General features: G+C 48.0%; 1 protein-coding gene across 2 annotated transcripts; it reads right to left on the bottom strand.

Annotated features, from left to right (window-relative positions):
* Positions 1-14,380: 14,380 nt before the first annotated feature.
* TSKU (tsukushi, small leucine rich proteoglycan) lies at positions 14,381-29,118 on the bottom strand. 2 transcript variants are annotated; one of them, XM_066368806.1, is made up of 2 exons: positions 28,981-29,118; positions 14,381-16,907 (listed from the first exon to the last, which is right to left on the bottom strand). In XM_066368806.1, exon 2 carries the CDS (start codon positions 16,897-16,899, stop codon positions 15,826-15,828), a length of 1,074 nt encoding a protein of 357 aa, XP_066224903.1. In that variant the 5' UTR covers positions 16,900-16,907; positions 28,981-29,118; the 3' UTR covers positions 14,381-15,825. The 2 variants fall into 2 exon arrangements, with proteins under 2 accessions (XP_066224903.1, XP_066224912.1); XM_066368815.1 differs by lacking the exon at positions 28,981-29,118 and adding an exon at positions 28,136-28,915.
* Between the last annotated feature and the right edge of the window lie 42,320 nt (positions 29,119-71,438).

The raw sequence follows: 71,438 nt of genomic DNA, 5'->3' as shown, positions 1-71,438 counted from the left end.
GTGGAGAAGCAAATGGGCGTTTCTCCTATGTGCCCTGGCCGGGAATCAAACCTGGGTCCCCCGCACGATGCTTTACCGCTGAGCCAAACGGCCAGGGCCACTAAGCCTTTTCTTATCTCTGATCTTACTGGGTCTTCACAGTAACCCTAACGTGGTTTAGGGTAAGGACCTGCACCCTAGTAGGCAAGTGAGGAAGCTGAGATCCTAAGGGGAGAAATGACTTGCTCAAGGTCACCTCAGAACCTCTTGTGGAGACCAGGAACTGTTCCCTTCCTTGCTCACATTCTTTCCTAAGCTCTTCCCACCTGACCCATTTCCCTCAGGAGCAGAGCTGGGATTTCTGGTTGAAACTGAGAGAGGTTGGAGAAGTAGTTCTAGACAGCAAAATATGTGGGTGGAGTGCAGGCAGACTCTTCTATGTGTGTGCGGTGTGGGGGGGCACAGGGTGATTATGGAACCCAGAGGACCCCAGAGCAGGTCTGACACTGAGATCTCTCTATATCTCCTTTCTACTGCCTACTCCTGAAAGGGGACCCCAGGTGGTCCCCCCAGCGTGCACGTGGCTCTAGCCATACCAGCAAAGGCAACAGAGTGCTGTACGATGTCACTCAGTAATCATCTATTGAAATTAGCTATGTCATTCAATTTCTCTGGGTTTTAGCATCTGGAACTAGAAAATTAGAAACTTGGAGTTCTATCCCTGGGAATGAGGGACAGGGACAGGGACAGGATTGTTGTCTTCCAAATTCTACAGATCTATTGAAGTATATCTTCTTCAGTGAAATATCTGTTCATATTTTTTTTTTTTGGCCCATTTTCTACTTGCTGTGTTTTTTCTTTTTATTTTGAGATTTGAGTGTTCTTTATATATTCTAGATTTTGTCAGTTTTATATACTGTTATCACTGCTCTAGATTCCTGTAACCACCACCACAAAAAAATACATAATGATTCCATTACCACAAGGTTCCCTCCTGCTATCCTTTTATAACCACACCCATTCTCCTCCCCTACCCCTAACCCATGGCAACCACTAATCTGTTCTCCATCTCTATAATTTTATTTCAAGAATATTTATAAATAGAACCCAGCCTGCGGTTGCACAGTGGATAAAGCCTGGACCTGGAATGCTGAGGTTGCCGGTTCAAAATCCTAGGCTCGCCTGGTCAAGGCACATATGGGAGTTGATGCTTCCCGCTCCTCCCCCCTTCCTTTCTCTCTCTCTCAAATCAATAAATAAAATCTTAAAAAAAAAAAAAAGCCTGACCAGGCGGTGGCACAGTAGATAGAGCATTGGAGTGGGATGCTGAGGACCCAGGTTTCAGACACCAAGGTCACCAGCTTGAGCACGGGCTCATCTGGTTTGAGCAAAAGCTCACCAGCTTGGACCCAAGGTCTCTGGCTCAAGCAAGGGGTTACTCGGTCTGCTGAAGGCCCATGGTCAAGGCACATATGAGAAAGCAATCAATGAACAATTAAGGTGTTGCAATGTGCAACGAAAAACTAATGATTGATGCTTCTCATCTCTCTGTTTCTGTCTGTCCCTGTCTATCCCTCACTCTGACTCTCTCTCTGTCTCTGTAAAAAAAAATTTTTTTTTTAAATCTTAAAAAAAGAATATTTATAAATAGAATAATATGGTATGTAGCCCTTTGGGGTTTCCCTTATAACTTAGCATAATTCCCTTGAAATCCATCCAAATTGTCGCACATATCAATAATTTGTTTCTTTTTATTGCTATGTAGTATTTCCTGGTATGAATATACCACAGTTTGTTTAACCATTCAACTGTTGAAGAATATTAAGGTTTTTCTCACTTTTTGACTATTACAAATTAATGTTATGAATATTTGTATACAGATTTTATGTGAACATAAGTTCTCATTTCTCTAGGATAAATGCTCAAGAGGGTAATTGCTGCGGCATGTGGTGCATGTATTGTTTAGTTTAAAACAAACTATCAAATCATTTTCTAGAGTAGCTGTTCCTTTTTGCATTCCCACCAGCAGTGCATGAGTGACTCAGTTTTCCATATAGAGTACTCAACAGTATTTGGTGTTGTCACTATTTTTTATTTTAGCCATTCTAAAAGTGTGTGGTGCTATCTCATTGTAGTTTTAATTTGCATTTTAACTCGAAAACACTGGTATGTAAAGACACATGCACCCCCATGTTTATCGCAGCATTATTCACAGTGGCCAAGACATGGAACAACCAAAGTGTCCCTCGATAGAGGATTGGATAAAGAAGATGTGGTACATATATACAATGGAATACTACTCAGCCATAAGAAAGTGACATAGTGACATTTATGACAACATGGAAGGACCTTGAGAACATTATACTCAGTGAAATAAGTAAATCAGAAAAAGCTAAGAACTATATGATTTCACACATAGGTGGGACATAAAACTGAGACTCATGGACATAGATAAAAGTGAAGTGATTACCAGGGTAGGGGGGAGATGTGGAAGAGGGGGTGGGGGAAGGGGTAAGAAGGACAAATATACAGTGACGGAAAATAATTTGACTTTGGGTGATGAGTATACAACATAACCAACAGTTCAAATGCTATAGAAATGTTCACCTGAAACCTATGTATTCTTATTGATCAATGTCATCCCATTAAATTTAATTTTCTAAATAAAATATTAAAAGAAAAGAAAAAATTTGCATTTTACTGATGGTCAATGGTGTTGAACATCTTTTCACGTACTTATTTGCCATCTGTATATCTTCTTCAGAAAAATGTCTGTTCATGGGTTTTTTTTTAAAGGGTTTTATTTATTCATTTTAGAGAGGGGAGAGAAAGAGAAGAGGGGGAGGAGCAGGAAGCATCAACTCCCATATGTGCCTTGACCAGGCAAGCCCAGGGTTTTGAACCAGCAACCTCAGTGTTCCATGTTGATGCTCTATCCACTGCGCCACCACAGGTCAGGCTGTTCATGGGTTTTTGTTGTCCATTTTCTATTTGGGGTGTTTATTTTTTTGTACTGTTAAGATTTGAGAGTTCTTTATATATTCTAGATACAAATCTTTTGTCAGGTATGTGGTTTTCAAATATTTTATTCTAGTCTGTAGCTTGTCTTTTCATCCTCTTTATGGAATCTTTCACAGAGCAAAACTTAAAATTCTGATGAGGGCTAGTTTATCAGCTTTTTCTTTTATGGATTGTGCTTTTGATATCAAGTCTAAAAATCTCTTTGCCTAGCCTTTCATCTTGAAAATTTTATCTTGTTTTTTTTTCCCCTGAAAGTTGTATAATTTTATATATTACATTTAAGCTTGTGGTTCATTTTGAGTTAATTATATATAGTATATAAAGTTCAAATTGAGGGTTGCTTTTTGTTTGTTTTTGCCTATGTGCTGATTAATTTTAATGGTTGGCCAACATTCTCTCCTTAGACATATCATCATTTACTTAACCACCCTATTGATGAATCTTTAGATTGTTTTCAATATTTTTGCTACTGAGTAATAAATGAACAATAAATATCATCATAGCTAAATTTTTTACTTCTCCATGCTTGTTTCCTAAGAAGTAGAATGACTGTGGCACCTTTTAGGGCATTGGGTACATATTGTCAAAGTGCTCTTCAGCAAAGCTTGTGTCAATGTTCTCTCTCTTAAGCTGGGCATAAAACAGAGTAGTTTCTTACCCCTTTCTCCAAGGAAGGACCACCTTCTAGAAACAAAACAAAAACAGTGCCAAAGGGATCTCCACAGGGTTTTAATTGCATTTCTTTGATTAATAAAGGCAACCTTAAGGGACAGCTGTGGGGATTCTGTGCTGCCATGTCCTTTCCTGCTTCTCTAGCTGTGCCTTCCCCTTACCCATTCTCACCAGGCCAGGGGACCAGGATCAGAGCTGACTCTTCTTTCTGTCACTGGATGTATGACCCTGGACAAACCATATACCTTCTCTCTAACTCTCAGTTTCCCCATAAAGAGAGCTAATAATACCATCTTAGCTCCTCACAAGATTTTTGTGTAGATCAAAACATCATGAATATGCAATTGCAATTGTTTTGAAATATCACATGCTGTTTAGATGCTAGATAGGCATTTTACTAATTGTATTGTTACTTTCAGTTTCTTTTCTTCCATATATTTATTTATTTATTTTTTTAGCAAGAGAGCAAGTGAGAGAGAGGAACAGTCAGATAGGAAAGGAGAGAGATGGGAAGCATCAACTCATAGTTGTGGCACCTTAGTTGTTCATTGATTACTTTCTCATATATGCCTTGACCAGGGGGGCAACAGCAGAACAAGTGACCCCTTGCTCAAGCCAGTGACCTTGGGCTCAAGCCAGCAACCATGGGGTCATGTCTGTGATCCTACACTCAAGCCGGTGACCCTGCGCTCAAGCTGGAAACCCTGTGCTCAAGCTGGTAAGCCCATACTCAAGCTGGTGACCTCGGAGTTTTGAACCTGGGTCCTCAGCATTCCAGGTCAATGCTCTATCCACTGTGCCACCACCTAGTCAGGCCCTTTTCTCCATAATTTCTGGCTACACCTTGCAATCGTGTAATTTGTTTCATCAGTGTCCTTGGCTAGTGGTCAGCAAAATAATGCCCTATTCCTCTCTTGGATCCAGATTAGACCTAATGGCATAGGGGACCTAGGGTTTAAATACTACCTGGTACCAGTACTGCTCAGTTAAAATTGGCATGGGGCCCTGTCCTGGGATATGTGTCCTGAACCTCCGCCTCGGGGAGTGAAAAAAGGTGCTTATCCTATCCACCTCCTGAGCCCCTCAGTGTGCCAGGCCATGTGACGGTGGCTCTGAGTGTGGTACAAACGTCCCTGCTGTCTGTTAAGGGAACTGAATCTCAGGGAGTAAATGCCTCATGTGTAGTGATGTAGCTAGAAAGTGCCTGGAGCAGTTGGAAACCAAGGTACCCCCAATTTTCCTTGCCACCCTCATTTGAGAGGCAAAATATTTTTCCTGTTGACCTACCTTCATGTCTGGGTATCCCCACACAACCAAATATTTTTAGTTAAATCCCTGAGGTCCCTGTTAAGAAGCCGCAGACTGGGGTGGGGACTACGCTGTGCTCTCTTCTGCCATGAGGAGTGACTCATGAGACATTCTCGGATCTACCTTGTACTGAGCAAGGCCCCATGAGGGGCAAGGAGGCCAGAAGGTCAGAGGACCCTGGTTCAAATCCAGGCCCACTTGTCAGGGTGACCTTGAGCAAGAAAGGGGAAGTGAAGACTTAGGCTCACAGGGCCTTTCTCTGGAGAGATTCCTAACTTAAAGTAACCTTGGCCAGACCAACAAAGCAGTGGTGACTGGAAGCTGCTCCCCACTGTCCCTGCTCAGAAGGCGGTGGATTGGGCTGGAGCCAAGATCAAAGCAATTGGACCACTGGCCTGTAGGGCATCAAGTCCCTTCCAAGGTCCCCAGCAAACCCCAGCCTTGGTTTCTGTGAGAGAAGAGCCAGGGAGGCTAACATTTAAAATTATTTGTTTCTGATTCTGTAAAATTAGCGTTCTACTTTCCATTCTCTGAACTTAGCAGTTTATTTATGGGCTCTGGAATCAGACAGACTTGCTTTTAATATCTGGACTCTCTCACTTCACCTGCTGCGAGACCTTAGGCAATCATTTAATGTCTCTGAACCTCACTTTTCTCATCTGTCAATCATCTTTTTGTATAGTGAGAATAAAATAAGTCAATATATAAGCATTGACTATTTGTTGAATTAAAAAACACTTGAATAAATGTTAGTTTTAAAATTCTGTAAACTACAAAGATTGAAGTTCTTTTATCAGAGGGGAAGATATGAAGGCAATAAAGTCCTTGGTTACTATCCAAAACCACTGTTCATGTAAAATTCTGCTTTTCTAAGTTTGCCCTCAGCTCTTAACTCGTGGGGACCCCTTCTCTGCCACCCCCAGCCCCTCCATAAGCCCAAGTTTGGGCTAGAGTGTCAACTCCAGGCATGGTGAGGGTGGGAGTATGGAGAAAAGGGGCAGATAGGCTGAAAAAGGAGAGTGCAACAGGCAGCGCCCTCTAGTGGGGACAGGTTGTGATGGGTCAGAGACCTGACCCCAAGCTCTGCCTGCAACTCAATTCTCCCAAGTTTTCTCAGTTTAGAACCCAAGTCCCAGCGCTGCCACAGCAGTACCTGTCACCTTGTGTTTCAATCTACAGGGAGAGGCTGGGCACGGGCTCTGTTCAGTCCACCTTCCGGGTGCCCTACGGCCAGGACTGCGGTGTCTTTCTGACAAACACAGGGCTTACACGTGTGGGCAGACCCTGAGCACTGAGGCCTGGGCTCAACTCCCAGGCTGCCCTAATCCTTTGAGTCACCTTCTCAGTATCCCGTTGTCTTTGTCCCAGAGTTTTATTATTCTTGTCATCTCCCTCACCCCCACGTCCTAGAGAATGGGCTCCTCACCAAATGATAGAGCTCCCTGCCAGGGCTAAGCAAACTCTCTGGGCAGGATTACCAGCCAAGTAATTATATTCGGTTTTTGTTTGTTTGTTTTTTAACCTGCATCACTCTGCAGAGGAATGGGGAGAGGAAGAGTTTGGAGCAGGGCTTCTGAATACAAGCCCCAGATTCTGCCACCTACTCTCAGGGCATCATGTTCTTCATCTGAGGAATGGGTTAGTGACAGCCCTGCCCAGCTTTCCTCCTGAGAGTTGTGAAGAGGAATGAGGTCTGAGTATAAAATGTAAGATCTCGGTGAACTTTAAAGTCTTGCCCATACCTGATTGTATGGTAGAATCACCTGGACTTGTTTGTTTTTAAAACCTGAAAACTACCACCACCACCATCTGTGGGCATGTGTGCATGCACACACAAGAAAATTAAAAACTTATGTATTGCTGAAGTAAAATTCTGGTACATTTGGGGGGAATAAAAGATTTCTGGGCCTTTCTAGTGCTTGGTGAAGGTCTGTGGCTTGTGCCACGCTGCCAGCAGCACAGAGCTGGCATTCTTTTGTCTTTTTCGCAGGGGGTGCACAGACTCCCAGACAGAGCCTCGCGAGCTAGGCTGACTCAGCTAACAGCTGGGCCAGCAGGCTTGGAGAGGTAAGACCGCCCCTCCACAGCCAGTGAGGCGGCTGTTGGGATGGGTGAGGCAGGGCACGGACTTAGTCACTGGGATGAAGTCAGAGCAGAGGTAGAGCCCTGCCAAAGACTGGGGGAGGAGGACGTGGAAGCTCCCAGGGGACTCCTGCCCCATCCCAGCTTCAGACCTGTCAGTGTACACACCTGTTGCCTGAGGGAGTGAGGAGGGACCTGGAAGGGAGGTTCCTGTAGCAGAGGAACTGGAAGTCTCAAGACCTGGTTTCTGTGCAGTCTTGGGAAAGTCACTTAAACCTCTTTGGGCCTCCATTTAACCATCATTGAAATGGGTGTCACAGACCCATTTACTCATTTATTGGTTGTGTATTGACAACCAAGTATGGGATATGCCAGGCACCAGTCTGAAAACTAGGGACCCTCTGGGGAGCAAGGTAGGCACATTTCCCCCCTCCAATGTAAAGTGGGAGCTGGAAAAATAAACAGAAAATAAATGTGATGAGTGTGACTGCGGAGGGAAGATGAGGGTACTGGGTGAGCACAGAGGAGAGTCTAACTTCGCCTGGGGTAGGATGGTCAGAGGTGGTCAGGGGAGCTTCCTAGAGGGGGTAGGAGGGATTGGTCGGAGTTAGTCAGGCCTGTGGGTGTGAGAACAGGAAGCACTCATAGCCCCCACTCTTACTCCTTCGAGGGCCACCTTCCTTTATTTAGAACATGCGAGCAAGGTAAGGTTCTATGTAGCCACTCCTAAGAGGTTTGCTAGGAATGGGAGACACACTCCCTCCCAACACCAGGCCTGGTCCCCACCCCCTCTCACGTGTCTGCACACGATGTTGGATTTTACTGGAGGGTGGAGCAAGTCAAGGGAATTACAGTATTTCTGACTGTGTGGGGAGAGTATTTTTAAAACTGGTGCTAAGTATGACCTTGTCCACAGTCTGCGGGCAGCATCCAAAAGCTATGGCTTTCCCAAGTTCTGCTGGGAGTGCCCCGGGTCCCAGACCAGCTTCCCTCTGCTCTCCTCTCCTATGAGCAGCTCTTACCAGTTGCCACCCAGTGAGCGGCCTCACCCCAGTCTCAGCGCCCTAATATCAGCCCCTGGGGCGGGAGGAAAGTCCCTGAAGGGAGGAGAAGGCACCTTAGCAGGGCAGTGGGTTTAGGTCTCTGTTCCTTCCGTTTCTACCGGGGCTGTAGGGAGAGACAGGGGCAAGTCCCAGAGTGAGAGGTGGGTCTGTCTGGGGACCTGCAAGTCATTTGTCTGGGTTGGAAAAGGGGTTGGGAGGACAGTAAGGCTGAGGGGAGACAGCCCAAGCCTTCCGGGCAACTGTGAGACAAAAATATAACAAGAGACAAACTCATGGGCAGGTAGCACCTCATAAAGTTTCAAACACTAAGTACATGTGTTTCCTTTCACCTGTGCCTCTCTGCCCCCTCCCTTCGGACTGGCCGTCTTCAAGGAGGCTCTGGCTGGCTGGCTTTGTCATTTGGCATCTTTTTTGAATTTTGAATTTTCAGCTGCTCACGTCCCAAGGTGAAGCTAGCAGTTCTCTCACCAGGGAAGCCAGAGTGGGGGGGAGCAGGGGCCACGGGGCTGGGAGGACACAGAGCTCGTGACTTGGTTGTTCTGGTTGTCTGTTTCCATGTAAGAAGCCACTCCAAAGCAGAAAGCTTAGCACAAGGATCATTTTATTTGCTCAAGATTCCACAATCAAGGCTGGGAACAGCTGGTTGGGTCTTTGCTGGTTTGGTTGTGGTCATCATGTATGTTAAGCTAGTGTAGTGGGTCGGCCCGGGGTCTGAGATCTGTTGGATGCCAGATGGTTGCACCTTTCTCTCTCCATCTAGCCTTAGGTGAGCAGGTCTCACCATCACTGGCCTCATCCCAGCCTCTCCACGTGGTCTCTCCAGACTCCCACATGGCAGCTCCCAAGACTGCAAAAGTGAAAGCTGCCAGGCCTTCATAAAACTTAGTCTGGAACTGGCTCAGAGCCACTTCTATTATGTTACATGATTAAAGCAAATCATAGCCCCAGCCCAGACTCAACAGGAAAGTTCTACACAAAATGGTAATACTAGGAGGTGTGGATCACTGAGAGACACCAATATAACAGGATATCACATTGGGTGGTAGAGAATGCAGGTTATGTAAGAGACCTTATCTTCTCTGTGGGTCTCACAGTCTGGCCCCTATCATTATAGTCTTAACAACTGTCCTATCAACATAGCACCTTAAGATCATTTTTAGGGTATATCATGTTTGAAAAAAGGGGTCAGGTACTCCTTGCTCCCCATTAGTGAATGAATGCCCTACTGCTGCACAGACATTTGTCTCCGTCCCTCAATCATATTCTTTTTTTAAAAAATTATTTATTTTTATTTTTTTACCGAGAGAGAGTCAGAGAAAGGGATAGACAGGGACAGACAGCCATGAATGGAGAGATGAGAAGCATCAATCATTAGTTTTTCATTGCACGTTGCAACACCTTAATTGTTCATTGATTGCTTTCTCATATGTGCCTTGACCGCCGGCCTTCAGCAGACCGAGTAACCCCTTGCTCAAGCCAGCGACCTTGGGCTCAAGCTGGTGAGCATTTGCTCAAACCAGATGAGCCCTCGCTCAAGCTGGCGACCTCGGGGTCTCAAACCTGGGTCTTCCGCATCCCAGTCTGACGTTCTATCCACTGCCACTGCCTGGTCAGGCCCAATCATATTCTTGATGTCCTGGGCCACTGCCTATCTAGCAAGAACATCAGACAACAATCATAGCTTAAGCCAAAGAGTAATGGTGGAATTTCAGACAGAGTACGGCTGTAAGGGAGAGTGAGACAAGTGAAAGGTTTTCCCAGCATCTCTATCCGTAGCAGGCTGGCCATTCCATTCTGACCCCCAGGCCTGCAGAAGATGATCAAGAGGATATTTCCTAAGCACAGTGTCCTTACAAGTGTTGGGTCAGAAGGAAGCTGTATTGGTGAGGTGGTTTGACCTACTGGTGCAGAAGGTAGAAACTCTTTTCAGACCGATTCCTAAGCATAACAACGTGCATGAAGTCACCTGCTGAGAGCTGATGGCCACTGAAGACATCTTGCCCGGGGATATTTTGAGCCACAGCCTGCTTATCAGTTTGACAAAAAAATTTTCCCCCCAAATAATTTTTCATATTATTAATTATGTGGCACGTATTATGTGTCAGGCACTGTTCTGTTTTAAGTACACTGACTTATTTATATTCCCCAAAGCAATTCTGTGAGGGAGCTACTATGTTCATTTTACAGACGTGGAAACTGAGTGGCTTACCCCAGGCCACCTAGCTGCAAACAGCAGAGTCTGGCTTTGACCCCAGGCAGCCTCCTTCTGCAGTCTGTGTCTTGACCACTGCTATATTACGTTAAGGAACCTATGTGTTGTGTCTCAACCTTATTGAGGAAGCTGGCTTTTTTTTTTCCAGCCTAAAGTATGGTTCTTTGTCAGTTCCTTGCCTGAGCAGAAGAGCTGATGCCATGAATCATCGCTCCACTTTGTTTTGCTGCTTCTAAGGATCATCTATTTAGATAATTGTTTCAGGATTGACACTTCTGTCTTCAAACCAGTTTCCTTTTCTCTGTTTTCTTGTACTGTGTATAATAATTACATATATGCTACATATACACATGTGTATATATCGAGAAACAGAAATGTATGTTAGTATTCCTAATTCAGAATATTTGACTAACAGGTATGTAAAAGATAATAACTAGCTTTTGGAATTAAACAGCAAATGCAGGAAGAATATCCCGCCTAACTCAAGAAACACAACAATCCCCATATATACAACTACTGGTACTTAAATAAATAAAAGAATAAACACAAGGCACAGAATTAACTGGGTGGTTATCTGCTGTTGCCATATGCTGAACTATAAACTGATATTAAGTATCGATGCACAAAGCAATTATAATTGCAATTAGCTACCTGTAAATGCTGGGCATTGGTATATATTGAGCAGTAGTGGACTTTGCCACCACTGAACATTTTCTCTTTGTGAATATCTGCCGTTGGTGAGAGCTGCCATTGATGAACATTAGGTATTGATAAACATTTGGTGTCAATGGACATCTGCTTCCTAGTAGACATTAGCAAACACGGAACATTAAGCATTGATGGGCAAAGTCCTATTAGCCTATGACGACTTCTGTCTTGGTGGACATTAGGTATGAGCACATGCCTGGCAGTCTTGTCCAGAGAAATATTCTGTGAGCGGCTTAGAGGCAGTTGGTGGGTGTTAGCATCTATATCTTCATCTGCCCTCTCTCTAAAGCCATCGGCAGTGGCATTTTGGGAAAATCAGAGAGTGATGTGGTTACAACCGTGGAGGAAAACTCCTGGGTTTGAAAGAGTCTAACCACCTCCCTGAACTACAGAGGGATTGGGTTACATACACACAGATCCACAAGCTCTCATCTGCTGTCCTGACCTACTTTGTCTAGGCATTGTCCCTTCCTTCTCTGTAAATGGTGTGACTTAAGCACACCAGGGCTGGCTTCGTGCACATTGAGACCTTAGAAGGGCCCTATACCTGATTTAATGCGCAGCTCTTGCATCTGGAAATTCTTAATAATTTCTGAACAAGGGGCCCCACACATTCATTTTATACTGAGTCCCACAAATTATGCAGCCAGTTCTGAAACAGAACCCTGGCCACCTGCTATGCAACCTTGAGTTGCTCCTCTTTGGGCCTCTCTTTCCCCATCTGTGAAATAGGGCCAGGAGAGGAAGAACTTTGACTCTGTTTTTGTTTTGTTTTTTTTATGCCTTAGGATCTAGAATCAATGACCTGATTAGAAATATTTAGAGCCACATAACTTCCCCAATTTGTTTTCAACAGAAAAATATGTGAAATCTCAGTGTTTTCTTATTTCTCAGATCATCTCTGTTCTCTCTGACATGAAGGCTCTGTACTGCTGGCCTGGCCACTGAGGTAGGACAGACAGGAATTAGGGACACACCATCTGACAGAGGAAGCCAGGCCCAGGCTAGTTTCCTCAGCTGTGCGTTAACAATAATCCTGATGGTAATTATTGTGAGGAGGAAATGACAGTGAGTACACAAAGTCTGAGAAACATGTACCCAGTAAATGGCAGCTGTATTAGTAATAAAATGCAAGGAGCTGTTTGTAACCCAGCCTGGGCCATGGTGGCAAATAGTGTCTCAGTTGTTTCGCCATCTCTAAAACTCAACTGACATGTGCACTGGAGGCCTATTTCATGGTAGGCACAAGGAGCAGAGATGCTGCTGTAATTCTAAATTTCAAACTTTTATGAAGTTGTCCAGTTCTGAGTCAATTATCAAAATATGACTCTAAGACTACATGGTTCTGTAATCTAATTCATGATTCTATGGTTGAATGAGAGAGTTCCAGAACAGGTATTTATAGAGTGTCTTTTTGTGCCAGGCACTGTGCTTGATTCTTTACTTCATTTATTCTTTTTTTTTTTTTTTTTAATTATTTTATTTATTTATTCATTTTAGAGGAGAGAGAGAGAGATTGAGAGAGAGAGAGGGAGAGAAGGGGGGAGGAGCAGGAAGCCTCAACTCCCATATGTGCCTTGACCAGGCAAGCCCAGGGTTCCGAACCGGCAACGTCAGCATTCCAGGTCAACGCTTTATCCACTGCATCACCACAAGTCAGGCTCATTTATTCTTTATACAATCCTGTGGAGGGAGACATTTTCATTCCCATTTTCCAGGCTCAGACACGTAAAATAACTTGGCTAGTCACTCAAATGGTTTGTGATGGACCCAGAATGTTAACCCTTTTCCATAATCTCCAAAACAGAATCTCTACAATTCTGTAATATTTTAATGACCTCATTCTTGGCCCCAGGATTCCAGGAGGGCAGAGTATCCAGGATGAAAGCAGTCTGGCTAGGGAAAGGTGAGGCCGGCTGCACAAACTGCGCAGGTCCGCTGTGGCCTTGCTCTGACCACCCCTTGGACCGGGCTTGTCTGGCCACGCACGACCACGAGGTGGCGCTGCGGGCTGGGAGCCTCAGGGATACCCCATTCGCTGCTGGGCTTCTGCTTTCCCTAAGATAGGGGAGAGGCCAGGACTGGGGGTGCGGGTTGATGTGCTCAACCGGAAGGAGGATTGTGCGCAGCGAGAAGGCATCTGCGCCCACCCTGCCACTACAGCTGTACCTCAGGGCAGAGGGGACCTGCCTCAGAGATCCCTTCTGCAGGAGTCTCAGCCTCCCCTTCCCTGCCTTCAGCACTGCTTTGTCCCTATCTTAACACCCTCTGTGGCATGTCTTTCCCTCAGGGCTCCTTCTTCAAGTGGGGTTTTGGGAGAACCCAGGCCCACTGGATGCAAGTCCCCAGGATCTCTCCCCCAGCCCTGCATTTGAAGTGTCTCTAATCTCAGGAAATGGAGAATAGATGGAGGACCAATCAGAGGACTAAGGGCTGGGGTCTCACTTCCTTCCATTTCTCAGTCCCTTCTCATATTGACCATGGTGCCGGCCTTGGGGTCCGGGGCTGTATGGGGTGGGAGGGGGAGATGAGGGAGGGCTGAGTGACAAGATGAGCAAGCCCCCACACACACCTGTGGCCTGAGTGTTCTGGGTTCTGTGCCATCGCTCACCTACGACCCCTCCCAAATGCCAGTTCCTTCTTTCCAGGCCCACTTGTTCTCAGCTGTGTGGATAAGCCTCCTCCAGGAAGCCTTCCTAATCCTACCACAGGGCTCTCACAGCTCCCTGTGCTGTTGAGTCAGGTGTCTTGCGTGTGTGTCCTTCCCCTTCCCACCTCAGGGAACATGAGTCCCCTTAGGGCAGAGACGGGTGGACTTGTGCTTGTTGGTGATGATGGGGATGGATATTCCCGTGGACCTTGGCCAGTGAGAGGGAAGAATTTGCTTACAGTAGAGCCACTTAGATGAGCGGGAAATGAGTTCCCTGTAACTGGGAGGGCACAGAGGACTTAGGCTATCACAGCAGCTAGGAAAGAAAAAAGTATTGTTAGCTCAGAGGAGGGAGATGGAGAGGGACCTCAGGGAAAGCTTCTGAAGGAGGCCAGACAGGAACTGGGTCTAGCAGGATGGGAAGGATAGGGATGAGCGCAGGGCAAGGCCCCAGAGTAACAGCCTGAGCAAAGGCAGAGACAGGCACGTTCATGGAATTGGGGCATCAGGGAGAGAGGGGAGGTAAGGAGGGTAGACGGGGTGTACGCTGCTGCTGTAAAAGGTGCAACCCACCCCTGAGTAAGCCCCCCTTATGTCACACACTTTCCTGGGAGGTTATTGGGCTTTTCAGGGAGAACACACTGCCCAGGGCATGTGAATGCAGACTCGCTGAGAGATGGAAAGGACTCTTTATAATGTTTATTAAACCAAGGACCAGGGAGGTGCTGGGTAGTGCGGTGGCGGACAGAGCTCTCGTTGTCCTGTGGGTGTCTCTGAGAGACCAGCCCCCTGACGCCCACATGGCCACTGACTGCTGGCTTCCACCCAAAACCTCCTCCCCCAACACATCCCCAGGACACACTATTACAAAAGTGAATAAATGCAACTTTTTTCTTTTACAAATGACACTTTACACCCCCTGCCAGCAGGGGTGGAGGAGGGGAGCTGGTTGAAAGTGACAGTCCATTAAAAAGGCAATAAATTGTATAAAATGAGCACTAAGGATAGAGCCCAGGGCTGGGGAGCTGAGATGCCACCCTGGTGGGGAACACAGAACGGGCGGGAACTGCCTGCCTCCTCTGCTGCACTCAGGAGGGTGAGACGGGCTGTGGGCTCTGGGCCAGTGGGGTTCAGTCTGGGAGGCCTCTCCTTGCTTGTGGCCAGTTGGGGCTCCAGTTCTGCGTCAGCATCTCGGGGGAGATCTAGAGGAAGTGCCTCAAGGATCAATGGGTACATTTCCAGTCTTGACGCCAGGGGACACTACCCGAGTGGGACACTTGCAGGGCTGGGACTGGCACGCCTGACGCTTCCAGCGGCTCTGCAAGGCGAAGCGCCTCAGCCTGTGCAACACAGCTGATCCGTGGGGCCAGAGCCCCGCCTGACACCCTGGCCTCTCTTCCTCTGGATGACAAGAAAAGGGCGCAAAGGAAAGGATGTGGGTCTGGCAGCAAAGGGGAGCCCAGTAAGGGGAGAGGGAAGGCATGATTTAGAGAAAACAGCAAAGTGCAAAGGGGCCTGGCTAGGAGGCAGGACGCTGGGTCCAGTCGTGCCTCTGCCGCTGTAGTACCTCAGATGAGCAAGTTTCCTTCTTTAGGCCTCAGTTCTCCCATCTATCACATGAGGAGGTGGGCTTGATTTTTGCCCCGGTCCTTTCTATAACTAAAGTTCTACCCAGGGTTCTAGGGGAAGAGAACAAGATAGAGTAGGCCTCATGTGCCCAGAGCAAAAGAAACCCATGCCCCTGAGTGACTGGACCATGGGTCCAAGGGGGCACTCAGCCGTTGACCTGACCTTTGACCTTCCGCCTGTCAGTCAGGTTGGCCCAGGCCTGAGGAAAGGCACTTTGGGATCAAGTGGAGAAGGACAGCAGGGGACTGCCGTCTGGTTTGGCATCAAAGACCTTCTGCTTACTGTTTGGGGAGCAGTAGAGACAAAGGGGCAAGACTTGGCTCCTGGGTATTGGCCCCAAGTCCAAAGCCTCTTCCCAGGTCCACAGATGTCTTTCAATGACGCTACCATATAGGCCTGCGGAGTCCTCACTGGCAATGGCACATTAAAATATAAATTACCCAGGACCTGAGTCAGCCCAGGACAGCAGTCTGTTAGGTGGCCCCAGGCCACACCATTTGTCACAAGGTGTCAGGGCCCCTGGAAGCTGGTTCCCCAGTGTCTATGCAGTGCAGGGCCACCTTGGGGCTGGCGCCCGGCTGCCGGGGGTAGGCCCCCTCCCGTACCAGGCGCCGGCACTGCCTTCCCTGGCCCACACTGATGCTCTGCAGTGCAGGGAGGTGCAGGAGCAGCATCTCAGGCACGGGCACCAGGCCTGTGCCCGACAGGTCCAGCTCCTGCAGGGAGCCTAGGCCTGAGAACACCTCAGCTCCTGCCCACTTGAGCTTGGGGTTACCCGACAGGTCCAAGACCTGCAAGCCACGCAGCTCACGGAAACCATAGGGTGCCAGCTGGGGGAGACCCTGAAGGCTGCCCAGCGACAGGTGTGTCAGGCCAGCCAGTCCTGTGAAGGCACCTGGGACGATGGCAGTCAGCGGGTTCCCATCCAGGCTCAGGTAGCGCAGGGGCAAGTCCCGGAGGTTGGGCACAGTGCGGATCCGGTTCCAGCCCAGGTTCAAGCTCTGAATGGTAGGCCTGGCCGGGCTGGCCCCGGCGGGGTGGGGCACGAGGCGGTGGATGAGGTTGTGGGAGAGGTCCACGTGCAGCGCCCTGCCCTGGGTGTGGGTGGTGAAGGCGGACACTGGCACCTCACGGAGCCGGTTGTGGCTGAGGTTCACGTCACTCAGGGGTGAGCTGGTGAAGATGTCCGCAGGCAGCGCTGCCAGGCCGTTGTGGCTGAGGTCGAGCGACTCCAGGTAGCGAAGGCGGGAGAAGGCAGTGGGCGAGATGCTGGTGAGCAGGTTGTGACTGAGATCCAGGCCGGCCAGCGTGGTGTAGCCTGGCCCTGCCAACACTGACTCGTTCACTGTCTCCAGCCGGTTGGAGGACAGGTCCAAGTGAGCTGTGTCCAGAGGGATGGGCACGGGCACGATGTGGGGGCCCAGGCTGCTGCAATCCACTCGTGTCAGGCTGAAGCTGTCAAAGAGGCCGAATGTTTCCACCTCACACTGGCATCCGGGGAAGCATGGCCGGGTTGTCCGGACTTGGCTCACGGCCAGCAACAGCAACAGGGGCAGCAGCGGAGACCACGGCATGGTGGGGGCTAGAAAGAGAGCCATAGGTGAGGGTTGACAGCAGGCACCCCATACCAGATGGTTCTAACCACAACACATAAGTAAGACACCTGCCGATGTGTCTAGGCACAGCTGAAAGTCGCCACCAGCACCCTGTCCTCTCAGGATGCTTTTCTTTGAATATGCCTCCTCATATAATTCCTTGTCCCTGTTCCTCTTAGGCCTCAGTCTCCCCATCTGTATGGTATGGTGGGTTAGGCCAGATTGGTGAATTTTAAATTGAACTTAAATAAGATTAGCAGATGAGAGTGGACCTGTTCTGGCTGAAGTGAGGGTGGGGCCTGGCGCCCTCCCCGCTTGCTCGCCACCTCTGCCGCAGGGTGGTAAGGAACCCAGCGGGAAACCCCCTGGACTGGATGGGTCTTTGGCTGGCCTTTAGAGCTCTGATGATCTTGGGTCCATGTGCTGGTCTTGATCCAGGCCCTATCAGAGAGGGGCTTACAGCTTAGGGGTCAGGGTCAGGGTGCTCCATTCACCTGTGCTGACCACATGCCACGCACTGAGTGTTGCACTAGCTGCCCTGCCACAGGGACTCGCTTGACCCTCACGACCACAAAAATTGTAAGGTAGCAATTTCTGTTGCCATTTCACGAAAAGGGAATTGAGATTTAGAGAGGTTCAGAAAGTCACACAGGGCCACAGGTAACTGGGAGGGGAACTAGATGGAGCACAGGGGAACATGAGTCACTGTGACAGTTCGGCAGTGGCTGAGCCATACCTGAGATCCCCAGGCCAGCCTCCCAGGTGGAGGCCTCGCCCTACAAGGACTAGCCCTACCTCACCTCTTCTGTGGGTGACAATGGACGAGTCCACAGTTCCTAAGCCCCCTCACCTTGCCTGTCCGCCAGAGGCAAGATCCTTCAGCCCAACTGCCTAGACCTCCAGATGGGCTCTGGGGAGACCTGTCCCAAGCCCCTTCCCCCAGGCCCTGTCCCCGCCCCCAGCTGATACAACTATTATCCCCCTTTGGCTTTCCTTTAACCTAGGCATCTGGGCTGGTTCTCTCCTACTATTCAAATTAAAAAGTGAAAGCTCAGAAAGAAAAGCTTACTCCAAACTCATAAAAAGCAGAACAGGATTAGAACCCAGGCCTGTTCAATTCCAATGCCCCTACTTTCATTTGCTGCCTCTGGCAGGGCTGGCAGGGAACCTGGTGGAGAGACAAGGTCCAAGAGAGGCTTTTTGGAGACACATGCTACGACACAAGCCATGCCCCCTCCCCTGGCCTCAGTTTCCATCCCTGCCGCCAATATCAGGCACTACAAACAAGTACACTGACTGTTCCATTCAAACCTCACACCTCTTCCGGCAGGCCCAAAGCCTGTGTGCACCCCCACTGTAGCTCAATGGTGGTGCTCCGTGGTGCTCATGGGAGGATGAGGCAAACAGCTGAACATGAAAGCATCTAACTGGACAGTCTGTGGTTATGCCCTCCCACCACACACAGCCACTCAGCCTCGGAGACGGAAGGCACCAAGCCTCACTCCAGCAGGTCTCTTCATCTTGGGTAACCCTGCTTTGTGCCCCTCTACCCACAGCTCTCTGAAAGGGAGGGATGGACCAGGGACCTGCCCACCTTCTAGACAGGTGGGTGGGGAGGGAGCTATATAGTATTACCAGCCCTCCATGAAACTTTAAAAGGGGCAGCTATTTGATCTACATTCTGGATCTGCGTGGGGGCAGGAAGAAGTAAAGCTCTTCTCCCCTGCCCCCCTACAGGGTCCCTCCTTCCCCATTCCTTTCTATTATAGAGTCCAATTTGAGGATTAAACCCAGTCCAGGTGCATCCTGGGCTTGGTCTCAACTGAAGCAGGATAGTGTTCCAATGTCTGGAACCAAAAGGAAAATAATTAAATTGCTTCAGGCACTTTTTGTTCCCTGTGGTGAGCTTCTTACCACAGGGGTTCATTTCTACTTAGGGCCCCACCTTCCCTGATAAGCTGATCTGCTCATACTGACCCTTCCTGGGGTTTAAACAAACAATACACAAACCAAAAAAAAAAAAAGGCCCTGAGATTACCCGCTGGTTCCCAAAGGTAATTATAGAATGTGCTTATTAAATGCCAAATGGCCTTTCAGAGCTCCTGCTTATGTAACCAGGAGCCCAAACACAACTCAAAAGCTACCCCTCCAGAGAGGAGGCCTCTTGCTACCCCTCTCCAGGCCTCAGCCTTGCCTTCTGAACCACAAAGCAGTAGTTCTTGTTCTGACCTCCTGTCATAAATTGATTGACTCTCACTGAAGTGCAATCCAAAGCGTGAAGAGAGATGCACGCATGTAAGGTGGTCATCACTGGGCCAGTGTAGCTATGGAACTGAGGCAACGGTAGGGACAGCCGAGGCAGAAGGAGCAGGGATGTAAACGAGACATAGCAGAAAACTGCTTGTGAACATTCCCATGGCATCCTGGACAGGTCCTTGCTCAGCCCCGCACCATGGACACCTCTCCCTGGGCCCCTGTTCTGTGCCAGGCCTGGACATTCACCCAGAAAGCACTGACACTGGCAGTCAGGGCTAGTTTTCATTATGTGTTAGTGCTGGACACATGTTCTTTCATACAATCCTCAGTCACTCCAGGAAGCCAGCAGTCTTATGTCCATTTTAGAGCAAAGGAAACTGATGATGAGAAAAGGAAGGTGGTAGAGCCGAGAACTGAACTCAGGCCTTTATAACCTTGTAGTAGGTTTGGTTCCAGTGGAATGTATACTTCTGTGTGTTGCTGGAAAAGAGATAAGTGTCCAGAGACCTAGGGCCAAGCTCTAGCTGCAATTGACTGTGATGAGGTAGGTGCCAAGCTTTTTAGTATTCAATGGCTCTGGAGCTTTCCTGTGGTCACTGAAGAGCCCAGAGGCCCCTCAGGGGTGTCCCAGGCTGTTGGGAAAAGAGAAGAGAAAAATTCCTGAGAGGCCTTACAAGTTTGGACCCAGAAATGGGCAAAGGCAGAGGTGTGGGCTAGTGGTCTTTGAGAGTCAGGGCCCCTGTTCTGCTCAGAGGAAATGTCCCATTGGGGTAACATATAGGAGGGTGCCTTCAGTGTGAGTGTTTCAGAGATGCTGGGCTCTCACATGCTGCTGGAAGCCCCTTAGCAAAGGCTCAGGAGCCAAGGCTTGGGCAGAACTTTCCCAGGAGGAGACTGAAGAAGGATAAGGAAAATTCCTGCTAGGGGCACAGCTCTTCATAGTGAAAAAAAAAAGCCTTTGCTTATTTGATGCTGGGAGGGCCCAGAGCAGGCATGCAACCCCTCCTTTTGGTGATGAGGAGATGTGCAGTGACTTGTCCTCAGACCTCCAGTAAAGAATGGTGGCTGATGCTCAGGCTCTGGGCTTCTGACTCCAGGCCCAGCGCTTCCCTAGACACTCAAGATGGCTGTTGACTCTCTCAGAAATCTTAGGGAGCCAATAAAAATAATGCTCAGAAGAGTCTGCAACCTCATGGAGAGGGCTGATGCCACAATGTTAGGTATCATAAGGATAAATTGCATGTCTAGGAAAACTATATCCATGCATTAAAAAAAACCCTCAAAAACCCAAATCCCAATTTTAGAAAGGCCAAAAGAAAATATATCAACACAACAGTGGTTTTCTTTGCATGGTAGAACTCTGAGTGATTTAAACATGTCTTAATTGCTTCATCACCCCCCACACACACACACTCCATGTCCTCTCTTATGGTAAAACAAACAAACAAACAAACAAAACAACCATATATATCACACTGAGTAATAAAGGCTAATAGGACTGACCTGACCTGTGGTGGCGCAGTGGATAAAGTGTTGACCTGGAACACTGAGGTCGCCAGTTTGAAACCCTGGGCTTGCCTGGTCAAGGCACATATGGGAGTTGATGCTTCCTATTCCTCCCCATCCTCTTCTCTCTCTCTCACTCCCCCCCCCCTCAACTTCTCTAAAATGAATAAATAATAAAGAAAAACATTTTAAAAAAGGCTAATAGGACTGCCTCACAGTCATGTCTGCTTTCTCTGATCCTATCTTGGGTAGTGGATAGCCATAATCTCTGAGCCTCGGTCTCCTCATCTATAAAACGGGGTATCAACAGCCACCTCACAGGACTGTCATGAAGATGAAACAAAATGGTAGAAGTAAGTCACCTAGAGTGGACCCCAGTACAGGGAAGGGCACAGTGCGGGCTGCCCTGCTTTGCCCACAGAGAGCTGGCGGGGTGGGGGTGGGCAGGCGGGCCTGACCCCAGCTCTCTTCCTTCTTCCTTGAGCAAGTATGTATCAAACATGTCAAGGTTCTCATTGGTGTCCTCCTGGACAGCTATTCTTTCCAGACAGGCCACACTATGCTATTTTTTAACAGGGCTGCTAGATCTGGAAAGGGATGAGTAATATAATTTGCTCTTGAAAAAGACCACCAGCCTCAGCTCTTTGGACTGGCAAGGCCTTCACAGAGAGCAAAAAGGCCTTGGACACCAACTTACAGTGCTAACTGGGAAATTCACCTTTACTTCTCCAGACCAGTTCCTTCGGCTGTGAATCTGAGGTGGTGATAAGGGCCCCACTGGCCTCAGAAAGGCTGTTTGTGAAGCTCAGACAGAGAAGCTGAACACTCCTATAGAGATATGAGGCCCCAACGGATGGAAGCCACCTCATGGAAAGACTGTCCTTTTCAGTCTACCTAGACCCTTATCTACTGACACAGTCAATCACAGCGCTGCTTCCGAGGGAATTTGCCCAGGACCTCAGAGCTCTTCTCAACATGGTGCTCTCTACCCACTGATTAGAGTTAGCTCTTGAGATGAAAACTGTCATTATGGGATCTAGTCTCTGATTTGAAGGAGTTACAATACTAAGAACAGGAGTCAGCTGCTAAACTGGGCAACTATGGGAAGCGTCTTCCTCCCCCTCAGCCCCATCTGAAATGGAGGCAGCAGCCCTTGGCTGGATGGCTCAGTGGTAGAGCGTCGGCACGGCGTGTGGATGTCCCGGGTTCAATTCCCGGTCAGGGCACACAAGAGAAGCACCCATCTGCTTTTCCACCTTTTCCTTTCTCCTTTCTCTCTATCTCTCTCTTCCTCTTCCGCAGCCAAGGTTCCACTGGAGCAAAGTTGGACCAGACGCTGAGGATGGCACCATGGCCTCCGCCTCAGGTGCTAGAATGGCTCTGGTTGCAATGGAGCAATGTCCCAGATGGGCAGAGCATTGCCCCCTGGTGGGGCATGCCAGGTGGATCCTGGTTAGGTGCATGCGGGAGTCTGCCTCTCTGCCTCCCTGCTTCTCACTTCCGAAAAACACAAAATAATAATAATAATAATAATTTTTCAAAAGATATATAATAAAATAAAATGGAGACAACAATCCCTTCCTCAAGGACTAGAGATCAGAGGGCCAGGACATTGACAGGTGTGCAGTCAATGGGTGCTCGTGTCTCTCCTAGGCTGTACGGTAGAAAGAGTCCCCCAGAAAAGGCACCCACGAACCACCACCCCACCTCCCTCGCCACTCTCTGGGGGTAGGGGGGTGGGTGACGGGAAGGCAACTGGGCAACTTTGCATGGTGACAAGGCAGGTCCTGGAGGACAGTCATGAACCCCAGTCATGGTCCCTGCACTGCCTTGGCCCGTTCACATCTTCAGACACACTTACTGGTCAGCCAGGTTACAGAATACAAGGGCAGGAGGACAAGGGCTTAGAAATTGTACCCACCCTTGGTTCAGTGGACAAGCATAAAATCCTCTGGACCCACTGTGACTAAGGAAAGCTTGCTGATGGCCCGTGAGGTCAGAAGGGTATAAATGGTGTGGCCCTAACAGGCTCCAGGCAAATCTCCCCGCTGTGCCACTCCAGGCCTTGCTAGAGAGCCTCTAAAATGACTTTGGCTACATCACTTCCTGTCGCAAAAACTTCTTGACTTCTACTTTTACCATCAGAAACCAAGTTCTCCCTGGAATAGAGACATCTACAAGTTGTCCCCACCTATGTCCCTTCCCCAGCTGAGCACCCCATCTTGATTTGGTGACAACCACTGAACAAACCTCAGCCTCTGCTCACACTTCTCCAAACTCAGAGTTCCAGGGCTGGGGAGCTGCAAGGCCCCTCAGAGAGTAATGGAGGCACTGAGAGGGGCAGTGACGGCAAGGAAACGGACCCCGGACCTGGGTCCCGATGCCTCATGATGCTGCCAGCATCACCCGCACACACCCGGCCTGCCCTGGCCCTGCCCTGGAACAAAGTCTGTTCTGTCCACTCAGGCTCCCCGGCCACCCCCTCTCCCATCCTTGCTCCCTGGGCCTGTCATGCCATACTTTGGGCACACCTCCTAGGACACATACTAAGTAAATTCTCTTGTCTTTAATTATTTACCTGCCCATTTCCTGACATATGGCGTGAGCAGCTTGAAGCAGTGACCCTGCCTTCTTCACCTGTTCATCCCTTCCTCCACCTGAGAGCCAGAGCCAGGCCTGGCGGGCAACATCACTGGATAAATAAAGAGCAGAGCCCAGCAGTTAAGAGTCAACCGCCGGACTCAGATCTGAATGCAGCTCTGTATCTACTAGCCTCAGAGAAGTCTCAATCTGGTTGAGTCTCAGTGTCCTTAACATGGATCACAACACAGGGTTGGCAAAACCATTAGAGGACAACGTGTGAAGCAGTCAGCTCACTATCTGCCACATGTAAAGTCCTCAGGGTAAAGTAGAAGGTGATGGCAGTGACTGTGTCATTTTTCTTCATGTTCCTCAGTACCCAAGAACCTAACGCAGTGCCAGGCACCTGGCAGGACTATGACTGCTGTGCCAACATTCTCTGGTCACTGTGCTGGTGTCTCCTGGCATGATCCCAAGCTCCCTCCTCTGAGACCTCTCTGGGGTTAGAAATTTGGTCTTGGCCCCCTTGACCCCTGCTGCTGTCTCTGGTACTATAACAGAGCGTCTCTGGCCCGTAGATGTGCCAGCTCCTCACCACAGCTTCAAGGGGGAGCCCCTGCCACAGGAACGTGGTGGGTGGGGAGCCAAGCCTCCGACCCAGCCAGAGCCCCATCCCCTACCTGAGACAGGACTTTGCCTCCACCAGCTAATCCTCGGGGCCCAGCTGCCTCTCCCCACCCCTGCTCCCTTCCTCATGAGCTCATTCAAGCTGATGCCAACAAAATCCCCAGGTGGAAATTCCATTAACATCTTGCCCCCCAATCATTTAGTCAGCTCTGGAAACTCAAGGCTAAAAGAATTTCAGGGCCAACTCCTGGCGCCTTGAGGGTTGGCTCTCCCAACAGAACAGCTAATGTGGCCCATCTGTACAAACACATCAGTTCACCATGCACTTCTACACCAGCAGCTCATGTCTGCCTCACCACATCTCTGGCTGTGGGGATTACTGTCCCTATTTTGCAGACAAGGAGATGGACGTTATTCAGCTGGGTAGTAGAAGAATGAGGTCTCAATCCCAGGGGTCTTAGCTCTCTTCTACCATGTGCCTCAATGTATAAATGGGCCCATGCAGATGATGGCTAACTGATCATGCTGGACTATTATTACATTTACCTGTGTCTTCCCGTGGCCAGGGATAGATTCACTTTATTTATTTATTTATTTATTTATTTATTTATATTTGAGAAAGAAAGATAGGAAGTGAGAGAGAGAGAGAGGGAAGAGAGAGATGAGAAGTATTGACTCATAGTTGCATCACTTTAGTTGCTCACTGATTGCTTCTCATATGTGCCTTGACCATGGGGCTCCAGCTGAGCCAGTGACCCCTTGCTCAAGCCAGCGACCTTGGGCTCAAGCCACCAACTGTGGGATCATATTGATTATCCCATGCTCAAGCCAGCAACCCCGCATTTAAGCTGGTAACCTTGGGGTTTCAAACCAGGGACCTCAGTGCACTGGGTCAACACTCTATATACCGTGCCACCACCAGTCAGGGAGGAATTAGACTCATTTTTATGTCCTTCAGGCTGAGCACTGGACCTGGCATGTAACAGGTACTACATGAAGATATACCAGGCATTTAGAATACTACCACCTCACCTAAGGACACCTCTCAACTTTTTCAGTGCCTCCCCAATTGTTATCTGTTCACGTAACCCTGCAAGATCAGTTTAGGTGGCATTCTATTTATTTTACAGGGAGGTTCAGTGATCTGTTCAGTCACAGAGCCAGGGAGGCCAGGGGCTGGACTCAGGATCCAGGTAATCTGACACCCAATGTCTGGCCTCCTCCATGACATCATCCCTGGTGCAGGTAGGTCCTGGGGTCCCAGCAACCAGCCCTAAGAAGGATAATCTACAGGGAAATGGGCAAAGCTCCCAATACTATCTTTTCCTTTCAGAGTGTCTTCTTTCTGAAGCTTTTTGAGTTCCCCTCAGTCTGAGGCAGCATGTGTGGACACACGGGGAGGCAGTCTGGGGCACAGGAAATGGTTTTTACAGCCAGACAGAAAGGCCTCCAGCCCCACAATGCCTCCCCTACCATGAGGCTTGCATGTGCCCTCACCCAAGTCTGAGTCTTCATCTGTGATGTGGTGAGAGAATCCTAGCACTGGTCCTAGCAAGTCACTAGGATGATGACACAAGAAAGAGTAAAGACTCAGCCTCGGGCCTGGCACCCATTGGTGCTTACTACATGTGGGTTCTTGCCCCCATAATGGGTGATTTCAGGGACCAGAAAAGAAAAAGGAGTTGCAACACCAGCAGATCCCAAGGCCATGCAGGTGCAGAGGATAGACAAGAATCCAGAATGCATCCTCTGAGGCCTTGAATTCTTTCTCAATGCACCTTTCCTGGGCCCTGCTGGGCCTGTAAGTGCTGATCCAGGCTCTACCAGGAAAGTGGTAAGGGGGATTGGAAAGGTCTCAGAGGCCAAAGCAGCCTGAAGAAGTTGTATCTCCTGTGACAGAACAAGGACAAAATGAGAATCAGTAGCTACCCCTGGTGGGTGGGTGTGTCTCCGCCATCCCTCCCCCCCAAGCCAGGCAGTCAGCCACCCTGTCCAAGTGGGGCTCAGCAGGCCTCTAGGACTAATTGTTGCAACAGCCTTCTTCCTGCCCTCTTACCTCCAACAGCCAGCCTTGCTGGGCACTAGAGTGCAATCCCAACAGAAGACTAGAACCCGGCCATGGCTCCCTGTCTAAAACCCAGCCCACAAAAAGAGGTATCAGTCTAGAGACCTATCTTGCTCCTAAGGCCCTACGCCTTTGCACAGGCTGTTCCCTCTGAGGAAGATGTTAGGGATGGCCTTCTTTTCTTTGTCTACCATGCAAATTCTCACTCATTCGATTATAAAGCCACCTCCTCTATGAGGCCTTCCCAGTGTAACCTGCCCCTTATCTGGCAAAAGGTCACCTTCCCCTGGGCTTCCATGGCTCCTGGGCCATCCCTAAAGGTAGACACACTTCGTGCTCTGTGGCTATCTCCGAATCTGTGTCCAACTCCTCTCCTACATGCAGCATGGCCATGGAAAGGGGGATAAACCAGATGAATGAAATGCCCTGGACAGAAAGCTTTCCTCTGCTTAGAGAGGATAACAACTTGTCCAAGCTTGCCGGATACTAAGGGCTTTGCCACGTGGTTTAATTACATGTAGGGCCATAGTAAATGCTGCCTCTGTCTTCTAATAGTGTAATTCAACAACTGTCTGTATAATGTAATAGAGACTATAAACTACATCTCATTTTATTAGGACATGTAATTCATTATCCTAGTTAACATTCACAACAGATCAGTGGAACAGGAATTCCTATACCCATTTAAAAGATGAGGAGACTAACAATCAAAAAGGTCAAGTTACTTGCCCAAGGCCAGAGGTAAGAAATAATGGAGTAGGAGTAAACTCCAGGTCCTCCTGACTATAAGAGGCTGCAGTACTCAGTGGCCTCCAGATTGGTCTCCCAGTCTCCAGCACCACCAACAGCCAAAGAAAGGATTCTCAGAATTACCAATCCTACCCTGTCATGCCTGTTTAAACCCTCCAGCAGCTCTCTACTGCCAACAGGTTCAAATCCCAGTTTCTAGACCTGGCATTCAAGGCCTTCACATTTCACTCCTACCTTCTCTCCCAGCCTCAAGTTGAATTCTCCCATCCAAGTACTAACCAGGCCCGACTATGCTCAGCTTCTGAGATCAGAAGAGATCAGTGCGTTCAGGGTGGTATGGCCATAGACTAAAGTTGAATTCTAATCCACCTCCAACCCCGCCCTCCCAATCTGAGGGTTCACAATGCTGACCACCTGTGCTGTTATCAGAACACACAGAGCCAGGCGGTGCTATTCTCTTTGTGGGAGACACTTCCTGACTCCAGGGTGTATTCACCTGGCTTCTGCAGGCTGTGGCATTCCAGCTCTGGCGCCGGCCCACCTCACCCCATCCCTCCCTAACTTCAAAGCCAGCTCCCCTCTTCCCCTTCAGAAGAGCAAATTAATGCCTGGGAATTGGTTTTGTCAGAATAAAGGTGTGTGAGAGAAGAAACATCAAAGTGTTTCCAGGTTCCGGGGTCTCCACCAGTCAGCCAGACAGGAAGGGAGGAGACTGTCAAGACCTCGTTTTCCAGAGGGCAAATTAAGGCCCAGGAAGGAAAAGTGCCCACAGTGGCCTCCTTCCCAAGTGAGTGGCTTTGCCCCTCCTTATTGTCTGCAGCCTCTGGCAAAATTCTAAGTTTAAGACTGGGGCAGAGTGGGGGGTTGGGAAGGTGTTAGGGTTATCTTTGCAACTCAGCATCAAAAGCCCAGCAGGCTCCCGTGGCTGGAGTCCTCCCTCTGGGATCAGACTTGGGTTTTGCAAGCCTGGATTTCTCTGAAGGGTAGAACAGCAGGGAGGATCACAGAAGTTGCTGAGACACCTCCTCACCCAGGCTAAGTGTGGGGAGGCATTGTTCTCAGCCAGCTCTCAAAGGCTGCCCTGGTTATCCAAGCACTGCGAAAGAGTTCTCACCCTCATCCTTAACAAGCTGAGCAACTTTTCCAGTGCTGTACTGTGGGCCAGTGACCGGTCCATGCAGAACCAGTATGTGCAAGGTTCCTAACTTCCCACAATCTAACTGGGGTCCTGGCAGGCCCCGATTCCAAGAAGCCGCCGTCTTCTCACCTACAGGATCCGGGGCTGGCACCCCCACCCAGGGGGCAGGGGGCAAGCTGAGAGCGGATCTTAAAGTGGAGCCGGGACTGGGGCCGGCCTCTGCCCCGCAGACATATCTCTCTGGGTCAAACACATTCTCTCGGAGAAGTGCGGGTGGGCAAACACCGGCTCACCTCTCCTCAGCTCCCGGCCGGGCCCCAAACCGGCCGCTCCGCTCTTCCACTAGCTGGTTCCGCGAGGGTGTCCGGCACGCTCCTCACGCCCCGGCCCGGGCCAGTCCCCAGGCGCTGCCGATTCCCCCACCCGCCAGTCCTATTTCATCCACTGCGCTCTACGGACCCTGGGAGACGAAAGAGGGGAGGGCTGCCAGCGCCCCCTGCCAAGGTTTCAGCGGTGAGGACGACCCGGGCTGTTGCCTGAGAAACTCAAGAGAAAAGTTTGAAGCCAAGTTGGGCGCCCGGGTGAACAGCAGGGGAGCGAGAGGCTGGGGGCGCTGTCTGGCTCTCAACGCGCACAAACTCCACGGACACCCAAACCAGACACGTCAACAGGCACAGACCACGTACGCAGACACACAACGATGAGCCCACCGACATCCACAACCAAACGCGGGCTCACGAAACGTGGACACAAGCGCGAAACAGTCACGCAAAGCCACGGACACACAAAGGCGAAGGTAGAGAGATGCCCAGACCCAAATCCACAAAGGCCCACAAACGCGAGATGCACGTGTCCGCACAAAGATCCCAGAGGGGCGGGCCCACGCCCCCGGCCCGAGCCTTTGTCTCTTTGAAGCCCAATCCTTCTTGGTCTGAGTTTCCCACTCCGGCCGAGCCTCGGGCGTCTGGCGGCCGCTGCCGACACCCCGGGTCCAGAAAAAGTTGAGTGCCCCCCTCCCGTCCCCACCCATGTGTCCAGCGCCGCCCGCCCGCCGGATGGCGCAGCCAGGTTGGGGTCGGGGGCTTCATACTTTCGCCCGCAGCGCGGACTCCCGCTTCACCAGGGGAACCGCACTCACCTGGAAGCCTGCGCCGCAGCCGTCTCAGCACGCTCACCTAGGCGGCCGGGCCGTGGGCCCTCCGGCCGGCGCCTTTCTCAGTGCTGGGCGGTCCGCCCCCCGCCCCCCGGTCCCGCCCTCTGCGGGGCCAACCCTCCGCCCGCCAGACGCCCAGTGGCGGCTTGGGCCTGCTGCCCGGAGGTTTGGGGAGTGTCGCCAAAGTGCGGGTCTTTCCTGGAGCGCTCCCCGCCTCCCCGCCTCCCCGCCTCCCCGCCTCCCCGCCTCCCCGCCTCCCCGCCTCCCCGCCTCCCCGCCTCCCCGCCTCCCCGCCTGCGGAGCCCGCGGCGAGCCGGAGTTCCACCCTAGGGAGCGTCTCAAAAGTGCGTATGTAGCTCCCTCCTACTCTAGTCGGCCTTGCTCCCAGCTTCCAGGAACCCAGATCCCTACCCCCTCCCAGGAGCGCCTGAGCAATCTCAGCAGATGGCCCGCACTGTCGGGAACATCTGGAGGTCGCTGGTGGAGAAAGCGAGAGAGGGAGAGAGAGAGAGAGAGAGAGAGAGAGAGAGGGAGAGAGAGGGAGAGAGAGAGAGGGAGGGAGAGAGAGAGAGAGAGAGAGAGAGAGAGAGAGGGAGAGAGAGGGAGAGAGAGAGAGGGAGGGAGAGAGAGAGAGAGAGAGAGAGAGAGAGAGAGAGAGAGAGTGTTGGAGTATGTGAGTGTGGGGGAATGGGGCTGGGAGGTAGTTGGTAAGAAAGAGATTGGGTGGGTGAGGCTTCTCTCTTCTCGAATTTATCCCCCATTTTTTTTTAACGGGTGAAAGAGGTCCTGAGACGTTAGTGAGAAGCAGACCAAGAATCCGAAGCAGAGAGAGACAGGCTGAAAGACGAACCCGCAGAGAAGCACAGAGGACAGAGCTCGGCGGAGGCAGAAAGCCTGGCAAAAGAGAAGATAGAAAGCAAAAGTCTTCTTTTTTTCTTGGAGAGAACCATGGAACTTCTGGTTAGGATTCAAAGAAAAGAAACTGCATGTGTGACTAGGCGGCGGTTTAAGTCTGTTCCTTCCTCTGTAGCCTACCCTCTCACCCATCCTTATGGTAAAAAGGGCAAGAAAGCATCCAAAAAACTTTTTAAAATTACCTGGAGGATACTTGCCCTACAAGGGCAGGTGGGGGGTTGGGAGGGTTGGTGGTTTGAGTCTTGTCCTCTACCGTGGGGGGGGGGGGTTTCTAAGTCACCCCAGAGGCTTGCACCTGGGGGAGGCGTTGTGAGGGAGGCTTTAGTCTTGTACCCTGGACCTCCCAGGAACTTTCCTAGTGTGCAGAGACTGGGCAATGTTCCCCTTGCAGTGGCTCAGGCTTGCACACCCAGTCTTTTTGCTCCTTCTTTCCTTATTGCCTTTTTAAAAATTAAAAATGTTGCTTGATCTTGAGTGTTTGTGTCTGCCCGTCTGCCTGGGGAAGGAGGGAGGCAAGTAGGAAGATGGGGAAGGGAGAGTAGAGGCCACTATCCCAGGCTGCAGGGCTGCAGAATCAAATCTGCCCAGAGAACAAAGTGCTCTTACAGGTCCTTCCCCAGCACTCAAAGTCTTTGTGTGGTGGTGGCATGGCTACTCACCTGTGCTGAGACCCGTGGACCCTGTGGACTCTGCCCGGAGGGCAGTGCAGGGGGAAGGCTAGGGGTCTGCCCTTATTGGTGTGGTACAGGGAGAGCCCCCCTCTCTCCTCTCTGCCCAGCTCCCCCAGTTAGAATACCAGCTTCCATAGAACTGTGAAGCCAATGGGAAATACCCTGCTCAGACTTTTCATCAAACAGTCTTTGAAATTGTACCATAGACTCCTTTGTATCCAGTCACCTCACAATGGAGCTGAATAAATCGAGAGTCCAGTCTGTAGCCCATTAGTGTTCTCCGTGCATTCTGAGGCCCTCCATAGAAGTCAGAGCCCTTCCAGCTCTCCTTTCCCAGCCTAGAGAGGAGAGAGACCCGTAAACCAGCAAAAACTAGCGTTTGGTAAGGACTGTTTAAGCTTGGACAGGGGTCAGGCTCCAGCCTTGCCACGGACCAGCTCTGGGTAACCTTGGAAGTTACCTAATGTCTCTGAGAGGCTGTTGTGAGGAGTAAACGAGAACTAGGTAAAGTATTAGTGCGGCTCACAGGAAGGACCATCCATTGTGTGTTGTTATGCCATTGTTATTATCCCAAGATGTCTCCTGTAAGGGATGGGGCAGAGTCTGGAAAACCCAGAAGGTTTGGAAGGGGAGGAGACAAGGAGAAGTTCACCTGACCCTCTGGCCCCACTAGCCCACCTGCAGTCAGCCTCCTCCTAGCCTCCTTTCAAAGGAACCCCATGTTGGCCCTGGCCTAGAGACTCTCAACCTCCTCCTTTGATGTAGTGATGTGGAGTGAGGCTCACTTCAGCATCTCAGAAGAGACATGAATACTCTGCTCCCAGGGAACTGGAAGATGCTAACTCCTACTGTTCTTTGTATGTAGGGTTGAGCTAGCTGAGCTAGAGGTTCTAAGTCCCTCCAAAGGGCCTCTCAGTTACCTTAAGCATGACAAACAACTCTTCACACCTGGACTGGTGGCTGGCAGCAGTTTCTACTTTCATCAAATCCCTGATCTCTAACTGGGAGGTGGCCTGGTAGGGGGGAGGGGCTTGGACAGGGGCAGGTGAATCTCTAGTTCCCCCATTGTCCTGCACTCTACTTCAGTCGATGTTCCCTCTGCCTGTAGGCTCCTGATGCCTGCTGTCACACAGTACCAAAAAATGGCCTTTCTAAACTGCAAACCTGCAAAATGGATCATGACACTTACCTGCTTAAATAGCAAAATTCAAACTCCTTGGCTTGGCATTCAAGGCCCATGTGATATGCCTCCTTCATCTTGAAGGAGACCAAAAGTTTTGCCTTTTGGGATTTTTTTTTTCTTTTTGAGAGAGAGAGAGAGAGAGAGAGAGAGAGAGGCAGGGAGAGAGACAGGAACATCGAGTTGCTCCTGTATGTGCCCTGATGGGGGAATCAAACTGGTAACCTCCATGGTCTATGACAATGCTCCTATCCCACCTGGGCTTAATTTTTATTCTCTAATCTTTAGAGAGACAGAGAGAGGAAGGGAGAGAGAGAGGTGAGGGGGAAGTGAAGCATTTGTTGTTTCATTCAGTCATGCAGTTTTAGGTTGCTTCCCGTGTGTGTGCCCTGACTGGGGATCGAACCTGCAACCTTGTTGTCCTGGGACAATGCTCTTAGCCGACTGAGCTAACTGGCCAGGGCCTGGGATATTGATTTGAAGCTGGTTATTAGGAACAAAAGAGTCAGAGAGAACCTTTGACCATTCCCCCCTTTCCTGCCCAAGAAATTCGGATAGGAAAACCTCTTTCAGGAAAGGAAACCTTAAGATGTTGCCTTAGCATAATTTGAATTAAGTATGGTAAACAGGGTGGCTTAAGGCAGGGGTCTGTAAGCTAGATACCATGTCCCATTTTTTTTCTAAGTTGCCTAGCAAGAATATGCCTGCCATTTGTATTTCATTCTTTCTCAATTACCTATAAACCGCCTATTCTCTCTTTTGAAATCTAAAGCCCCATTTCCTCCACTTTCTCCTTTGTCCAAAGTGTCATAAAACCCCAATCTGTCACTATTAGTTTGATTATTAGCTCAGCTAGAAGGATTTAGAAAGTGTGAGGAAAAGTTTAATTTTTTTAGCTCCCACAACCTTTACCCCATTAACCTAATTTCTGGTCATCCCGCTTACATATCCCAAGCTCTAGTGCCCTAGCCACGTGGAACTAGGGGGAGGAAGGTAAGGGAAAAAGGTGCCTCTTCATTCTTCGAGTCTCTGTCCAAATCCTCCTCCACCAAGAACCTGGCACAGTTGATTCCTCCTGTTCTGTTGCTGCACCCTTTGTACCAATGCACTATCACTTTCCCCATTTTCTTCACCTTCTTGTGGTCATCCTAGCTGTTGTGATGTGCCAGGGACTCTGTTGGATACTTTTAAGGTCATTACATCATTTAATCTCTAAGTCAACCACACTAGATTGATAGTGGTGTGGACCAGAGAAGACAAGAGCTCTGTCTGGGATTGCACAGCATGTTCTAGCAGAGCAAGAACAACAGGGAGAGAGCTCCAGTGCTCTTTCTACTACCTTCCAGTCAACACAGGAAACAGAATGTGGTAGAAAGGTCTTGGAAATAAGAGTCCCAGTTGTAAATCATTGCTCTACCCCTGGCTACCTATAGACTTTTAGCTAGTCATTTCCTCAGCCTCAGTTTCCTTACCTGTAAAATGGGAATGAATAAGAAGCCCCATCTCACAGGGATATAAAATGAGTTAATACAGATGAAAATGTGTTGTAAACTGCAGGGTGCTATGTGCTTTTAACTGATTTACTTGATCACCATACTGCAACTGAGGGTGACTGGTCAAGGGCCTCTTTTCTCTCAGGACTCCAAACGGAAGGTCAAAGGCACCATCAGTCCCTTTGGCTGCTTTGCTCATTTCCCATGTTTTGGGAAAGCAAAGAGGTCTTTTTTTCCCCCCGTTGTCACAGCTGTCAAGCCCTGACCAGAAAACCCTTCAAATTTAATGTATTTCCAGGAACCCCTACGATCTCGAACTATTTTTCTTGCTGTGTTTTCTCTGCCCAGCTGTCAGAAGCTGGCAGATCTAAAGTTAATAGAGCACCAGGACCATGGGAAGAAAGAACAGAAAAGAAGAACTGGAAGAAAAGGAATGCCTGCCCAAGCCCCCTTCTGATTTTGTAGATCTGGGTTGACTTACACTCTGTTTATTTTTAAAGATCTGTTTATTATTTTTTAGAATTATTTATTCATTTTAGAAAAAAGAGAGAGAAGCAGGGGAGGAGCAGGAAGCATCAAATCCTATATGAGCCTTGACCAGGCAAGCCCAGGGTTCCAAACCAGCGACCTCAGCGTTCCAGGTCAACAGCTCATCCACTGCGCCACCACAGGTCAGGCAGCCTGTTTTGTTTTTAAACGCTCTGAGGTGATTCTGATGTCAGTTTGGGGGCTGGAGAACATGGTACAGTGCCTTAGGGTTTGCAAAATACTTCTCCACACTTTCTCATTTTCAAACCTCTGAGCAAATGTCTTAGGTCGTTGCTTATCACTTCCATCTCACGGTTGTGGAAACTGAGACTCAGGAGAGACTGATCTAGGGTCACACAGCTAGAACTTAAAACTGGTTCTTTGAGATAATTCCAGCCATTCCTTGGCAGGATGGAATTGTAAGCATGGGCTTTGCTAGTGTCTTAGCAGTCACTGCACAATGAACATTCCTCCCTTCCCTAAATATTTCTTTCCCGCTCTCCCACCTCTATGCTTTTTCCCCTGCCTGGATTGACTTTCTCAGCCCAGGCTACCAGCTGCAGTCCTTGCTGTCTTCCAAGTGGGCTTCCTCCTCCACAAAGACATTTCCGTTTCCATTTCCCACACTTTCTCTTCCTTTGAGCCTGGAAGCACTTGGTTTGTGTCTCCATGCAGCCCCTTTCCAACCTTGCCTCTTGCTGAGACTGGATGTGCCAACACTCCCAGCTGTTGGGGTTCCCCTGCAGATTCTGGTAGTTTCTTGCTTTCTTCATCTCTTTGCACCCGCTGTCCCTCCTACAGAAGTACCCCTTGCCCCACACCATCTTTTACTTACTATTTAAATTTTAGCTCAGTACCACCTCTTTCAGGAAGCCTCCCCTGACCTTCCCAAACCTTAACTCTAACATTAGAGGTCCTCCCTCTGTGCTTCTATGGTACAGTGAAGACACCTCTGTCATGAACAGATGTTCTCTGCATCCTCAGAGGGACCCTGAGAGAGCCACAGAAAAGGGTGTTCAGGAAGGAGGGAAGGCTCTGAGCGGCCTCGTCCTTCTCTTTCCTAAGGCCTGACAACTCCCTCTAGCCTTCTGTCCCTCCCCTGTAAGCAGTATTCATTCCTATCTGTGTCTGTCTGCTCTCTCCAATGTCCCTCTCTTTCTATTCTTTCAGCCTCTTAGTCCTTATCAATTACTTGGCCTTTCCCCTTTTTCTTCTTTGTCCTGTCTTCCTGACAAAAAACAGACTGTATCCTACAACCACACTTTGCAGGCAAAGGGCCCCTGGAAGTGAGGACATGGGATTCCAGAGGTCCAGTTCACATGGACAAGAACAGTTTATTAATAACAACATATCTGCAAGACCATCTCCAGCTGACAAAGTCTGTCCAGCCATAGTCTCCTTGGTGCCTCCCTGCAGCACCCTCTATCAGGGACGATGTCTCATTTACACCGTGGCGCAGAGGCCTTCCTGACTGGTCTAGTCCTGAAGGCCAGTGAACTCAGCGAACTTTCTTATCATGTTTGAGGTGTATGATTATGTCATTGCGTGCAAAGGAGTATGTGCTCAATTTATTACCTTCTGTCCCAGGACAAACAGAACTACAGAATGTTACGTCCACAGCTTTTGACTCTCAGCGAACATTAGAATTGTTCCTAGCCCTTGAGCAAGCAAGTTCTATTAAGAGGTTTTCAGGTTTGTTTGTTTTTTAACAACAGCCTATAGTAAAAAAAAAAGAATATTATTACACAACCTGGGACACAGATGCATATACATATATATATATAGAGCTGAAACAAAAGTTTGACAGAACAATACTTATCCTTACCACAGGTAATACTCTGCCATATGTATTCATTTTTATTTTTATTTTGAGAGAGAGAGAGAGAGAAGAAGGAAGAGAGACACAGAGAGAGAAAGAAGCATCAATTCGTTGCTCCACTTAGTTGTGCACCCATTGATTGCTTCTTTTTTTAAAAAAAATTATTCATTTTAGAGATGGGGCTGGGGGGAGGAGCTGGAAGCATCAACTCCCATATGTGCCTTGACCAGGTAAGCCCAGGGTTTCGAACCAGCGACCTCAGCATTTCCAGGTCGACGCTTTATCCACTGCGCCACCACACGTCAGGTGGTAGCTTTCCATACATAGTCTGATTGGCTCTAGCCAGCGACTCTGGTATCAAACCAGCCACCATGGTGCTCCTAGAGTGTATCCTCTATCCACTGTGCCTCGAGACAAGGCTGCTATTTCCTTTTCTATTCTATTCTATTCCATTAAGAATAACAATAGTGGTCACGATCCTGAAAATTATTTTACATCCTACTAACAAGTTACAGTGGAAGTTTGAGAATCCCTGTTTCAGTATCCTACATGTTCAAACAAAACAAGTCAAAAGAACAAAAGGACGCCTCCTCCTGGCTAGTTGCTCTGTACTCATTGCCATCTTGCTCTCAACCCTTTCTCTGTTATATTCACTTAGAAATATTTACTGAGTTCCTCACCTTATATCAGTTACACTTTTTCTTTTTCTTTTCTTTCTTTTTTTTTTTTTTAGCAAGCAAGAGAGAGAAACAGGGAGAGAGATGAGAAGTATCAATTCCTAGTTGTGTCATTTTAGTTGTTTGTTGATTGCTTCTCATACCTGCCTTGTCCAGGGGGCTCCAGCCAAGCCAGTGATGCCTTGCTCAGGGTAGTGACCTTGGGCTCAAACCACTAACCTTAGGCGTTAAGCCAGTGACCTTTGGGCTCAAGACAGCAACCATGGGGTCATGTCTATGATCTGATCCCATGCTCAAGCTGGCAACCTCAGGGCCTCGAACCTGGGTCCACAGCATCCCAGGTCAACACTCTATCCACTGTGCCACCACTGGTCAGGCCAGTTAAGCTTCTTCTTAAAATTTTATTTTAATTTATTGGGTGTACATAGATTCTGGTGTCCCCCCAAATGTCCCCCTCCCCCTTGTCCCCCACATCAGTTAAGCTTCTTAAGTGACAGTCTAGATTTTTGTTTCCACTCTTCACTCATCCCCTCTAGAAAACTATCAAATGGCCTTTGCTATTGGCTAGCTGCCAACAATAGTTCACCAACCCTCACCATGTGACGTTGTCACAGCTGACTCTTTCTAAATTCCTTCCTCATTTTCTCCCATATCACAGGCTGCTCCTTCTTGGTCTCCTTTGCTGACTCCTGCTTGGTCCCAAGCCCGTATATGACCGCTCCCCAGGCTCTGCTCTGCAGTTGCTTCCAGGGGCTGCTAACCTCAGCCAGTCTGATGTGTTCAGTTGCTCACCGTGCTGACTATATCTGTATCTTTAGCTACCACCTCTCATGTCAGCCTCTGCCAGACCTCTATGGCCACCTGCTTGCTCATCGTCTCCATTTGGGAGAGTCCCACAGGCCTTAGACTCATTTGCCTGAATCAAAGATTTAGTTCTCACTCTAAGACCCTCTTCCTCATCCCCACAGTCAGTGCCTTCCCAGGTTTCTCAAATCTGTCTTCTTCTCTCTGTTTGCATCATCTGATCCTAGTTCAGGTGATGGCATTTCTTGCCTGGACCATGGAAACCACCTCCTGGAGGTCTCCCTGCCTGTATATCATCACCTCCAGATCAAGCTCTTTAGAGAAATAAGAGGATTTCTTTTAAAATGTAATACTGATCTTGTCTCTACCTGGTTTAAAATTTTCCCACAACTGTTGCTTTTAAAATGAAGTTGTACTTGTTTACTGTGACATAAAGAACCTGTGTAATCTGGACCCAGCAGCTTCTCATGTCTCACCTCTCACCTCTGTCTCTGTTTCGAGACATATGTAACCACCTTCAGTTCTTGGGCAAGGTTCCCTCTACCCTCCCAGCCTCTGGACCTGCTGTTCTTTCTAACTGGAACATTGGCTAAAGTCTACCGCTTCCTCTGGTCACAGCATGGTTGACAACTCTACAGGAGGCCTTCTCTGACCTACTACCTGTGGGTCCTATGATCTGCCTGGTGCTTCTGCACTTGATTTTAGCCAAAAGGCCAAGAAGCAATGCCTGGTGCTTCTGTAGCACCTTCTGCTTCTTCTGTCATGGACTTCATCACACTGTGTCATAATTGGCTTCTCCTTTCTGCCTCTGGACTGTGAATCTAGAGACTCCTCTGAGCTTGTTGCTATGTCCCAACATCCAGTCAGGACCTAGCACACACTAGGCACTCAGTGAATATTTGTAGAAGAATGGGCACTTAGACTTAATGAATGTTAGAAGTATAATAGAACTACCATGGTTTAGGAAGGGATTGTAACCAGATGTTTGGAACACAGACTATTATAATCAGGGTCATAGGAGATTGGAATCACAGAAATATAGTGATTGGATTCACAGAATGTAGACTCATGGGACAGATAATATGCCAGTTCCACCATTTCCCAGCTGTGATCTCAAGCAAGTTGATGAAGTCCTTTTTCTGAATTTCCATTTGATTTTTTATGAAGTGCTGATAAGAGGCCCTGCCTGCTCAGCCCAGGGCTTGTAAGCAATGAGATCATGGAGTCTGACAGTGAACACATACAACTTGCCCCTTTTTTGATAAGAAAGGTAGCTGTCTAACCAGGTTGGGTCTCTTTATAATAAACAACTGTCCTGGGGCTCTAATTGGGAGAACTTGGCTGGATATTTTACCTAACCTGACTGTCCATTGGGCCTATTTTCCTGGTGGCTCAGAGGACAGAGCATGGGCCCTGGTTTATACAAGGTCAGGGCCTTGGGGCAAGGACAAACACCCTTCAGGAGGGATTCTCTACAATCAGCACAGGCTGAACTACCTTAGAAGCCTGCATTCTGCAAATGGAGACATGAGGCTCAGAAAGCAGAGAGGCTTGTTCAGGGCTATGAAGCATGTTGGGGCAGAGCTACAGCTAGAATCCACTTCTTTGGGCTCCAAGTCAGGCCTCTTCTTTTCTCCACCTCCCTAGTTCTAGACTGTCCAGAGACATTTGCTTTGGTTTGGAACAACAGGAACACACTTGATATTTCTGAAGACAATGATGTTCAGGTCCATGCTTCAAATGATTCCAGACCATTACATTCTGGGTCCGCTAGCTACGCAGAGAGCTCTGGTTAATTACTCCTACATGATCACAGCAAGGTCATGTGCACACGGTGGCTCTCATCCCTGTGTGAGATGAAGGGAAGGAAAATGGCATTTAGGTCAGGCTCTGGGCCGAGTGCACACGTCCATTACTTCATCTTATCTCTGTTGTCTAGATGAGGAAACCAAGGCTCAGAGAGGTAAGGCAGCTTGTTCAAAATCACTCAGCTCACAAATGAAAGAGCAAGAACTTGCACCTGAGTCGCTGATTCTGAGGCCATGCTGTTTCTGCTGCATCATGCTGCCCTCCATGGGCACTCACTGCCTCAAGCTCTGGGAAGTGAAGGGGGCAGGGAGGCTGCTGGGAACATGGATAGGGACAACAAGGAAAAGTGGGGAAGTGCTCAACTCTTAGACCATGCAGGCCTGGTGCTGAATTTTGGTTCTGTCACTTACTTTAAGCCCTTAAAGTTTCCATTTTCTTTTCTATAAAGTGAAGACAATTATTACCTTGGAAGGTGAAAGGGATTCAATGGAATCACTTAAGTGAAGTGATTCACACAATTCTGGACACATACTAATTCCTCAGCAAGTATTTACTATTATCAATAATAATAATCTTGCCTGACCAGGCGGTGGCGCAGTGGATAGAGCATTGGACTGGGATGCGGAGGACCCAGGTTCGAGACCCCAAGGTTGCCAGCTTGAGTGCAGGCTCATCTGGTTTGAGCAAAGCTCACCGGCTTGGACCCAAAGTAGCTGGCTCGAGCAAGGGGTTACTCAGTCTGATGAAGGCCCACAGTCAGGGCACATATGAGAAAGCAATCAATGAGCAACTAAGGTGTCGCAACGAAAAACTAAGGATTGATGTTTCTCATCTTTCTCCATTCCTGTCTGTCTGTCCCTATCTATCCCTCTTTCTGACTCTCTCTCTGTTTGTAAAAAAAAAAAAAAAAAATCTCTTGCAATGAACATTTTAGAAGTAAGTGTTCAGTAAGTGTTCAAAGCCCTGTTGCATTGCATAACAGGGTGACTAGTTTATATACCTGCCCTCAGAGTTGAAACCAGAGGATAATGGAATGGAGGGCAAGGGAAGAGATTGATATTTACTGAGCTCGTGCTGTGTGCCAGGCACTGTGCTAAATGTTGTAATTGCTGCCATCACCTGTGTGAATGTTCACAACAAAGTAGATGCAATTGTTAGTCTGACTTTGTAGTTGGGGAAACTGAGGTTCAGAGAGGAAAAGTGGTAATATGTCTTCTGAGTGGCTAAAGAGATTTAAACCTCAAGCTGTTGGACCTGAGAGCCCTTGACACTTGGCCAAACCCTTCCATGCTCAGAGCTTCACTGAGGGTTGGTTCAGCTGTAGCTCACCTGCTGATAGGTCCTCACCCCATGGCGGGCTTCTCTGGATTCTCCAAGTGGGCCGTGGTTCCAAGGAGCACACTGACCATCGGAGCTGTGCCCCATTGCCTTTGCCAGTCTCAACCTCTCAGTGTTCATGAGGGACCATGACATGAGGTCCTATCTACCTGTCCACCCTCATTTCCCACCACACATCTGCCCATCTCCACACATAACTAATGATCACCCTGCTAGGTGACGGGGCCCCAGACACTTCAGGGCTTACTATCGTCTAAACCTTTGCTCTGGCTGTGTCCCCGATTCATTATAACTGCTCTCTTATCCCCAAAGATCGAAATCCAGAGTGTCTTTGGTTAAAGACCTAGGAGCTGCGAGGTCAAGGTCTGCCCTCAAAACCAGGCCCTGAGGGGAGACAGTAAGATGGTCTCAGTTTAGGAAGCAGGAAGTAGAGAGTAAGAAGAAAGGAAGGAGAGGAGAGGATGAAAAAGCAGGTCAGGACCCAGTGTACAGTTACATAAAGGTGTGTGCCCAAGGCCAATGTCTGACATAATTCAGGTGCCCTGCCAGGTAGGTGAAGAGAGTTCATCAGCCCTGGCTTTGCACTATCAGAACAGATATCCCGGGAACAATTACGCAAAGGAGGGAGGCTTCAGAACATAGTGAGTAATCAGGGTCAGTGAACTGCCAGAGGCTGAGGCAGGGACCCCTCCCGCCCCAGCTGGTTCTAGGTGCTACTATTTGGAGCTGTGGGGGAGGACCTGTACCCCAAATAAGAAAAGATACTTGTCTGTCAACATGCTTACTTTAATTTCTGTTAATCATAGGGATGAAATATTTGCAGAGCATTTCCCAGGACTCGTGCCATTGTCACCTTTGATGCTCACAGTGACCCTGGGAGGTAGGGCTCAGGCCCTCATTTTATAGTTGGGGGCTCAGGGTGGGGAAGTGGTTGTTTAAGGCCACACAGTGAGAAAGAGGCAGAGTGGGAATCCTCTCTGTGTTTCTCTCTCTGTCCTTGTCTCTCTCACTAAAAAAAATAAAGATAAAAAAAATTTACTTGATTTATGGAGTTAGTAAGTGATGGAATTAAGATTTGAACCCAGGGCCCTCTGGTTTCAGAGAGTCTGTGCTTTTTTTTAGAGAGAGAGAGAGAGAGAGAGAGAGAGAGAGACAAACAGAGAAACAGAGAGAGGGACAGACAGAGACAGACAGGCAGGAAGGGAGAGAGATGAGAAGCATCACCTTGTAATTGAATCACTTTTAGTTGTACATTGATTGCTTTCTCATATGTGCCTTGACCGGGGAGGCTCCAGCTGAGCCATTGACCCCTTGCTCAAGCCAGTGACCTTGGGCTCAAGCCAGTGACCTTGGGCTTCAAGCCAGTGACCTTTGGGCTTCAAGCCAGTGACCTTTGGGCTCAAGCCAGTGACCATAGGGTCATGTTTATGATCTTACACTCAAGCCGGTGACTCTGCATTCAAGCTAGCGACCTTGGGGTTTCGAACCTGGGTCCTAGCTTTCCAGGCTGACGCTCTATCCACTGTGCCACCACCAAGTCTGTGCTTTTAACAACTTCATTTCCATGGGGGTCAGAGTGAAGGGAGTTGCAATTATGCCATGAAGCCTCTGACCTCTCACTCATGGATAGTGGCTCATCCAGGCCCTGTGGTCAACAGCATGGACAGCTGGCCCTGGACAGGCAGGTGAATAAGGCATCTCCTCCAGGAATGGCTGCCAGCCTCATTCAGCCCAGCTCAGCTCAGCTCAGGTGGGGGCATCCAGGAAACTCTGGTACTCTGTTCTGGGCTCCTTATGTCCAGGAGAAACCAGCAGACCAGGAGGCTGAACTCACATGTCGCCCTCGTGAGGTAAGGCAGTGAGTGGGCATGGGAGTCTGGTTCTGAAGGGGTCTGGGCACTTGGACAGAGTAATCAGACCTGGCTGTGGTCCTGCTCACTGTACAAACCTGGGAAAATTCTTATGCCTGGGCTCCAGTCTCCTTGTCTGTACAGTAAGGGGCTTGGACTGTATGATTTCCCAGGCCCCTTTTAGGCTTCCTCCCTCTGCTTTGAGTTATAACTCCTTAGACATGCTTCTCTTTTCAAAGGAAGGGAACACCTTATCAAGTACCTTCTAGATCAGGAGGAGTTCCTAGCCGTTTTTTCACTACCATCAGCTAATTCTGTCTTTTAGCCATGGTACTTAACCCCTGAAGGAATGACTAAGGAAGGTGAACAGGGCTGATATTCAGACTCTATGGTTGAGAACTGCTTTACTGATTGCAAAAAGATTGATATACTTTTATATTGGTTGGTAAATAGCCATTTCCCTTAATTTTCCCTACTGCTCCTCATTCTGCCCAGCAATTCAGTGGTTAATGCCTGACAGCCCTCTGCCCCAGCCAGGAGTGCCAACACCCATTTGGCCACGCTGCCATCCTGCTGTGCAGCCATACCATGGTCAAGTAAAGTGAATATCAACCCAGAGGGGAAGGAGTGTGGTGGGATGGAGAGGGTCAGATATGCCAGTGTTTACCCTGCCTTGGCCACTAATATCCAGTGTGCCCTTGGCCACTTCTCTTCCCTCAATTTCCATTTCTTCAAGGTCTCCACTTCACAGGGTTGTTATAGTAAATGCAATAATGGAGGTAAAACACCTTGTATGCAGTAGATGCTCAGACTACATTAGCTCCTCTTGTGGCAGGCCAATGAGAAATGCTTGGGTTCAGGGGAAAAGGAAAGGAATAGTGTGGTATAATAGAAAAAGGGTAGAATTTTGAGCTAGAAATTTCAAAGTCTGGCTCTGTCACTTACTCATTGTTATGGGCTGAATTAAATCTTCCCCAAATCCATATGTTGGGGTCCTAGCCCCCAGGATCTCAGAATGTGACTATATTTGGAAATGGATCTTTAGAAAGATAAGATAGAATGAGGTCATGTGGGTGGTCCCTAATGCAATATGACTGGTGACCTTCTAGGAAGAGGGGCTTGGACACAGACACAGAGAAAGAGTGCCGTGTGAACATGACGATGGCCATCTTTAAGATAAAGAGAGAAGCCCCAGGAAGAAACCAACCCTGCCAACACCTTAATCTCTGACTTCTAGCCTGGAGAACTATGGAACTTTGTTATGGCAGCCTGAGCAGACCAATCCACTCACTATGCAACATTGAACTAGTTAGTTAATATTTCTGTTCTTCATACAGTAGATTAAATAAAAGAATACCTGAGAAAGCACCACCACATAGTTGTCCCTCCCCTTCTAAGCATGGGAATAGCAGCAAAGGCGTAGAGATATTGCTGAGTCATTCTGCTTCAGCACGAACCTGCAGGACTCCTGACCTTTGACCAGCCTTCACCTTTCTCCAGACTGGCCATCCTGTCCTCAGCTCCACCCATGCCTTGACATTGGCTTTTTGTCTGCCACGCTGCAAGGTGATCAGGGTTCGTATAAACTCTGCCCATGCTCATCAACAAACCTGCCATGAGTGTTCAGTCAGCTCGGCTTTGGCCCTCTGCCTCTGAGATCCCTTAGAGGAGTAGGGAGGGTAGCACCAGGGATCTCAGAGGCAGAGGGGCTGACTGTGTCAGGGTGGTATTTTCCAAAAATACCTGTTTATATACTGTATCTCGTCTGATGCTCACAGCAACCCTTTCAGGCAGACTGGGCTAATGGGCTCCTCTCGACACCAAGGAGAAACTGAGGCCCAGAGAAGTTAAGGGACTTCCCCTGACTCAGCACACTCACGTAGGGATTAGGCTGTTGGAAACCAGACTCAGGCCCTGGGACTACTTGCTTGCCCTCCAAGGCTTTGGGGAACTGAGGATTGTGATAGGAAGTGCATGGACCCAGGAGTCACCAGACCTACGCTCAAATCCCAGCTGAATGAGGGTGTGACTCTAGGCAATTCTCCACCTGGCCAGGCTGTTAATAGGCTGCGTCAGAAAGAGAGGCCACCTCTGTCCTGAAACTGTCAGGTCTGCAATAATTGGCAGCTATTGTGACTGCTGCATAATGAACTGCTCAGTAACTGTTGCTGAATCAAATTCCTGGAGAGCCAGGCAGTGTGTCTGTGGGTGAGGAAGATGCCTGCCACTTCTGGGAGGAGCAGGGCAAGACTTCCTTGTCACATGCCTCCTACCCCAGTGCCTGACAGCCCTTGAGAGGGAATGGATCAGAGAGCCCTATGGGTAGTGGTGGGGGCAGGCAGGTCTGGAATTTACCTGTCGAAAACCACTGTACCTATCTAAAACCACTGCCTCCCTATTTGTAGTTTCTGGTTCAATAAACACTGTTTTACTTTTTTCATAGCACCTGTCATTGTCTAAACGAATTGGATTACTTTATTGTCACTGTCACCTGCATATCCTGCCCCCTCCCCCACAGAATGATTGGTAATCGTGCGGCAGGGACTTGTCTGTGTGTTACCTGCTCTGTCTTGCACCTAGAACAACGTCTGGTTTATGGTCAGGGTTTGGTTATTATCTGAGTAGTGAATTAATGAGTTGATCCTTTGCAGTCAGTGTTTTGCTGCATTTGGGGCAGTTGCCTAAGTCAGAGCCCAGTCCTATTTTCTAGAAGCTTCCAGTCTGGTAGAGGAGGCAGACACAGACAGTGACCATTGGTGTGACCTGTGCTGTGACAGAGGGAAGGAAGCACCTGGGCTGGGGAAAGCCAGAGCAGGTGAGCCACTTCAGAGAGCAGGAGGGGCCAGGTAGAAGGGCCTAGGAGGCCTCTCAGAGAGGCCTCAGTGGAAAGAGGAAAAGATGAGTAGGAGTTAGAAGGACAGGGAAGGAACAGTATTCCCAACAGAGAACAGCATGTCCAAAGCCACGAAGGCATGCAAGATCACGTCGAATCAGAGGCGTCTGATGCTATAGAGGCAAGACAGCAACTGAGAAGATGGATTCTGGGGGTGAGGAGGGGAACCTGAGGAAACAGCAGGATTCTGATGGAAGCAGAGCTGAGGCAAGTGCAAATCTGAGTTCTTTCTTCTCTGGGTTCTCAAAGGCTGAGAGGTAGGGCTGGCTGTCCAAGGGCTGCGGCTGTTTGCCTGGTGGTGGCAGATGTTTCCTCCCTACTGCTTGACTTTCCTAGGTTAGCACAATCTCCCTCTAGCCAGGCTCTCTCTCTCCCCACAATTCCCTCTCTCTCTTCTGTGAGAGAAAAGGTTTGTGCGTGACCAGGAGGTGGCACACTGGATAGAGTGTCTGACTGGGACACAGAGGACCCAGGTTCGAAACCCCAAGGTCACTGGCTTGAGCACAGGCTCACTGGCTTGAGTGCAGGATCTCTGGCTTGAGTGTGGGATCATAGACATGACCCCATGGTCGCTGGCTTGAGCCCAAAGGTTGCTGGCTGGAGTCCAAGGTCCCTGGCTTGAGCCCAAGGTTGCTGGCTTGAGCAAGGGGTCACTCGCTCTGCTGTAGCCCCCTGGTCAAGGCACATATGAGAAAGCAATCACTGAACAACTTAGGTGCCACAGCAAAGAATTGATGCTTCTCATCTCCCTTCCTGTCTGTCTCTATCTGTCCCTCTCTTTGTCTTTCTCTCTCTCTCTCTCTTTGTCTCTCTCTCTCTCTCTCTCTCTCTCACACACACACACACACACACACACACACACAGAAAAAAGAAAAGAAAAGAAAAAGACAGGGTTTGTGGCTGAGGACTGCCAGGCCAGGTGGCAGCCACTCCCTCTCTGGGCCCAGTTTCCTCTTCAGAATCACAGTGGGTGGGTAATAACTGTCCTGCGGGCCTTCCCTCTCAGAGTTTTGGTGTTTTGGTCAATGGAGCCAGGGGAGTGTGAGGTGGCTTTTCCAGCCTGGAGACATTGACCAGTGGCTCCAGGAAATGTGACTCATGCCAGCATGCTAGGGGTGGAGATATGGCTTCTGGCTCTTACCTACTCTTCCAGACAGAACTCTGTCAGCCCAGGCAGCTATGGGAGAGCCTTGCAGCCAGAGATGGGTTTTGGCTTGTCACTGACTCTCTTGGAGACTAAGTTCTTACCTCTTTCTGGGCCTCAGTCTCCTCTTTTGTGAAACAGATATAATAGTACTTGTCCTCCTTCTCCAGAGCCAGCAGGACCTGCTACTCATCCTAGATCTGGCTTTGACTCACTTTGGGCAAGTCTGTTCCCCCTTTTGTGACTCAGTCTCCCTATCTATATGTTGAAGAGATTACACTTGAGGGTCTCTGAACATCTTTCCAACTCAGACATTCTCCCCAAGCCTAGAAATTGTGTGGATCCAATTGGGCCTTGGTGATCTCAACACTGCCAAATACCCACTCAGGTTCTGCTTAAATGCTTCCAGGAAACTTACTACATCTTCCTTCTACCACGGGACAGTTCTAGTGGAAATGCCTTCCTCACACTGAATCTTTCTTTCTGCATCACTGAACCACTGGGGCCAGTTCCGCCTTCAGAAGCCACAGAACTCCAAACAATTCAGTACACCCTAGGCACTGGGCACCCTGTCCTGCCCTTCTGCTGGCCTCCAGGGACACAAGGAACCAGAAACAGTCATGGTTCTTTCCCATCATTGTCAGCCTGGGGAGAAAGACACAGTAAACATATAGGAAACCTGTAATTTCAGTGAAAACTTAGGGTATGAAACGAAATTCTGGAACTGCTGGAGCAAAGCATTAGGAAGGAAAATAAAAGGATAGGATGGGTATCATTTTTCATATTAACATTATTTTTAATGTTATTTTTAAATTACAGTTTACATTCAGTACTATTTTGGTTTCATTTCAGGTATACACATAGAGGTCAAACAATTGTATACTTTACAAAGTAGTTCCCCGATATTTCCAGTACCCACCTGGCAGCACACATAGTTATTTACTACATTCCCTACATTGTAATATATATCTCTGTGACTATTCTGAAACTACCAATCTGTACTTCTCAATTCCTCCCCCTTTTACACCCAGGCCCCAACCCTCCTCTGCTCTGGCAACCATCACTAAGTTCCTGGTATCTCTAAGTCTGTATTTTGTTTGTTTATTTTGTTCTTTGGATTCCACATATAAGTGAAATTATTTGATACTTGTCTTTCTCTGACTGACTTATTTCACTTGGCATAATACCCTCTAGATCCATCCATATTTGTTGCAAATGGTAAGATTTCATTCTTTTTTGTGGCCAAGTAATATTCCATTGTATATATGCGCCACGGCTTTTTAATACACTCGTCTGTTGATGGGCACTTGGGTTGCTTTCATATCTTGGCTATTGTAAACAACATTGCAATGAACATAGGGGTGTATCTATTCTTTTGAATTAGTGTCTTGGTTTTATTTTGTTTGTCTGTTTGTTTTATATGTATATAAGATGGGTGTCTTAAGTGCTAGGCCAAGAAATTTAAATGTTGTCTAGCAAGGACTGGAGCATGTGCCAAATTCACTAATTCTTTCTGTCCCCAGAATGACTAATAATCTCAGCTGCCAACTACATTTCCTTCTGGGCACCAGGCTCTGCTGCCTCGTCAGAGTCCATCAATATCTATCTTATTGAATCTCTACTAGAACCCTGCCAGGTAGTGAACCTTATTCTATTTTGTAAGTAAAAAACTGAGGCTCAGAGCAATCAACTATCCTCCCAAAGTTCACATGGTCAGTACTCTTGGAGCTTGATTTAAACCAATCTGACTAAAAACCCTCTCTCTAAGCTATGCCGCCTCTTAGGTGTCTATATGTCCTTATCATGGCCTGCTCTAGGGTCTGCTCCCTCCCCCAGTCTCAGATCCAGTGCCTGGATGCCTTTGAATTTCCTAAGATGTGGGAACCAAGGCTGGGTGGGGACTTTGTGCCTGAGTGAGGGTTAGGAAGCTCAGTCACTACAGAGGAATCTCAGGCATTGGCAGCAGCCTTGGGCAGCGGGCTTTTGTATGGGTGAGGAAGGGTTTTCCAAGCACCCTTAAATTTCCCCTTAAAGAGGGCCTTTGAGGCCTGACCTATGGTGGCGTAGTGGATAAAACGTCGACCTGGAAATGCTGTGGTCGCCAGTTAAAAACCCTGGGCTTGCCAGGTCAAGGCACATATGGGAGTTGATGCTTCCTCCTCCTTCTCTTTCTGTCTATTTCTCTCTTTCTCTCTTTCTCTCTCTCTCCTCTCTCTCCTCTCTCTCTCTCTCTCTCTCTCTCTCTCTCTCTTCCTCTCTAAAAAATGAATAAATAAAAATATTAAAAAAAAAAAAAGATGGCCTTTGCTGAGATAGCTTGGCAGTGGCACGGTGCTGGTCTGTGATCCCTGAGTCCAGGCTGTACACTGTCTGGCTCTGAAATGGGGCTTTTCCCCTTCAGGGCTCCAGATTCCTTATTCACAGACAGAAGGAGGAGACAAACATTCCAGCAACACTCATAAATAGCTGAATCAAACACAGTTTTGGTCTGATCTAGAAGGGCAGACGTGATTCTGAATGTCCTCCCCCAGCCCCTCCCAAGGCCTCTCCACAGTCTCTGGGGGCAGCAGCTGGGCCCACCCTACATCCTCAGTGGGATGTCCTTCCATTTAGTCAGTGATGTGATGGGAGGAGCAGGAGAGGGTGAGATCAGTGTGACCCAGCTGCCTGTTGGTGAGGTGAATAGAGTCCTTAGGTCAGACAAACCATTCTCCAGCTACGTGACCTTGGTCTGAGTTTTTAACCTTCTTGCACTTCAGTTTCCATATCTGTTGATAATAATAGGACCCACTATTGTGGGTTATTGATAGTGAGGATAAAACAAGAACTAAAGGGAAGTGTGTCTGTAAAGCACTTGGCACAGAGCCTGGTATGGAGTAAGAACTCAGTGTTGCAGCCTTGACGACAACGATGATGATGGCAGTGAGTGAAGCAACTGGATGACAACAATTATGTTGGACAGTATGAGACACTGCTGTGTCCTCTCCCAGCATGTGGGTACTTTCCCACTTCCCAGCTTTGCACTGACTCTTTCTTTTGCCTGGATACCATTTCTTGAGACTCTCCTACTCTGGTTCCACAAATGGGTCTTGAGTAACTGAGGACCCTCGTGGCACTAGGCACTGTGGATCTGAGCCTGGACGAAGATCAGCACCCAACAGCTGCACCCTGGGTGTGTGGGAGCACCAGGTTTGGAGGAATAGTAGAAGGTTTCCCAGGGGAGGCAGAGTTTAACCTGAGTCTTGATAGACAAGTAGGAAGAGGCTGGAAGGAGAGGATAGGATTTCTCTCTCCACTTAAAGGCATTCCAGGCAGATGAAATAACATGTGCAAAGCAGAGAGGAGTGAATAGCATGTTGAGTTGAGAAACTGCAAGAAGCATAGTATGGTTGGAAAGTTGAAAGCAAGGGGGGAAGAGAGTTAAAAGTGGAATGGAGAGGATGTTGGGGGCAGATCATGAAGAGCCTTGTGTGCCAAATAAGACATTCAAAATGTGTCTTGAAGGCAATGACATTCTATGCATCACGAAACAAACATTCCTGAGTATCTACTCGATTCAAAGCAGCTTCGTAGTGGGCCCTGCGGTACACTGCCCAGCTTCCCATGCCGCTGCCAGCAGACGGGAGCATTCGTCCTAATGTTGGCTGACAACTCACAGTGAAACTCTGTTCCTTCCAGTACCTTAGGCTGAAGGCTATCCCTCCTCTAATGTTACTCTTCCCTGAGACAGGCTGGCATCCAGTGATTAGTCCACCTGGGGCTGTGAAGGCTTAGTCCCCATGCCTCAATTTGGGACAACTATGAAAAGTCATTCCAGCTCCAGAGCTCCCCAAGAGGTGGGCTGAGGCCTTTGTAGAGTCTGCATCACAGCCCAAACTGTCCCACTGCACAGTCCTGTTTCTGTCACTCCCCCACAGGTATTGATCTTGAGAACAAACCCCCATAAACCTTCTGCCAGCAAATCTTTACCTGAGACTTCCCTTGCCCAGGAACTCCGACCTGTGACAACCATCACTGAAAGCTGTCAGTGATGGCTGCCCTCTCATTGAGGGGTCAAAGAGAGACCATTGCTTTTGGACGGTAGCTCTGCCCACAGTGTGAGAATGAACTAGATGGAGAGATTGGAGCCCAGAGGTCAGTGAGGAGGTTGCTCTGATTTAGAAGAGGAATGATGATGACACAAGGTGGGTGGGGACAGGAAAAAGGGATGGGTCTGGAGGACTTAGAGGAAACAGAATTGCCAGGGAGGGGACAGAAAGCTACCTGAAACAGCTGGGCAGGAGTGGAGCCAATTCCTGGGGTGGACGAGCAGGACTCAGTTCGGTTTGGGAGTGGACAGCATGCCACGCCTATGCAATTTCCAGGTGGAATCCGGGAGGCCAGGCTGAGTAACACCATCAGGGGAGGGATCTGAGCAGGAGGTGTGGATCTGGGGGTTCACCAGCACTGGCAGTTTACAGAGAATTTCTGTATAGCCATTAGTTTAATATGGGCACCAACCAGTCAAAAGGGTCACCAGGGTCCTGGAGACCCACTACTGGGCTAGATGTTAACCTTTTCGTTGCTTGATCCTGGGAGTAGGGTGGTGTGCTGGATGTGAGGGGCCCTTAGGGGAGCTCTGAGCAGCAGCTATTGACCACACAGTAACTTAGCATCTTTGTATACTGGCTGGATATCTACTCTCCTTGTTCTTCATGCAATCCTCAGAGGAACCTGCTGAAGCAGATATTATTATCCCCTCTTAAAAAGAGAAAACCAAGGCTCAGTGAGGAGAGTGAGTTGCTAGATCAGACAGCTCCTAAACATCAGAGCTGCAGCTGAACACAGGTCTATCTGTTCCTGCATCCCATGCCTGTGTGGATCAGAATCCAGAATTCTTAACTCTTCAATCAGCATTTTTTCCCCTCGGTTCAAATAACTACTTCCTGTGCTGAATTCCAGAACTTCTAATCATCGGCCATTGTCTCCTTCCAAGAAACAGTGCTGTCTATGTCCAGGCCTAAGGGAGAGGTGGGGTACAATGGGATAAGCCCAGGGCCAGACAAGAGGGAGTTTCCAGACCTGGGGCTCCCCCAGCTCCTGGTTAGTGGGAAGGAAGTTTCATAGTCTCTCTAATGGAAGTGGCAGGAGACCTGGAGGTATGTGTGTGTGTGTGGGGGGGGGGGAGGGGCGTGGCTGCCCCTGCCTCATCCGAGGCCCACCACTTCCAACCTGCTCTCTCCAGGGAAAAGGGCAACTTGCAAAGCACTGAGCTTGTTGTTACTGAAAATGTTCCTATGGACTCTAACTAGTCATTCATTTGTTCACCCCTTTATTTAATATTGAACAACTACTTAGGAAGTACCTCCCATGTGCCCTGTGCTATCTGGGTCCTGCCTTCACCTGGGTCGAGGCTGGTGGAGGACTTGGGTGTGAAATAGTAAGACTGACTAGGGAATCTACAGGGCTCTCTGTTTGTCCCTGTGTCCCTGAGGCCAGCAAATATGCTGTCAGGGGCTATTGATTACTGGATAAAGAAAGGAAGGGCTGAGGTTGGACACAAGGGTTTCCTGACTGGCATGAGAGAAAGCCTTGCAGGGGAAACTAGGGGTGGGGTGGCATCTCCATCCCTAAAGAGCAGTAGCCTCTGCCCTCAGTGTTTGACAGCCTCCGATCCAGGGGCAGAAGGCTGGACTCAGAGATGCTGGGGCCCTCCAGCTCTGCAGTCTTTCGTTCTGCTATGGCTCCAGGTGGCATCCAGCTGCCAAGAGAACATTTTGGCTGTTTGCTCAGCTGTGACCCAGAACACACTGAACTAACTTTTTGTTAAATCCTGCAGGGAGTCTGCAAGAGTGTTGGCAGGGAAAATGGGAAAGGGAGAGGCCCCATCTGCAATGCTTTGGTCTCCTGTCCCCCAAGTCCACCAGAAGTCCCAGGCATGACTTGCTAGGGTTGCCTTGTGTCACGTTTTTAAAAGCATGACCTGTTTTTTTTTTTTTTTCTTTTAACTTGAAAAACTTTTCTGAGAAGATGATTATATAACCCAGCTCCTTACTCTTCTCCCATTTCTGTCACAATTCCATCTCATCCCCACGGGGCTGTGGTTCTCAGCACAGAGGTCAGGGTTCCCCTGTGGCCATCCACAGTGACTGCATGAGAAGGGGAATGAGATGGAGGTGACTAAGCTTTAGTGAGGACCTACTCTGTGCCATTTTGGGGATATGAGGAGACAGATATAAAGTAATACGTGCAAGAACACACAGTTAATGATGACTATGCTAATATTAATAAAATGAGAATTATTAGGTGAAGTCATTTGAAAAACTAACAATTTCTTATGGTTCAACCTAATACATGCTATTCAGGCACAACACAGGGCATTCTATTCTCTCTGCAAGGAAGGCGTCATTATTCTGATCTCAAAGCCAGAGAAATGGAGGTTGAGAGAGCTCAGGTGATTTGCCAATGCCTTCTAGCAAGTCAGTAGTGGGGCCAGACCTTGAATTCAGATCAGTTTCTAAGATCCCTCAATTTCCTGACCACCAAGCCAAAAGCCGCCCTGTATTGTCCTAAAACTCATGGTGACGCAAGAGGTGAAAAAACCCTGGTCTGGTGATTGGGAAACCCAGGCTGGAACAGGTTCTGTCCCAAAGCACTGGGTGGCCTTGAGCAGGTGTCTGCCTTCACTTGGAGTCACTGTTCACATCTGTAAAGGGAGGGGCGGAACTCAACTACTGTATCTCCTCATGTATAAGACATACCCTTTTTCAAAAAATTTGGGGTCTAAAAACTGGATGCATCTTATATAGCCGTTGTTAAGTCATTTAAGAAGTGTGGCATCTCAAATGCCATAGATGGAACTGAGGACGAGGCAATATATAAGACAATGATTTGTCATCAGACACAGATGAGGACAAGCTCATGGATGGGAGTTTTGACAGTGATGAGGAGTTGTATGAATTTTATGATGAATAAAACTTGAGTTCAATAACATTATGTAACACATTTTTTTCAAATTTCGAGCCCCCAAATTAAGGTATCTTATACATGGGAGCATCTTATACAGGAGGAAATATGGTATTTCTCGCTCTGACCACCTCTGGATGTGTGACGTGCACTGAAGGCTGGGACTACGTGTGTCTCATATGTGTTTCCAGTGTCTGGGTGGTCCTTGGTTCGGAGGGGGTCCGAGTAAACCCACACTGACAGTGGGGATGGGAGAGCGCATGTGTGGCTGGCTCTGGGTGGGTGGCTCTCAGGCACCAAGTGAGTGTGCCAGGAGTCCAGCGCTGCTCCTGGTAGGGTAAGAGGCTGCCTTCCTAGTGACAGGGCGTGTGCTCTCTGCCTGGCCTCAGACCGGCTTCGAAAGCCTTCCTGGGAAGCTCAGAGCCTGAGATGCCCCTCAACAGAAAGGCCTGCTGCTCTTGACCTTTATTGGATCTTCTGAAAGGTTGGAGTTGGAAGCTTGCTAGGGGGCTGCAGTGTCTAAAGTTTCCCCTGAACTGCCACAGTCACTTATGTCACTGAGTACTCAGTCATGTTCCTCCATTCCCACTCTAAAGAAAGAAGACCAAACCCATGGTAATGCCCAACAGGAGAAAGAGCTGTCTGTCCACCCACCTCAGGTACCCCACCCCCCAGCTCAGAGGAAAGGAGTGAAAACAACAACAGCGTTCTCCACATCCAGGCTCGGGGAAGGGGGTAAAGTCAGGCAACCCCAAAGAAAGAGCTTATATGTGTTGTACACCATGACCTAGGCTGACCTTCTGGTTCATGAAATTGAGGTGGCTCCCAAGGGAAGCATTATGGGCCTTCATTTTACCATTTGATTGGCCAGCCAGAGTAGCAACTGTGACTATTTACTGAGCACTTACCATGTGCCAAGCAAGATGCTCAGCTCTTTGCATTTATTCCCACATTTGATCCTCACAACAGCCTTATGAGTATATTACTATTTATATTCTCATTTTACAGCAGAGAGGAAAAAAAAGCTTGGAGATATTATATAACTTTCCTAAGTTCAGACACCTAATAAATGGTAGAGTTAAGATACAAATTCAGGCTATAAAACTTGGAGTAACTACTACATTATACTAGTTCCATCCATCCATCCATCCATCCATCCAATCAGTTACCCATTTGTATCAGACAGATCCCAGTAGAAAACAGATCCTCACTTAATTAGGATAGTTCAAAGTGGGCTTAATAAAGGGTCCACGCATAAAGATGGGGAGGGCAGCCCTGGCCGGTTTGTTCAGTGGTAGAGTGTCGGCCTGGCGTGCAGGAGTCCCGGGTTCGATTCCCGGCCAGGGCACACAGGAGAAGTGCCCATCTGCTTCTCCACCCCTCCCCCTCTCCTTCCTCTCTGTCTCTCTCTTCCCCTCCTGCAGCCGAGGCTCCACTGGAGCAAAGTTGGCCCAGGCGCTGAGGATGGCTCTGTGGCCTCTGCCTCAGGCGCTAGAATGGCTCTGGTCGCAACAGAGCAATGCCCCAGTTGGGCAGAGCATTGCCCCCTGGTGGGCATGCCGGGTGGATCCCAGTCGGGCATATGCGGGAGTCTGTCTGACTGCCTCCCCATTTCCAACTTCAGAAAAATACAAAAAAAAAAAAAAAAAAAGATGGGGAGGGGGTGGTGTGAAAAGAAACCACACAGGATCCTGCAGCATCCTAGAGTGGAAAAGCAAAGTTGATATTACGTGGAACCTGAAGGGGTGAGGAAGGGAGATATTAATGAAACCTGGGGAGAGAGAATCCTGTGGAGAGGGGCCTGGTAGGAGTGGTGCCCTTTGTCCAGAGATGCACCGGATTGAGGCACCACTCAGAGAGGGGCCTGGGGAATAAGCACTCTGGCTTCCTACCTTCCTCTCATTCTTCAATCTCTTGCTGCCCCTTTGCTAGACCTAAACAGAAGCCAAAAGGCATTGGAGTCAGTTGGTGCAGTCCCTTCAGGTCAGCATCTGAGGCATAGAGCAGCGTGCAGAAAGGCAGACAACAGATCTAGAGGGGCAAAAGGAAGACACCACCCACCCACCTCATATGTCACTCCTGGCACTGTTCAGTGTGAGGCTCTGCTGTATGAGGATATTATTCTAGGCAAAAGAGATATTGTCAGTTCATTCATTCATTTATTCATTCATTGATCAGGCATCCTTGAGGCCTCTGATCAAGCTCTATCCTGGGTGCTCAGGACCCGGGAAGGTGTGGAACCCAGCTATTCTTCGATTGCTCAAAAACCACTGATAAGTCATCCTGAGATGGGCTCTGGGCTGCCAGCTTCCTTGTATAGGTCTGAGGGTGGGTCAGATGAGATGAAAGCAGTCCAACCAGCAGAAAATCAACCAGCAGAAAATTTATTTGCTAACTTTGCTAATTTGACCAATTATTATTAAGATTATATTTGTCTTTTGGGGATGCGAGCTGTAGTCAGGGTCAAAGTGAGGCTCAGTGCCTTGGTCTCATTAGCATCATCATCTTATGATGAAGAAATAAAACCCTAGTCATGTAAGTCACAGCCCCAGACTTTTAGGACTCCTGGGGTACAGGAGGAGGTAGTAGAGCCCTTTTATCATGAGACCTGGCTTCTACCCCAGCTCAGCTACACGCCCTTGAAGGAGCCACTGCCTACCTCTGGGCCTGCCTACCTCTGGGCCTGCCTACCTCTGGGCCTGCCTCCTCAGCTATGCAGAGGCTTCTGGGACCTCCGGCTTTGAGTTTTGCTGAGTCTGAGTGGAGGCCACAGTTGTGGACTCCTGACCCCTTCCCCATGCCATCCCCAGAGCTTTTGACAGGCCCACATAAATGCCTCTGTATTTCCATTTTCCTTCAGGACCTGAGGTTGCTGCCTCATTTCCCTGCACTCAATTACTGCCTGCTCCTTTTGGACCTGATTTCATTGCTGCACCTAAACCCCTCCAAGCTCATTATTTCTGGGTGCTCAACTTGCCATGAGGTTAATGACACTGTTAGTGCTGACCCAAAGGGTCCAGGCATGCTTGGGGCAGCTGAGAGCCCACCAGCTGAGGGCTGAGGGGTTGACTTCTCTGATGCTCCTTTGCCTCCTGACATCTCAGTGTGTCTGACACAGGAGTGCCTGATGCGCACACACTGAGTATTCAGCCCTGGAGCCCCTGGCCTGGAGGGGCTGGGGCAATATGTCTCCTACTTCCTTCTCTGGCCTTTTTGTTTGCTCAATCACTTGTGCACTTCCAATTCCTTAAAGACTCTCTATCTATCTATCTATCTATCTATCTGTCAATCATCTATCTACATCTGTATTTATATCTGTATTTTAGTATCTGTGATATGCACAAACCTCTAGAACAGTGGTAGTCAACCTGGTCCCTACCGCCCACTAGGGGGCATTCCAGCTTTCATAGTGGGCGGTAGCGGAGCAACCAAAGAGCGCCGCGATTATATACTAATCGACTAACTGTTGACCAGTCAAGATCAGGACAGCGGTCAGACTCTGTTACAGGGCATTTGTATTGGGACCGCACCCGACCTCTTTCGCGACCACCCGGCCCGTATCCACGAGCGGACAGGCACCTGACCCCAGGTCCACACCCACTGCCCAATCCAGCGGGCAGTTTATGACCGCTATTGTCACCCCAAAACTAGCAGTTCATCGTTTTATTACCCCGTAGACAAGGAACTCCATGGTTCAACGTTTCTTTCTATGACAGAAACTGCCGGACAATGGAGACACCAATTAACTCATATTTTCATCTTAATTCCTGGATTTTAGGGTAATAGGGTGACATTCTAGGAACCCCCCCCTTGGACTGCCAAAACTAGCAGATGTCTCGCTACTTCGCCCCAATCGCAAAGAAGTTATGCCATTGGCCAACACCCGCTACATAAAATTTTATGAAATGCACAACCAATGATACTCACTAATTTAGTCTCATCTCGACAAACTCTCGCTCAACCATGACACTTGCGACCATGCAACAGACTTCAAGTGCATAAGTTTTGTTCACATTACATAAGTGAAGCTAAATTATTACGTAATCGAAACTAAAGTCAGTACGTAGTTAGATTTCTGAGAGCAAGCATGTGCTTACAGCTTCAAACAAAATATTGTGAAATATCGTGAGCCCATGTCTCAAAAAAAAAAAAAAATACACACATGGCTATTTGCCAGAGTATCTGAAGATGGGTTTCATAGAATCTGTTGTAAATAAATAATGTCCAATGTGTTTGTTGTGCCATAGAACATTATCCAATGAGGCAATAAAGCCAAGTTGATTGCGAAAACATCTTTCTACAAAGCATCCAAATGACAAGGACAAGCCCACTGAATATTTTCAGAAAACGTATAAAAAATTTTAAAATCGTTCAACTCTCATTGCATCATTTAAGAAACAACGTACGCCTGACCAGGCGGTGGCGCAGTGGATAGAGCATCGGACTGGGATGCAGAAGACCCAGGTTCGAGACCTCGAGGTCGCCGGCTTAAGCGTGGGCTCATCTGGTTTGAGCAAAAATTCACCAGCTTGGACCCAGGGTCGCTGGCTTGAGCAAGGGGTTACTGGGTCTGTTGAAGGCCCATGGTCAAGGCACATATGGGAAAGCAATCAATGAACAACTAAGGTGTCACAATGAAAAACTAATGATTGATGCTTCTTATCTCTCTTCGTTCCTGTCTGTTCCTATCTATCTCTGTCTCTAAAAAAAAAGAAACAACATACAATGAACAAACATGGATTAATTGCCACTTATCGTATTTTACAAATAATTGCAAAAAGTGATAAAAGTTATAATATTGGAGAAACTGTAATAATACCCTCTATAAAAGAATTTATCTCAACAGTAATGCATCAGGATATACCTCAAATTTTAAAAACGTTGCCCCTAAGCGATAGCACAGTAAAGCGATGAATTGATGAAATTGCAGTTAATGTTGAAAACAAACTTATAAGTATTCTCCAAAACTCTTCATTTTCCATGCAATTGGACGAATCTACCAGTGCAGATAATGATGCTTTATTGATGGCATATGTACGCTATTTTGATGAAAACAATATATTATGAGAAGAAATGCTATTTGCAATAAATCTCATCACAGATACAAAAGGATTACCTATATTTAATACTGTGAGAACATACTTTACAAAAAATAATATTCCTTTGAATAGTATTGTTGCATGTGCTACTGATGGAGCACCATCAATGGTAGGTCGCTATCGTGGATTTGTTGCTTATTTGAAGCAGGAAGTGCCAAATGTTTTATGTATTCATTGTGTGGTGCACAGACAACATCTTGTAGGAAAACATCTAAGTACAAGTCTCCATTCATCATTAACTATTGATATAATAATTCTAGCCGTGAACAAGATCAAATCCAATGCAAAGAATGATAGAATGTTTCGGCAGCTTTGCCAGGACAATAATGAAGATTTTATTAAGTTACTTTTGCACACAGAAGTTCGGTGGCTGTCAAAGGGTACATCTTTGGCTAGATTTGTAGCATTATATGATAGTGTCATACAATTTTTTGAAAGTAATAATGAGATCAATCTGTGTCAACAGTTAAAAACAGTAAAGAATGATGCCTTTTACTTGGCAGATATTTTCAAGAGATTTAACAATGTCAATTTGCAGCTTCAAGGAGCTAATAAAACTCTTATAGGTTGCCAAAGTATTGTGCTATTATTTATTGACAAATTTGAACTACTTCGTCATAATCTATTGAAGAGAAAATTTCATCAGTTTCCTCAATTATCATCTATAAAGATGATGTAACTCCAGAGGATATTGACAGATTCAGTAGCTACCTCAACGAACTTAAATTGGACATGGAAAAACGATTTGAAGATATGTTGAAATTTAAGGTATATCCCTGGCTGAAAAATCCTTTTACTGCAAATATTGAAGAGGCTGATACAACTTGCCAAGAAAAACTGTTAAAAATTAGATATGATGAAGAAAGTAAACATAAATTTGACAGTGGTGGATATGAAAACCTATGGCAAAATAAAAAAATGCTGGTCTTATATCCAAATATGTGGAAAATGGTATTCAGTTTATTGATACCTTTCCCTACCTCATATCTTGTGGAATCAGGATTTAGTGCTATTAATCATATTATGATGAAAGAAAGAAACCACCTGAATATTTCCAAAAGGGGAGACCTTCATTTGTTCCTCACAAAAATTGAACAGGATATTCAATATTTAGTTTCCCAGCATCAGCCTCAGGGATCCCACTAATAATTCAATTAACTAATGTAATTTCTATGTATGCAAAGTATAAATAAAAAGATAGATTTAACTATAGTAAGTTGTTTTTTTTTTTTCTGAAGCTGGAAACGGGGAGAGACAGTCAGACAGACTCCCGCATGCGCCCAACCGGGATCCACCCGGCACGCCCACCAGGGGTGATGCTCTGCCCACCAGGGGGCGATGCTCTGCCCCTCCGGGGCGTCGCTCTGCTGCGACCAGAGCCACTCTAGCGCCTGGGGCAGAGGCCAAGGAGCCATCCCCAGCGCCCGGGCCATCTTTGCTTCAATGGAGCCTTGGCTGCGGGAGGGGAAGAGAGAGACAGAGAGGAAGGGGGGGGGGGTGGAGAAGCAAATGAGCGCTTCTCCTTGGTGCCCTGGCCGGGAATCAAACCCGGGTCCCCCGCACGCCAGGCCGACGCTCTACCGCTGAGCCAACCGGCCAGGGCAGTAAGTTGTTTAATAAAGATTTATTCTGCCAAACTTAGCAAAAATCTGACATAAAGTACTTGGTAAGTAATTATTATTACTTTAACTTTAACTTGCTGTAACTCTGCTTTATAAATTTTATAAAGTAAAATTACTTCCCTACTTTATAAATCACCATTACTGTGGAACTTGTGGGCGGTTAGAAAATTTTACTACTAACAGGGATACAAAAGTGGGTGGTAGGTATAAAAAGGTTGACTAACCCTGCTCTAGAACAAAGGCCAAAGCAGGAACCTTTGTTAGATGTCAAATGTCAGAGTGGGTCTAATCAGATGACAATGTGGACCCTTCAACACAAGCCAATAGGAAGAGATGTTGGTGACCAAAGCCCCAGTGGGAATGAGAGGGCAGTGGGAGAATTGACATTATGGAACAAAGGTAACCAAAGACAGGTGGCTCTTGCCATTGCCTGGGCACTATGCACCCTAACCACCTCCAGAACTCCAGCACCCCATGCGGGAGGGGAGGGGGAGAGCCCTGAATTGACCAGAGTTATTTCTGTCAACAGCAGGAGTGAAACCTGAAGTTTGCACTGTGCACCCACGGATGGGGCTGACCCAGGCCATCCCTTGCTCCAACCTGTGTCAGGGGTCTCCTAGGCAGGCACCTTCCATTGTTGCTATGATGAGAGGAGCATCAAAGCTCCTTCCAGCTGGAAGTGTCTCTCTCTTGTTGGAGTGGGAGCTAAAACAGAATCCCATTTGTGCAGAATTATGACGTCTCCCACATCACAGAGTTCTGTATCCTGTCCACTCATTGCCAACTGCACCCCCTATTCAGACTGCTTGGATTGTATTATCTATTCTTGGCTATGAGTATGTGTGACTGTGGGCTTGACTGTGGGCATAGTGAGAATGAGGCTTGCATGTGAGACTGTGTGCCCACATAAGGAACCTCATTAGATTAAAAAAAAAAATCAGATACAAGGACCATCATGTATTACTGGACTTCAGACTTTGAGTCGAGTGTACGTTTCAAATGAAAACCCAACAGTCAGCTTGCTTGGTAAGCCAATTCAGCACTTTGAGCCAAGAGACTCTAGTTTAATTTTTTTCTTTTTAGAAAGATTTATTTTTTTTAGATTTTATTTATTCATTTTAGATAGGAGAGAAAGAGAGAGAGACAGAGAGAGAGAGAAGGGGGGAGGAGCAGGAAGCATCAACTCCCATTTGTGCTTTGACCAGGCAAGCCCAGGGTTTCAAACCAGCAACCTCAGTGTTCCAGGTCGACACTTTATCTGCTGTGCCACCACAGGCCTCCAGTTTAATTTTTTTGCAGGGTCATTTGCTATCTTGGGTTGAGGGGTCCCGCAGGCTAAAAGGTGAGGGCGAGGCTAATGTCACGGGCCAGGGAGAAATTCGGGTCACCCAAAGCAAACACGGCCCTGGCTTAGGTTTCACAGCAAAGGCGATCATTGGATCCATCCATGCAGAGGATCTGGCCTCTGGCAAGAGAGGGAGTGGAGAGGACCAAGCATGGAAGAAGGAAAGAGCAGGACTCACCTGGACACTGCACTTGGTCTTTCATGTGTAACTCTGTTCCCCTTCATCATCGCCCTGGCAGGTAGATGGTTATCCCCATTTTATGGAGGGAAATAAAAGATGATCCAAGATGGGGAAATAACTTGCTAAAGGTCATGCAATCAGGAAAAAACTCCATCCTATCGTGGTGGTTCCCGTGCTCCCTAACCTTTGAGAAACAGAGAGGAAAGGGGTAGGTTTTACACAGTAGAATGGAGTTCACACATGGCGGCATTTCAGGCACAGTGCCTGATGTGTGCTATCTGGATGTCTAGGTCTTAGTGGTCACCGTGGAATTCAGATGGGCACTGAAGGAGGAGGGTCTTGTATCAGAAGGAGGGTCTTGTAAGGAATTAAATTATATTTTCCTTAATGAGAAAAGTTATAAGCAGACAATAACTTTGGAATCTCCAATTGTGGCTTCTCTTAGAACCTTCATATTAGGAACACCCCCCTGCACCTGCTCTCCTAGGAAAGTGAGGGGTCCTTTGGGGCGAGGGGTAGTGGGTCAGGGTTGCTGAGAAGGCAGACACTGGAAGCAAGTTGACTCCCTGGCTCTGGGGTTGCCTGGGAAGGAAAACTGAGGAAGGGCCCTCTAAGAGCCTCCCTGTGGGCTGAGGCTGTCTGGGTGTGAGCTGGAGCATTCTTCTTCCGCCCACTCTGGGAGACACAGCCACCCTTTGACAGGAGTGGAAGGGAGTATGGAGCAACCTGTCCCTGGGTGGGACCAGCAGCGTGGTCAGAGAGAGGGAATGTAATTAGAGTGTTTTGTGGGTTGAAAAGGAAAAGCTGCCAGATCCCGAAGAAGAAAAAGGTACCAAAAACCCCCTTTTTTCCCCCAGAAGTTAGAAACAGGAAGGCAGTTAGACAGACTCTCACATGTGCCCAACCAGAATCCACCCAGCATGACCACCAGAGGGATTGCCTCTGCTCATCTGGAACATTGCTCCATTGCGGCCGGAGCCAATCTAGTGCCTGAGGCAGAGGCCATGGAGTCACCCTCAGCACCCAGGCCAACTTTTGCTCCAGTGGGTCCTTGGCTGAAGGAGGGGAAGAGAGAGACAGAGAGGAAGGAGAGGGGGAAGGGTAGAGAAGCAGAAGAGCACTTCTCCTGTGTGCCCTGGATGGGAATCGAACCCAGGACTTCCACATGCCGGGCCAATGCTCTACCACTGAACCAACTGGCCAGGGAAAGGTACTAAATTTTTATCTGAAGGAGATTGGAGGCCAAATCTCTCCTTGCTAGGACTGCTGGTAGCCATGGGCCCAACAAGGGGACCTGCCAGGCAAGGAGCCCAAGTATGTGTGTGATTATCTGAGTGTGGTGTGGAGGTGGCAGGATGACCCTTTGGAAGAACATTTGGCTTGGCAGAGGGCCCTGCTTCTGCTGTCAGACCTGGGGGGCCAGGTTCCCATACGGTGACGCGGGGTAGGGGTAGCAGGCAGGAGCCACGGTGGCACAGGCTGCTTGGACACAGGTGCTTTCTAACGGCTGAAAAAATTGGACTAAGGCCTTTGTGCAGGGGACAATTTCGGAGGGCTCTCCCCAAGTAAGTCCAGATTGGATACCCGAGCAAATTTTTATTTCAATTAAAAAAAGAAAAGATAACAGTCCTAAAGGATAAGTTTGCTATATTTAGGCACATATCAGTTAGGAACTTCTTTGTAATAAGAGACAATATAATGTTTAAAATACAAACAACAAATCAAGAGAAATATTTGCCACATGTATTAGAAAAAAATCAATGTCTAGAAAATAGAAATATGATAACTATAAATCAATAAGAAAAGACAGATAAGCCAATAGAAACCTGAAAAAAGGAAAATCACAAAAGAAATAAAGAAGATTTCCACTGCAAAAATACCCATCCTGCCGCTCCTCAGGGAAACAAAAGTTTAAAATGATCATTGATCGGGGAATTAGTTTTCACCCATCAGATTAACAATTTTGAAAAATATTGACGATATTCAATGTTGATAAGAGTTTCTGGCAATGAAAGTTGGTATAGCTTTTCTGGAGGCAAACTGGCAGACTCTTATCAGAAACTTAACTACACACACCTTGTTATATTTGACCTAGCAATATACTCCTCAGTATCCACCCCAGAGAAACACTTGCATATGTGCACAAAAAGGGAGGTGCAAGATGTTTATTACAGGATTGTTCATAAGAGTGAAAAAGTGAAGGAAAATGTACAAATGGGGTGGTACATTCATTCTATGCAATATCATGCAACAACAGGGGTGTGTAAGCCTTGTACCTTGGACTTATTGGTGATCCAAGAGAAGGAGACCTGAGGGTTTGTTTCTCTGGGCTGTCCTGCATTAAGTGACCTGGAGGTTGAATTGAAAGCCAGTGAGCTAATAAAGCAGGAGGGTGAACACAAAGGCTAAGGGGAGACCACTACACAGGGTGTTAATGGAAGACAAGGCAGAGACTGTGGTTCTGCAGGCATCTTGAGCCAAGATGTAGCCAGGTCAGCCAGGGCCACCACTGGGGCATGACGTGGGTTGAGAGAAGACTCCCAGCTCATTATTTCGAGGAGCCCAGTAACCAGGCAGGTACAGGATCATCCTAGAGAAATACGGACTACATCTGCCTCTTCAAGGCAAGCTGGTATCTGTCTGATTGCTCACACTAAGGCCCCTCTATACATTCACACCTAGAGTGGCAGTGGAGGTAGGAACCACCTGAGGAATAGAGCATTTTTATACAAGACAGAGTGAATATTCCCTATAGGGACTGTTTAAGTGATCAGTTCAAACTAAGCTTTATACCACAGTAGATGACATGGTCATTTTTCCCCTGCTAACCAAGGGGTGAGTGGTTTGGGAGGAAAGTCAGTTAAGTAACAAAGAAAACATTACAGCTTCCTTGTGCACTGGAGCACACAATGTGCTGAACTTTGTGACCTCATGCAGTGTACTCTGTTGGGTCAGTTTTCTCTGCTTGGCATGCTCTTCCTATCCTCTCCCATTAGCTCCTACTTGCCTCTCAATGTAGCCCTGATTTCCCTCCACAGGGAGCTGCCCTTGAACCCTCAGACTGGCTTCCACACCTTGAGCTTCCTTTTACCACAGCATTAAGTTTGCAGTTGTCAACATAAGAAATGTCCAAACCTGTAAGAATTTTTGTGAGTTTATCTGAACCAAACTGTAGACTATTGCTGGAAACAAAATCTCAATGGATTGAGAAAATGCTCTGGAAAAAGACAGTTTCACCACTTACTAGAATTAAAGGGGAAGATATAGTGGGTTTGCATGAAATTCATTGATGACAGATTAAGGAAGCAGAAAAAAGCCAAGCGGGAGAATCTCTTGGATTGGATAAAAAGTAAAATGTAGCCTGACCAGGTGGTGGCGCAGTGGATAGAGCGTTGGACTGGGATGCCGGGGACCCAGGTTCGAGACCCCGAGGTCGCCAGCTTGAGTACGGGCTCATCTGGCTTGAGCAAAATAAAAAATGCTCACCAGCTTAGAGCCAAGGTTGCTAGCTCAAGCAAGGAAGGGGTTACTCGGTCTGCTGAAGGCCTGCAGTCAAGGCACATATGAGAAAGCAATCAATGAACAACTAGTGTTGCAATGAAAAACTGATGATTGATGCTTCTCATCTCTCTCCATTCCTGTCTGTCTGTCCCTATCTATCCCTCTCTCTCTCTCTCTCTCTGTCCCTGTAAAGAAAAAATTAAAAAAAAACAAACAAACAAAACTTAAAAAAAAGAAGTAAAATGTATAGACTCGTCCTTTTTTTCATTTTTTTGCTGAGATGAGAGACAGACAGGAAGGGAGAGAGATGAGAAGCATCAACTTGTAGTTGTGTCACTTTTAATTGTTCATTGATTGCTTCTCATACATGCCTTGATGGGGGGTGGGGGGTGGAGTGGGGCTCAAGCCAAGCCAGTGACTTGGCTCAAGCCAATGACCTTTAGGAGTGTGTTGATAATCCCATGTTCAAGCCATGCACTCAAGATCCTGCACTCAAGATAGCAAGCTTGCACTCAAACAGGATGACGTTGGCGTTTTGAATCTGGGTCCTCAGCATCCAAGGTAGATGCTCTATCCATTGCACTACCACTGGTCAGGTTAGACACAAACTTCTTTCTCATAGCCAGGGAAAAGGTTCACAGTTCATGATATGATAATAACAATGAGGGAATTTGTGGGCTCTGTTTGAGTGTGATGGCTGCATCCTGAGAGGCCTGGAAGATTACTCTTTTTTTGTTGTTGTTTTAATTTGCATTTATTTCATTACAAGTAAGACAGATTTTTTTTTTTTTTGCCCATGTTTTTTGGCTAGGTCAGTGGAAGATTACTTTTATATTTCAAAGGCATGTTGAGCTTACATTTCAGAGGTATGTTATCAGGTATTGAGGAGGGAGCAAGCCTCCCTTCTCCCTCGAGAGGGGAGAAACCAGAAGAAAACAAGGGAAAGGAGCCAGCAGGGATAACTGAGTCAGCCAGTTATAAATTAACTATATCCCATAATTCTCTAAATGGTTGCTCATCACCACTTGCAACACAAAGCAAGAAAAGTAGGATCTGTATGTAGCTACAACCAATGATCTGGAAACCTCTTCCCCCTTGCTGACCCCATCGAAACTCCTCCTCCCCTCTCCTAGAGTCCTGGGATTCCTTAAACAAAGGAATCATGCACCCATTGCTTAGATACTGTAAAGGTATATAACCTGTAAGAAAATCTAATTTGGGAGCGCTGGTGCTTTGGTGCTACTAATCTAATGTGCTCCACCAGCTACTAATAAATTCTCCTTCTTTTATTAATTGAGTGGTCTGAGTGTTTCCTCCTTCTTTATTAAGTGGTCTGAGTGTTTCCTCTGTTGATATTGCTTCCTGCAACAGTATGTTATTGTAGATGCAAAAAAAAAAAAAGCCACAGACAGGCTCAGTTAAACTAAACATTGACCTTTGTTAAGGAAAAAATACAGTAGTGGGTTAAGCTTGTTTTCACTGGTTCAGCAGAACCAATACCTAATTTTTTGAGTTCAGTGAACTGGTTGTTAAAATGACACTTGTAATCAGGATTATCTCTAAGGTGGGTACCTATGTGGAAATCACAAATTTACATTCCTTGTTCTTCTTTTAACACTTTTAACATATATCTGTGCAACAGTGTATAAAAGCACCATAGTAATGTTCATTTCGTCCATAGGTGAAAAAACTTGCAAGTAAGGATGCCAGTCAAGAAGCAATATGGCCCTGGCCAGATAGCTCTGTTGGTTAAAGAATCAGCCCAGCCTGACTAGGCGGTGGCGCAGTGGATAGAGCATTAGACTGGGATGTGGAGGACCTAGGTTCGAAACCCCGAGGTCACAAGCTTGTGCGCGGATTTGAGCAAGGCTCACCAGCTTGAGCCCAAGGTCGCTGGCTCGAGCAAGGGGTCATTTGGTCTGCTGTAGCACCCCCCCCCCCGGTCAAGGCACATATGAGAAATCAATCAATGAACAACTAAAGAGCCGCAACGAAGAATTGATATATACATCATATTAGCAAACTTATTTTACCCACAGCAGGGAAGTTGCGTAGACTGAGTTCTCTGGTCTGGAATTTCTCAATGGGGAGATGTTGGTCAAATCAGGTTTTAAAAATGATATATATGTTTGCTCGCTTATAGTTTGTATTAGGTGTGGGGGACAGGCTGTAAGCAGGCCAGGTCATTATAGCCTAAGGCTTAGTTTTAAGACTAAGCTTTTCCCCACAACCTTGACTGTTGCATGATGTGGGGTGGTACACTCTCATGAGGAATCCCATATGCCTCAGATAAGTGACTTTGTATCAGAGACTTCCTTGTTAGTATATTGGATTAAAGGCTTTGATTTCTATACTATAAAATGAGGCAGAGGAGCCCATTCAGTAGGAGAGCAGAGAAAGGCCACGTGGAGGAGAGGAGAAGCAGCCAAGACGGCAGAGTGTTGAAGGAGAAGCCAGTTTGTGCAGAGTTTGTGCAGAGAGAGGGAGATGGGGAACAGAGGTGAATAAGGCTGATGAGGTACAAACCTTTGACTCTAGGAAACTCAGATAAGTCAATGGCTTTGGGAGTCCTGAATGGAAAGGGAAGTGTTTTCCCACAGTGTGTATTTCTTGCCCGTAGGGTGTGAACTAGGATTAAAGGTAATGGCCCACCAGTTCTTGACTCTGTTGTTTCATTACTGTCTGACCGAATCAAATGTGAACCTGCATAGGCCAGGCTGCTGTGATGGTGGCCATGGCTACTGGCTTTACAAGAGGGAACATAGAGAAGATTAATTAAGGTGGTATGGATGAAAAAGAGGCCACATGCTGAAGCTGACAAGCTTAGGGGAGGCCTGTATGATGGGTTTACAGTCTCAGAGACCTAAAAAAACCCACATGCCTGACCAGGCGGTGGCGCAGTGGGTAGAGCATCGGATTGGGATGCAGAGGACCCAGGTTCGAGACTCCAAGGTCGCCAGCTTGAGCGTGGGCTCATCTGGCTTGAGCAAAAAAGCTCACCAGCTTGGACCCAAGGTCGTTGGCTCAAGCAAGGGGTTACTTGGTCTGCTGAAGGCCCACGATCAAGGCACAAATGAGAAAGCAGCAATCAATGAACAACTAAGGTGTCGCAACAAAAAACTAATGATTGATGCTTCTCATCTCTCCGTTCCTGTCTGTCTGTCCCTATCTATCCCTCTCTCTGACTCTCTCTCTGTCACTATAAAAAAAACCCCAAAAAACACACACACAAGATGGTCTGAAGTTAAAACTTTCTAACTAAAAGCTGTTCAAGGTGGGTAGTCATGTCCTAGGGGATATTTTTCTCTAATAAAGGTCAATGTTTAATTTCACTGAACCTGTCTATTGTCTTTTTTTTTTTGCATCTATAATAACTACTTGATAACATGCCTTTGAAATGTAAGAGTAATCTTATTTTATGGCTTCCTTAGGGCCTAACCACCCCACCAGAGCAGAGACTACAAATGTCCTCATAGTTATTATCATGTTAATTCTTTTTTTTTTTTTTTTGTATTTTTCTGAAGCTGGAAATGGGGAGAGACAGACAGACTCCCGCATGCGCCCGACCGAGATCCACCCGGCACGCCCACCAGGGGCGACGCTCTGCCCACCAGGGGGTGATGCTCTGCCCCTCAATGGCGTCGCTCTTCAGTGACCAGAGCCACTCTTGCTCCTGGAGCAGAGGCCAAGGAGCCATCCCCAGCGCCCGGGCCATCTTTGCTCCAATGGAGCCTTGGCTGCGGGAGGGGAAGAGAGAGACAGAGAGGAAGGACGGGGGGGAGGGGTGGGTGGAGAAGCAGATGGGTGCTTCTCCTATGTGCCCTGGCCGGGAATCGAACCCGGGTCCCCCGCATGCCAGGCCGACGCTCTACCGCTGAGCCAACCAGCCAGGGCTCATGTTAATTCTTGACTGTTAACTACCCTTTACCTGGTTTGCAAGAGATATGTTTCCTCTTAATCCAATCCCAGAGATTTTCCTGGTTTGTTGTCTCCCACCTCCCTAATCTATCACCGATGGATTTCATATAACCCCCTTCCGTCTTCCCCTTTGATTCTGATATATAAAAGAAGTGGTGCCTGACCAGGCGGTGGCGCAGTGGATAGAGCATAGGACTGGGATGCCGAGGAACCAGGTTTGAGACCCCGACGTCACCAGTTTGAGCGTGGGCTCATCTGGTTCGAGCAAGGGCTCACCAGCTTGGACCCAAGGTCGCTGGCTCAAGCAAGGGGTTACTCGGTCTGCTGAAGGCCCATGGTCAAGGCACAAAAGAGAAAATAGTCAATGAACAACTAAGGTGTCTCAATGCGCAATGAAAAACTGATGATTGATGCTTCTCATCTCTCCGTTCCTGTCTGTCTGTCCCTGTCTATCCCTCTCTCTGACTCTCTGTCCCTGTAAAAAAAAAAAAAAAAGTGATGAAATTGCCATTTTCTCAATTCATTGAGATTTTGCTTCCCAGCAATTGCCGAAAGCTTGGCTCAAATAAACTCATAAAAATTTTTTAAGGTTTGGACATTTCTTATGTTTACAGTGAGAATAAGCAAGGTGGGGATTAGATTACAAAATAGTTAACAAGATCACATACTCTTTTGAGGGTGGTTTCTCTCTTTTTAAATTTTATTGAATTTATTGAGGTGACATTGGTTAATAGAATTATGTAGGTTTTAGGAGTACAGTTCTACAATACACCAACTGTACATTGCATCATATGTTCACCACCCCAAGTGAGGTCTCTTTCTGTCACCATTTATCCGCCCAGTACCCTCTTCTACCTACTGAAAGATAAAACGGCTAATCAGCCACCATCTTAACCACAATGCAGGCTTGAGGGAGGAAGAAGGACTTGCTTACTGAGTAATCCCGCTCAGACCTCCCTGGTAGCTGGATGCTGATAGGTCGATTGGATCAGGGTGCAGAGGATTTTGAGGAACTGTGACACCTCTCCCAACCACAAACAGAAGAAGCGATCTTGCAGCTGCCTTTGCCCAAGGCTCTTTCACAAATCCATATAACCCCTGCCCGACCCTTCCCTCGGGGCTGACAACCCTTTGCTGCTCTCAGCCCACCTGCACCTCAGTGCTTTTAAAATAAATTTTCCTTTTGGAACACACTAGCCTCCTGTTTTTCTGTGAGGCTAGTGGTTTCTGCCTGTAAAGCCAGTAGCCGCGGCCATCATCACAGCAGCCCGGCCCATGCAGGTTTGCATTGGATTTGGACAGTCGGTAAAGAAACAACAGAGCCAAAAACTGATGGGCCATCATCTTTAATCCTAGCTTGCACCCAGCGGGCAAGGAAAAACACACACTGGGCTCCAAAACCCACTCACATTCAGTGCTCACAAAGCTACTGACTTATCCGAATTTCCTAGAATCACAGGTTTCTAGCTCACCAGACTTATTCACCTCTGTTCCCCATCTCCTTCCTTATCCCTGCACAAACTCTGCACTAACTGGCCTCTCAACACTCTGCCATCTTGGCTGCTTCTCCTGGCCTCCTCCACGTGGCCTCTCTCCACTCTCTGCTCTCTCCTCTAATGATAATCTCAGGAACCAAGAGAGCAAGCTTCCATTCTGCCCCCATTTTATAGTGTAGAAATCCAAACCTTTAATCCAATATACAAAATAGGGAAGTCTCTAATACAAAGTCACCCATTCGAGGCATGATGGGATTGTACCACCCCACATCAAAAGGGGTGGGAAAGGCTTAGTCCCAAAACCAAGCCCCAGGCTACAAGGATCCTGCCTGCCCACAGCCCGCCCCCAACACACATTAATATCACCTGGGCGACAGCTTCCATGTGGGCAGCGCCATCTTTAACAAAGTGAGCATAATATATTTTATCTGCCCAACACTGCCTTTCACCTTTCCCACCCCCTTTCTGTCTCATAATTGAGGGTGTATTTTTTGAGGAGGTCTTAAAAGAGGCATTTCAAAGGTGTAGTAACCTAGATGCAAAGAAACAATGAACAGGATTTGCTAAAGCAAAGATAAACCTTTTATTGAAGAAGATTTAGGCCTGGAGTGACTACCCACGGTAACCTGCTTAGGTAGGAATTTATGATCAGATTACCCAGTGAGGTTACTTTCTGTAGAACCCCTTTTTTGTCCACACCTCTGTCCTTCTCTTGTTGTCTTGGTTTGTCTATGTTCTTCTCTTCCATTTCTCCTCTCCAGACCCCTGTTACATCCTAGCTGCTTCCTTCCCCTCCACAGGGCTTTAGCTTCCCCAGCCTAACTGAGGGCTGGTCTCAGTTTCTCCCAAAGCCCCTTCCTGTATCCTGACTCTCCTGCCCCAGCCCCAGCAAGCCTGCATCCCCACCCATCACCCTCTGTTGGGAGGGTGCTCCAGGACAGCCACTGGCCCCTGCACAGCCTAGGATGCTGGACTCACGCATCCTAGCACTGCCTTCCTGAAGAAGAGAAGGGAGTGGTCATGACCTGTGGCCAGGTTGTCTGGCCACTTCTGGTCTAGACATACTGTGCATCCACCCTGCATGACGCAGGTCCCCTTTCTGTCCGTGACTGCCCCAGTGCCCTGGCTGGGAAGTGGGCTCCTCGTGGAAAGGCTGCACTCAGGCTCCTGAGGAGGCTGCTTGCCTTTGCTGGCTTCCTCCCACAAAGCCTGCGG

This window comes from Saccopteryx leptura, chromosome 1, assembly GCF_036850995.1.
Source record: "Saccopteryx leptura isolate mSacLep1 chromosome 1, mSacLep1_pri_phased_curated, whole genome shotgun sequence".
In the NCBI taxonomy this organism is placed as follows: domain Eukaryota; kingdom Metazoa; phylum Chordata; class Mammalia; order Chiroptera; family Emballonuridae; genus Saccopteryx; species Saccopteryx leptura.
The sequence above is the reverse complement of the archived record's forward strand: the minus strand, read 5'-3'. Positions and strand labels throughout refer to the sequence as shown.

Excerpts from the sequence above, each read along its gene's own strand:
- TSKU (XM_066368806.1), bottom strand. The coding sequence starts at position 16,899 with ATGCCGTGGTCTCCGCTGCTGCCCCTGTTGCTGTTGCTGGCCGTGAGC.